The sequence below is a fragment of the Eptatretus burgeri genome, chromosome 10 (assembly GCF_056783735.1).
Source record: "Eptatretus burgeri isolate ZD-2024b chromosome 10, Ebu_testis_v1, whole genome shotgun sequence".
Classification (NCBI taxonomy): domain Eukaryota; kingdom Metazoa; phylum Chordata; class Myxini; order Myxiniformes; family Myxinidae; genus Eptatretus; species Eptatretus burgeri.
Genome location: NC_140970.1, coordinates 75,105,630 through 75,177,718, shown reverse-complemented (window position 1 = coordinate 75,177,718; position 72,089 = coordinate 75,105,630). Strand labels below are relative to the sequence as shown.

General features: G+C 43.4%; 1 long non-coding RNA gene and 1 pseudogene across 1 annotated transcript in view; one reads left to right on the top strand and one right to left on the bottom strand.

Moving 5' to 3' along the window:
• Positions 1-14,643, bottom strand: part of LOC147018895 (uncharacterized) — a 41,016-nt gene extending 26,373 nt beyond the window's left edge. Inside the window, exons 1-2 of the long non-coding RNA XR_015062821.1 lie at positions 14,585-14,643; positions 14,306-14,375 (exon numbers count right to left, since the gene is read on the bottom strand). This is a non-coding gene — a long non-coding RNA (uncharacterized LOC147018895). The remainder of the gene's footprint in view (positions 1-14,305; positions 14,376-14,584) is intronic.
• Positions 14,644-48,377: 33,734 nt separating this feature from the next.
• On the top strand, positions 48,378-50,393 carry LOC147018894 (uncharacterized; annotated as a pseudogene).
• Positions 50,394-72,089: the final 21,696 nt, after the last annotated feature.

Genomic DNA, 72,089 nt, shown 5'->3' with positions numbered 1-72,089 from the left:
GCACTATGCATTCGGACAGGAATCATTATCCTGGCATCCGCCAAACCCAAATTCATCCTTCCGACTGCCAGATGGTGAAGCCTGACTCATCAATCCAGAGAACGTGTTTCCACTGCTCCAGAGTCCAATGGTGGTGAGCTTTACATGACTCCAGCCAATGCTTGGCATTGCGCATAGTTATCTTAGGTTTGTGTACGGCTGCCCGGCCATGGCAACCCATTTCATTAATCTCTCGACGAACAGTGCTTGTGCTGACATTGCTTCCAGAGTCAGTTTGGAACTCTGTAGTGAGTATTGCAACTGATGACAGATTATTTTTCCACACTAAGCACTTCAGCACTCGCAGTCTCATTCTGTGAGCTTGCGTAGCCTACCACTTTGTGGTTCAGCTATTGTTGCTCCTAGACGTTTCCACTTCGCAATAGCAGCACTTGCAGTTGACCGACGCAGCTCGAGCAAGGCAGAAATTTGGCAAACTGACATGTTGGAAAGGTGGCATCCTATGATGGTGCCACGTTGAAAGTCACTGAGCTCTTTAGTATGGCCTATTCTACTGGCAATGTTTGTCTATGGAGATTGCATGGCTGTATGCTTGATTTTATACACCTGTCAGCAATGAGTGTGGCTGAAATAGCCAAATCCACTCAGTAGGAGTGTCCACATACTTTGTGCGATATAGTGTATCTTACCTCAGGTATAAGGGGTCATAAGGGTCTAAATTATGTCAAGGTCTAAGGGATGTAAAGAGCCTAAGGGGTCTAAAGGAGGGCGAGGGGTGCAAAAATGGTCTGTGGTGTCTAAAAGTTACGTTCCTTTGGTACCTAACATAATTAACAGATGCAGGAATGGTGCAATGATACGTAATTAATTAACGTTGTCACGGTCCAAGTTATGCATTTGTGGGTGATACGATGAAAAGCAAGTCTCCTTTCACATGGCATGGCTACATTCACTCAATCTGAAAAATGGAAAAAGGAAACGAATTAACACTCTGCACACAAAGGTAATGTCACGATTTTTACAGGGGGTGACAAGACATTGAGGCCTCCTATAGTTTGTTTGTTCTTTAATCCTCCTTGCACTGCGAAGTGCATAATGTTGCTGAGGCAGTTTCATTGACTAAGAGTTGCAATCCTGGATGACTTGCCACTCAGATGGACGATACTCAACTGAGTATCCCTCAGGAAGGAAGCAATGGGATCTTAAAAGTCCATGATCTTATGCTTGCTGATGAGAGACCCAGTGTAATGTAAATCTGGGTTGGCTCCCCTGACTTACATCGTGCTCAGTTTGATGCTGTGGAAACCAAAGTATTCAAGATCATTGGAATCTCCCGTGCTGAAGATATAGATATATATATATATATATATATATATATATATATATATATATATATATATATATATATATATATATATCACACAACGCACGAGACAAACTTTCGCTTGTGAACGTCGAATATTTTCTATGTTTTTTTTTTCTCCAAGCCCCACGATGCCACCCAAACGCCCTGCACCTTCTAAGGCTTCTGGCAAGGAACCGAAGCGCCAGAGGAAGGTCCTAGGACGCTCCAGGAGAAGGTTAAGCTAAAGGTGCTTGATATATGCTTCGGGGAGGAAAAAGGTTTGCTGCCGTTGGACGAGCACTGCTCATACCCAGCACCTCAAAACCGACCAGACCAGACTAGCTGATCTCCGGCACCTCAAACCCAATCACTGCCAAACCGACCAGACCAGACTAGTCGATCTCCGGCACCTCAAACCCAATCACTGCCAAACCGACCAGACCAGACGAGTCGATTTTTGGGGGAGGCGTCCATTCATTGCGGATTTTCACTTCGCGCGGGGAGGTTTGGAACGTAACCCCCACGAGAAACGGGGGATTACTGTGTATACATATATATATATATATATATATATATATATATATATATATATATATATATATATATATATATATATATATATATATAAATATGATGCGTAAGAGGCGACCAGGGTTTCGTCAGGAAGGGCATCCGGCGTAAAACCTATGCCAAATCAGTATGCGGATCATAACAAATGGTCCGCTGTGGCGATCCCTAACGGGAGCAGCCGAAAGACGAACAATAACAACAACATATACATATATACATATAGAACACACATAATAAAGCATGGCCCGACGCGTCTGGAGAAAAACACCGCCCCAACGCGTCCATAGAAAAACACCACTCTGACACGTCCAGAGAAAAACACCGCCCCGACGTTTTCCGAGAAGAACACCACCCGGTCGCGTCAGGAGAAAAACACTGCCACGATGTGTCCGGAGACAAATTCCCGTCTGGACATAAGCACCTACCCGGACATGTCCAGAGAGAGAGAGAGAGAGAGACACAGAGACAGAGAGAGGGAGAGAGAGAGGTGGCCAGAGAAAAACACTGCCCCGATGTGTCCGGAGATAAATTCCCGTCTGGACATAAGCACCAACCCGGACATGTCCAGAGAGAGAGAGAGAGAGAGAGAGAGAGAGAGAGAGAGAGAGAGAGAGAGAGAGAGAGAGAGAGAGAGAGAGAGAGAGAGAGAGAGAGAGAGAGAGAGAGAGAGAGAGAGAGAGAGAGAGAGAAACGTGTGGGAGGAGGGTGCTGCACTGTATTGGGAGGGGATAGAGCAAGGACGGGACAAAGAAAGAAAGAAAGAAAGAAAGTGAGAGCTCAGGATGCTCATGGATGATGGATGATTGAGCACGAACCACTCGCTCTGATTGACAAAGCACAGCAAAAGCGTACACAGTGAGTGAACGATTCGCTCAATTTTCAGGAATTCGCTCAGTGAACTATTTCGGGAATCAGCAGGTTGCAGTCGGTGTGATACCGACTGCAGTTCATACTGTATACTACCCAGAAACCTTGAGTAGCTTTTACCGAAAAACAATGTTGCATTCGTACAGAAATTTCAGGAAGATGATGATAATGCGGTACCGCGATCAAATGTAGGGCACTTGGTGGGTGGATTAAGCACTCCAATTAAATGGTTGATAAAGTAAGGTTGGCTAGGCTGTCGCTGCATATCTTGTTGGATCCCTTTAACTTTAAAGCCGGTCTTCACCACACATGCAACAGTTAATGAAATAAAATGAATTCATTCAAATAATGACTTTATCCACAAAAGAGTTGCAGCTCAATGCAGAACAACCCTGGAGACATCACAAAGTTCGATCACCCGTGAAATAAACATCGCAGGTAATCCTTCATCTTGCTTGCTCCTCTCTGCATGCGTTATGTAGTGCATCAGTTTGGGGTCCACGTAAACGTGATACAACTTTTTTCTAAAACGGCCGTTTTATTAATTTATTTTTTTACCAAATTTGCTTTGATTCCCTGTAGAGCACCTCACGAAACCTCCAAAATTATCGATACAGATTTGGCAGATTCTATAGATAATAAGTCTCTCTGGGGAACAAGCCGCAAGGTCAAGCAGTGAATGCATTAAATCATACAGCTCAATGAAGCAGGTTAATTTTGGCACATTCCTAAATTTTTTGTTCACTCAATATAATTCTACAAACATGGAAAAAGACAAGTTTAATCCTTTGGAAATTTCACATTTTCTTGTGTATCTATGGAAGATTGAACGTAGCATGGCTTGCTTAAAGTAAATGGGTGTAGTCAGGTCAATATACAGTTTAACCCCCAAAAAATTGCTACAAAAAGTTTCTCAACTGATTCTGGTAGGTTTTAGTGTATTTTATACCATACTAAAAGTTAACCAAAGTATGACCCCCGGAAAAGTGTTTTTTTCAAGATGGCTGCCGAAACCTTTTAATGATCATAACTCTGTAACGATCAACTCAAATTTGATGATCTTGGTGGCTATCCCTAGGTTTTTGGGGGCAAAGAACACATTAAGATCATAAAAAAATGATTTTGGCCTAGTATGCAACACAAAAATCCAACCTTTGTCCATAGAATAAGTTTCAGAGCGTTCAGTTTTGAGTGTCATCCTCCTCCTCCTCAGTATCGACCTCTTGAGTGTTGTTTGGATTGTCACAGTTTTCAGTTTGGCAAGGGCCATATGCAGCAGTGCAGGGGAGTCCATAGCGTCTGCAGCTGCATCGAGAGGATTTGCACCCCCTCGAACAGTTGCAATGGATAATTTTCAAGAGTTCGTGAGGCACAGCATTGTTTTGGGTCATAATTGTAATTAACTGATCATTTTTCTGTTTCCATCCCCATTTGGTTGGGTTCATTTCATTTGCCATCCCCATCCATACCATAATTTCAAAGTACACACATTGGCTATGGAATCTTATTGCAGGTGATGTTGGTGGAAGCCGTTCAGGAGTGGCAAATGCTTGAGCAGTTGCCACTTTCTTGGTGAAAATGATATGGCGCAGTGATGAGAGCGTATCATTAGACTTGCCACCATAGAGATCAACCATCAGGTCTTTTCCAAGATCTGATATGTCCTCTTGAGATTTGTTTTGAAGGATGAATGCACTAGCACAGGACTTCATGACAGGATCAGATTTCACTAATTTTTGGAAGGCTGACTTTTTTCCGATGCCAAAAATCCTTGAAGTTGAATCATAGCCTGTGTCGGCATGTACAAAGAGCAACTCATTGCGCACATCGTCTCCTAAAGTGTCTTTCAACAGGTTAATGTTATACACTTTGTGCTATTTTGACTGCGTGTTTGCATCATAATGGAAGTAGATGATCTCATTGTCTGTTCTAGAGTAATGAAGGAGCAAGATCAGCAAATCTGTATCCTCACCGACCAATGTTGTGGTGCAATGACGGGATCGTTCAACAGTTGCCTTAACAATATCAATGTCGGCATCCCCTGGTGACTGAATGACATGGCATCCCCTTTTAGTTAGTGCTGTGCTGATGAGAGCAATCATGTCTGCCTTGTTTTTGTCATGAGACAAAAAGTCCTCCTTTTTGCCTGAAAATTCTGTTTCTGCAGTGAAACTAACAATAGGGTGCAGGTTTTGTCCTCATCTCTGATGTGTGTTGTCTTTTATGGAGGGACCTTCACCATAGCCATCGAACACCACTGTCGCTAGTCCGTAATGTCTCACAGTGAAGTCTGCATAAGACTCAGCTATTGCATTATATGAGTCGTCTTTCTTCCACGGTAAACGATGGAGCAAAGAGCCACCATCAAGCACGTAACAATCTGTTTTAGGAATATAGTTCATCACAGCCTCACTTGATAAGTCCGCAGCATGGTCTCGAATTGCCTGAGCAAGCTGAGGTTTGTCTGCTTTTCGAAGAATGTTCCTGACCTCAAAGAGGGCTGGAGGGTAGGGGCTTAGTTCATATGTCAAAACATCTTCAAGGGAAAGATATCCTGACCTTGACACCACAAGGAAACGCTGGAACAGAAGGGCAGGATCAATGGTACGATCAGGAGCAATCTTTACAGCAGAGATATTCCCAAGGGTTTGGGCTCTGTCTTTCCACTTGAATTTGTAAGTAAATGCCGACTTTCCGATTATATCTTCAATGATCTTGTTCCCAACCGATTCAAAGGCATGTACTACATTCACATCTGGCCCAGCCACTATCCCTGCAATATTTCTCAGAGTAAAATCAGATGTGAAGGGTGAGCAGGCTGCAAGCTTTATCCGAATTTTCTCGAGATCAGATGCATCTCTTTTGATGCGTGCCTCAGTTAAGTCTTTGTGTTGCGGACCTGTAGTATAGGTCAGGTCTGTGAAATCCTGCATCGCACTGTTGTACTCGGATGTTACAGGTGCAGATAAGGTCCAAAGTTTTCGCATGTCCTCGGTCATCCCACCAGTGCTTTTTTGAGACCTCATCAACGTTTGTTCAATGACAAGATCACTACTAAGCCCTGCCCAAAACTGATTGCTTCTACGAACAACGTGAAAACCATCAAGGAACTTTCGATAAACGTCTGGGTGCTTTTCCTCCAGGTTGCTCATTTGCTGCAGGTAGTAATGAGCAGATCGCAGCTAATTGAAGTGCCCAGCTGCAGTTAGGCAATTGGACACTGCCTGCAAATGCATCAACCAAGACCCAGTACGATCCGCCTTGATCAACATTCTTGCCATGCCAACCATACGCTGATAATTATGCCACAACTGGCTGGTCTTTGAGGTCTGAGCAAGTTCAGATTTCTTCTTCTCCATTACTGTCTCGAGTTGGATCAAAACCTCAGAACAAGCAGCATTTCCTAGCGTCGTCTCTCCGCTAAGAAGGAAGGAGTACAATTCCTCGGCTTGATCCAGCAGTGTCTGAATCGCGGGATTGTCTTTGGCCATTTCCATTACAAGCTGGCTATGCAGGCACTTGTCAACAAGAAGATGGCCCTTCAACCCCCAAAACATTGGTACAAAAGGTTTCTCAACTGATGGCAGCACTGAAAATATGGAAAGCCACTGCAGCAAAAAATCTTAACTCACGCTATGTGATATAAAAAATGGTTACAATGTGTTCATTTTTGACGCCATATTGGATTTTTATTTACATAGAAGGCAAACATCATTTTTTATGATCTAAATATGTTCTTTTCCCCCAAAAACCTAGAAATAGACACCAAGATCATCAAATTTGCATTGATAGTTACAGAGTTATGATCATTAAAAGGTTTCGGCAGCCATCTTGGACGCCATCTTGAAAAAAACACCTTTCCGGGGGGTCATTCTTTGGTAAACTTTTAGTATGTTATAAAGTACACTAAAACCTACCAGAATCGGTTGAGAAACCTTTTGTAGCGATTTTTGGGGGGTTGATGGGGTATTTTCCATATATTGACCTGACTAGCGTTTCGGCTTAGTTATAAGACTCGTTATTTCTTTAAATTATTAGATTTTACAACAGATTTTAAACACTTCTTTAGTCTGGGCGATATCTGATCCTCAAAACTGAAATAATATTTCGATGATGTACTTTAATTAGTCCATGCAAGTACATCATGTACATCATGTACAAGTACATCATGGAAAATCACATCATATAATGCATGAAATCACTCCAAACTACTAATTTGAAAACTGTTCCACTTAGAAAAGCGATGTGTGCAGTGATTCATGGCTATGATGAACAGGCATTCGATAATATGAGTGAGTAAAGTGAAAAAAAAACTTTATCATGAAGAAATTGTTGTGGCCTGTTCCAAATCAAAGCATGGTGGAGCAGGCTAAGAATTATGTCAGCTTCAGACCCCAGCGAAATTACCCAGGAAACACCTTAAGACCCCAGAAAGCGAGGTGGCCCAAGAATCACCTGATGAAGGATATAATTAAATAAGGCATTTAATTTTCTTCAAAAGTGGTGTTTTAATATATCTGGTGTTGGCTTTATGGTAAGGGTGGTGGGCTTGGTATCCTACGGTCCTGAGTTCAAATCCCACTCGGCTGTTGAAGTAATACCAGGTGGGGTTGACCCTGCCTGTCATCCTTCCGAGGTCGGCAAAATGAGCGCCAGCATGCTGGTATACTGTGTTCAATAGCCAAGGAGAATGCTAAGGCAGCACCAATGCTCTGCAAAGAGTATGGTCCAACTGGAAGGATGGGTGTTTCAATGAATCCAAACACACAATTTTCACTCTTGCATTTCCTTGGAGGTTTCTTAGTATGCTTGCAAAGTTTCAGGCTGCTAAGTTTTTATGGTTTTGAAGTTATGGAAGAGAGAGATACACACACACATTTATTAGTACAGATGTGCACTACATGGCCAAAAGTATGTGGACACCTACTCATCCAACATCTCATTCTAAAATCATGGGCATCAATATGGAGTTGGTCCCCAATTTGCTGCAATAATACCTTCTACTCTCCTGGGAAGGCTTTCCACTAAATGTTGGAACATTGCTGTGGGGATTTGCTTCCATTCAGCCACAAGAGCACGAGCGAGATTGGGCACTGATGTTGGACTTCTTTAGTCTGGGCGATATAGGTCTGGCTATATCGCCAGACTGGGTCTGGTATATATAGGTCGCCAGGTATATATAGGTCTGGCTCGTAGTCGGTGCTCAAAATCATCCCAAAGGTGTCCGATGGGGTTAAGTCAGGGTTCTGTGTGGACCAGTCAAGTTCTTCCACACCAATCTCGACAAACCATATCTGTATAGGCCTCACTTTGTGCACGGGGGCATTGCCATGCTGAAACAGGAAAGGGCCTTCCCCAAACTTTTGCCTCAAAGTTGGAAGCACAGGTCAGGTCACGTAGGAATGGGAACATGTTCCAGAGCAGCGCGTCACTGTGTCCAAAGCACAGAATCTCAGAATCATCTAGAATGTCATTGTATGCTGTAGCGTTAAGACTTCCCTTCAATGGTACGAAGAGGCCCAGCCCGAACCATGAAAAACAGCCTCAGAACATTATTACTCCACCACCAAACTTTACAGTTGGCACTCTGCATTCTGGCAGGTAGGGTTCTCCTTGCATCTGCCAAACCCAGATCCATCCGTTGGACTGCCAGATGGAGAAGAACGATTCATCATTCCAGAGAATGTGTTTCCACTGCTCCAAAGTCCCATGGTGGTGAGCTTTACACCACTCCAGCCAACGCTTGGCATTGCACATGGTGATCATCGGCTTGTGCTGCTCAGCCATAGAAACTCATTTCCTGAAGCTCTTGACGAACAGTACTTCTGCTGACGTTACTTCCAGAGTCAGTTTGAAACTAGTTAGTGAGTGTTGCAACCAACGACAGACCATATTTCTGTGCTCCGTGCTACAGCACCCAGCAGACACATTCTGTATGCTTGTGTGGCCTACCACTTTGTGGCTGAGCTGTTGTTGCTCCAAGACGTTTCCACTTCACAATAAGAGCACTTACAGTTGACTGGGACAGCTCTAGCAGGGCAGAAATTTGACGAACTGAATTGCTGGTAAGGTGGCATATTATGACTATGCCATGTTGAAAGTCACTGAGCTCTCCAGTGCAGTCCATTCTACGGCCAATATCTGTTTATAGAGCTTGCATGGCTGTGTGCTTGATTTTATATACCTGTGAGGAATAGGTGTGGCTGAAATTGCCGAATCCACTAATTAGAAGGGGTGTCCACATACTTTTGGCCATTTCGTGTTTGTGTATATATATATATATATATATATATATATATATATATATATATATATATATATATATATATATATATATATATATATATATATATTGTATCTGGTCCATTTCTCTGCATCGTATGCTTTTACCTTACAAAAACAAACGTTTTGGCAAAATCCAGAAAAGTAATGCACAATGGTTATGAAGTCAGCTCTCAAGATGATGGACAAAAGAATAAAGGATAAACAAAGGAAACAAATGGCCATCATTCGTCCAAAACGCTATCGAATTCGGTAAACATTCAGTGATCGAGCGGCGGTTCGGGCGGTGCCAGCAAATTGCCCGCAGTGGAAACATTACCCGATCAGCTTTTGCAGATGTCAATAAATCTTATTTGGTTAAATTCAGTGTCAAAGCAACCATTACAGAGCAAGTAGCAAAGTTTAAGGAGAAACTTTGTGCCCCAATTCCACAGCTTGTCTTCAGACAAATAAATGCGTCTGTCAAACTGCCAAAGCGTGTTTGTTTCAGACAAACAAGAGCCCTTGAGTTATCCAAGTGGCCGTCATGCTAATGGTCGGATTTTTCCTCCAGAGCGATTGTGTGAGGCCAGGATGCCTGTCCGAAACGTAAACTGGCATCCGGGGCCTATTGGGGGACGTTTTGAAGGTCTTTGAGTCAAAAATTGGACGCGTGTGGGTTGAGCGAAGGGCTTATACAGACATGCAGTGGGTTCTTTAAAGCAGAGACCCTTGGTGGAGAGAGAGATTTCAATGGTCGGTTAAAACCAGCAAAGGGATAAGAATGCCCCAGATGGGCTGGAATGTGTCGGGTCAGCCAGATTCTAATTCTTCATTGACCTTATCTCGGCTACCCCGCTGGGATTGTGAAATAAATGGACGCCGCAGGTGATCGGGAAGGGACTTTTCACACGTTTCCCACATTCAGGCACGATTCGGGAAAATATTTTAAATATATATATATAAAAAAACCGAGGCATTCCGAGTCGTGAGCTCGCCAAGCGGCAGTTTTAATGACTCCATTTACTCAACGAGTGGTTCACGAGTTTGCAAAGCTCTAGGAATGGGGAACTCACAATAGCATAACAAATGCAAACTTTATATTTTATTATTTTCACAAGTATATATTAGTTGGAAAAAAAGTATTTCTTTAACCTGAGCAAGTGTAAGGTGTTGGGGATGGGAAAATAATGATGAAAATAGAGATTACATGATGCAAGGGGTAATTTTGGAGCATGTCACACAAGAGAAGGATCTTGGGGTGGTAATAGATATGGGAGGTAAGCAGGCAGCGCAATGCCAGGTAGCTATAGGTAAAGCAAATAGGGTTTTAAGTTGTATTCAGAGGGAGATCATTTATAAAGCAAAAGAGGTGGTGTTAACATTGTATAGGAATTTAGTGAGGGCCACATCTAAAATATTGTGTGCAGTTTTGGTCACCACAACTTGGGAAGGACATAGATGCCATAGAAAGGGTTCAGCGCAGGGATACTAGATTGATTCCGGGCCGAGCTAGACTCAGCTATGAGGAGTGGCTGAAGGAGACAGGGCTTTATACACTAGAAAGGAGGAGGTTACCATGGGATATGATGAAGATGTTTAAGATAATGAAAAGTATTATTTCATTATCAAGTGACAAAAATGTATTAGACAAAATAAGTGCAGATGAATTATTCAGCAGAGTCGACAGTGATAGGACCAGGGGCCATAGCCTGAGAGTAAAGAGGGGGAGAGTTAAGACGGTATCAAGGCAGGGGACTTTTACTCAGAGTAGATAATGCATGGAATGGCCTCCCTGAACAGGTAGTGGCAGCAGAAACAGCAGATAAGTTCAAATTGGAATTCGGTAGGTATCTGGAAATATTGGAGATTGTGGGGTAATGGATGTTGGCAGGACTTTTAGGTAGCTTGAGCATCAATGGGTGATTGTATGCAGCTATGCAGTGTTTGTGGGGGTCTCCTCAAGGGGTTTTAAGTGGATGATGTTGTATGTGTGTGATTTTGTTTTTGTTACCAAAGAACAGTCTTTGCCCAAGCCCCCTCCCCTGGAAAGAAGAAAAATAAAAAATAATAACAAAATACAAAAAAAAACGAAATTTTCCTTTTTTTGGTCTTGTGTTGATGTGACACAGGCATTTGAGGATAAGTACACGCAGCGAAGTTTCCCCAACTTACCAGGATGTAATGACTTTTCCATCTGGGATAACGATAGCCTTGAAAAGAACACTCCCTGCGAGCCGTGTTGATGAGACACAGCTTGAGATAACTCTAGCACTGACTGTACCTCTCAATGTTGCTCCTGACACTCATATCAGAAGCTCTCAATGCATATATACCCAGCAGATTCACAAAGCTCAGTCCGTGGACTCAAAACTAGGTGGGATTCCACAACAGGAACCATGCAAGTTCGGCTAAACTATAGGCAAAACGAACATAATAATAGAGCATAAGTAACAGGACAACCATGAACGCAAGGCTGCTCCAAGAAGCACGTTCCTAGTGAAAGGTGTTGCAGGGAAAAACTAGAGGGGGAGCACTCGGGAGAGTGCAAAACCTCCACCGCCAATACTGCTGGGTCACTCAAGTGAACCTTAAATCTTATTCCTTAAATATGATGTCAACAGTGCTGACAGAGTTATAGTTTTCTCCAACATTTTTTTTTGGGGGGGGGGGTTGGAAATCACTTAAAACATGTAGAAATGCAAAAAAAAAAAAAAAAATCTAAATTTTGTTGAAAAAAAAGTTGCTAAAAATATTTTTTTTCTCTAACGATTTTTTTTTGGGGGGGGGGGGGCGGGGGACCAAGTCCAAAATCTAATGGCATGAACCTTGGACCATACCTACCCCCCCCCCACCAAGTTTCGTCGAAATCCGTCAAGGAGTTTTTCCGTAATACTGTTCACAAACAAACAAACAAACAAACAGAAAGGGGTGAAAACAGTAACCTGCGATCTTCGATGGCGGAGGTTAAATATCGAGGTACATTGGTGGAAGGTCCAGAAGTGTTGGGGGACACTGCGTATAGATTATGGGGCGTAGAAAGAGTTTGAATGATGTGAAGACTACTACCACTGCTACTACTACTACTACTAATACTACTACTACAACTAGCCGAGCGACATTAAACAGGAACCATATGGCTGCCTGAGATTGCCTGCACCCTTAATGCAAGCCTCTAAAGCCTTTCCAACAAAAGCACTATCACGACTACTACTACTGGCACGCAACTACTATTACTACACTCGATATGCACCATATCAAAAGATCATGTTGAGTGTACATCGAAAACTGTTCAACCAAGGAAATTGCAACTTTACCACGTGTTACATGACCATTTGATAAAGCACATGTTGAGTGTACATGAAAAACCGTTCAACCAAGGAAATTGAAACTTTACCACGTATTGCATGACTATTTGATATAGCACATGTTCAGTACATGAAAAACCGTTCAACCAAGGAAATTGCAACTTTACCACGTGTTACATGACCATGTGATATGGCACATGTTGAGTGTACATCGAAAACAGTTCAACCAAGGAAATTGAAACTTTACCACGTGTTACATGACCATTTCATATAGCACATGTTGAGTACATCAAAAACCGTTCAACCAAGGAAATTGAAACTTTACCACGTGTTACATGACCATTTCATATAGCACATGTTGAGTACATCAAAAACCGTTCAACCAAGGAAATTGAAACTTTACCACGTGTTACATGACCATTTGATATCGCACATGTTGAGTACATCAAAAACCGTTCAACAGGGGTGCAAATTAACATTTTTATTCACCGGCCAGCAGGGCCGGTGACGAGAAAAAGTTACCGGCCCAGCAGAATTTCTACCAGCCTGATAAATTAAAGACAAAAGTCACAAATTTGATATCAAACACTTTTAATATACTCACATAAGTGAGTTTGATGAGTTAGGTTGGTTGGATGAGTGAGTTTGATGAGTGAGGTTGGTTGGATGAGTGAGTTTGATGAGTGAGGTTGGTTGGATGAGTGAGTTTGATGAGTGAGGTTGGGTTGATGAGTGAATTTGATGAGTGAGGTTGGTTGGATGAGTGAGTTTAATGGAGGAGGTTTGCAGAATAAGTGAGTTTGATGGAGGAGGTTGGGTGGATGAGTGAGTTGGATGGATGGATGAGTGAGTTGGATGGATGGATGAGTGAGTTTAATGGAGGAGGTTTGCAGAATAAGTGAGTTTGATGGAGGAGGTTGTGTGGATGAGTGAGTTGGATGGATGGATGATTGAGTTTGATGAGTGGGGTGGGGTTGGGGGGATGATGCAGGGAGGAGGAGGTTGTGGGTGATGGGGGGGCTTTTGTGTGGGTGATGGGGGCAGGGGGTTGTGAGTAGTGCTGGGGGGGATTTTTGTGGGTGATGGGGTGGTTGTGGGGGTGGTTGTGGCTGATTGACGATGGGGGGGGAGTTGTGGGTGATGAACGATGGGGTCGAGGGGGGGGGTTGGGTGATGGACAATGGTGATGGTACTACTCGTCCACCCAACATCACAAATAAACTCACTCATTCACCCAACCTCACCCATCAAACTCACTCATTCACCCAACCTCACCCATCAAACTCACTCATTCACCCAACCTCACCCATCAAACTCACTCATTCACCCAACCTCACCCATCAAACTCACTCACTCATTCCCCTTACCTCACCCATGAAACTCACTCATTCACCCAAATTCACTCATTTAACCAACTTGGGCATAGTGTTGGGCACCGATAACCAAAAGGTTAACTTCGATAACAATAATCCGATAACCCCAATTTTTAAGTCCGATAACGATAATCTGGTAATTATAATACAAAGTAATCGGAAGTTAACGATAATACGATAACTACTTCTTAACAAAGATTCAAAAAAACAAGGAAAAATCTTCAAAACCCATAGAAAAGGCTTATTTATGCTAAACCCAAGAATAAAATAAGCATTTTGCGTCTTTTTAGAGTCTATGAGTCGTCACACACACACACACACACACACACACACACACACACACACACACACACACACACACACACTCACACACACACACACACACACACGCACACACACGCACGCACACGCACGCACACGCACGCACACGCACGCACACACACGCACGCACACACACGCACGCACACACGCACAAACACACGCACGCGCACGCACGCACACACACGCATGCGCGCGCGCACACGTTTAACCCGACGGAGTCCAACATGCACTGGGAGGTTAACGGGACGGGTCAAGGATACAATGTGAATCCAACAAACAAATTAATGTCCATTTCTTACGGAAAGCGCAACGGGAATAGGTCCGCGAACGCTGCACACACAAACAGGAAGGCAACGTTAATACAAACTTGAGAGGCACGACCTTACAAACACACCGAGAACAGTTACAAACATGGCGCGACGGTATCTCCACGCCTCAACACTCATGTCCGATTGTCCATCGCTCTGCCAAAGGTTCGACCGTCCTTGTGTTTGAATTAACCGATCTGTACGTTTCCCAACCTTGACCGAACCCAGTACCTGCAGAGCCGAGCAGCCACATGGCTGAGGAAGTCGCCATTGCAAGGCTTCTTCTTCTTCTTCTTCTTCTTCTTCTTCTTCCTCTTCCTTCTTCCTTCTTCCTTCTTCCTCTTCCTTCTTCCTTCTTCCTTCTTCCTTCTTCCTTCTTCCTTCTTCCTTCTTCCTTCTTCCTTCTTCCTTCTTCTTCCTTCTTCCTTCTTCTTCCTTCTTCTTCCTTCTTCTTCCTTCTTCTTCCTTCTTCTTCCTTCTCTTCCTTCTTCTTCCTTCTTCTTCCTTCTTCTTCTTCCTTCTTTTCTTCTTCTTCACGAGGCGGCCTGATTCAGCATTATCTTGTAAAACAAGTAATGTATAATCATGTACATTTTTCTCCTCATTGATAATTAGTTCGGCGAAATGCAACCCGGAAACGATTAAAATGTTATCGGACAAAAAAATTAACGGACATTATCAGACTAAAGCTGTTCGTCTGATAGTTCACTGGTCCGATAACGATAAATGGAAGTTAACTTCCGATAATAGTCCGATAAAAAAGTTAACTTCGATAATTATCTGTTATCGGATTATCGCTTTTGTGCCCAACACCAGGTTGAACCTGGGCATGAGAAAATGCGCCCGAACCGCGCCAAACCGGCAAATCTCGCGCAATCTCGCGTGATTTGGACCGAGATGAAAACAGACAAAATGGCCGCCGCAGAATTACCGGTGATTTCTACGGATTTTTTGCGGACAAAATCAGTAGTTCTAGGAGAGAAGCTAGTACAAATTGTACAAAATAACAGGAATCACCGGTGATTCGCCAGCCGGGCAGGTAAGGCAGTATTGTGCACCCGCCCAGCACAAAAGTTAGGCGCCATTGGCGACCGGGCAGCCGTTAATTTGCACCCCTGTTCAACCAAGAAAATTGCAACTTTACCACGTGTTACATGACCATGTGATCTGGCACATGTTGAGTGTACATCGAAAACCGTTCAACCAAGGAAATTAAAACTTTACCACGTGTTACATGACCATTTGATATAGTGCATGTTGAGTGTACATCGAAAATCGTTCAACCAAGGAAATTAAAACGTTACTGTTATGATGATATGTTAGGTGGTCATATTTTGGACCATTAGCTGTGTGTTAATCAGCTGTCAGGATTCTAACCTTGCTTGTAACTGTGCATTATTCAAACCTTGCTTTAAAATGTTGCTTTAAATGTTTCAGGCTACCAATGTTCCATGCCCCCCACTGTTTTTGGACAGAGCCCACCTGTTCCTGTTTCTTGGAAACTAAGCCCTTATCACCCTTCCTGTTGCTCTGTGGTGGTGTGCCCTTAGTGCAACCTTGGAGAGAACTGTGGAATTGTTCCTTCAGTGTATGCTGCCCACACATTCCTATTCTCAGTGATCACCAAAGCTTTGCCTTTGTTATCAGCAGGTGCTAGTGAAGGAGTGTAGGAAAGTTATTAGTTTGCAAGGCTTGCATATCTGAGAGTTGTGTAGGTGGCTTGGAAACTGTGGTTGCATATCTGAGAATTGACCGATTCAACTTCCCCTAGGGCCCGAGGGAGGGGGGAAAGAAGCCCACTGCCACATTTATTTCTTTTACTTCTTTGTTTCCTTATCCCTTAGCATACACTTTTAGTCCACACCCAGTTTTTTCCTTTACACTTTTAGTCCACACCCAGTTTTGCTTTGTGTGATTATATATGTGATTGTTTTGAAGCATATTCTTAATGTGATTCAGGGGAGCCTGACTGAAGGGTCACTGAGTCACATTCCGCATGCGTGTGGTCTTCGGAAATAAAACGTGTAATTCGAGGATCCTCATCTGACTCTGTCATCTTACTCGGCCGAGTGGAGAGTCATAACAATTGGCGACGAGGATGGGATTCGACTGATGCTGGCGGTGTGGACGGTGGGACTCCACTTGGTGTACAGCGATCGCAAGGGATCAGCTAAAAGGTACGTGGCGATCGCACGTAGGGCACCTAAAATAGGGAGCCCCAGTTAGGCGAGCGCTGTACACTTGGTGGGTTGCGCCCTGCCGGACGCAGCTCCAGGATCTGCTCGAATCAAGAACTGTAACGGTAAACACATATGAGGTGATTCGAATGCGGTTTGTCTGAAGAGCACAAAGGGGAAGGGCTGTCAGGCAGTGTTTTTAGAGCCGGTAAGGGTCGAGGATAAAGGTATCCGTGTGAAATAAGGAGGAAACAGGTTGGAATCCTGTACCAAGAGAGGGAAGGTTAGAGGCCTTCATTGGGTTTGAGGCTATTAGGCGGCGGGTCGAAAGGGACCTCAGTCCCGGTGTAAAAGGAGAAACGATTTACAGCTATTAGGCGGCTGATTGAAAGGGACCTCAGTCCCGGTGTAAAAGGAGAAACGATTTACAGCTATTAGGCGGCTGATTGAAAGGGACCTCAGTCCCGGTGTAAAAGGAGAAACGATTTATAGCTATTAGGCGGTTGATAAGATAAGAACAAAAGAATGGGGAATAAATCTTCAAAGAACGAGAAGATACCAAAAGGAACAACATTGAAAGTTATCAGTGACAAATATGGAATCGATAACGTAAAGGGAATACAGGACTGGGTGAAGTGGACCGCGGGAAGAAAAGATCCCTTTCCGCTGACTGGATCCTTAGATCCAAAGATATTAAACACAGTGAGTAATGCGCTGATAGAGGGCAAAGCAGGCGGCCCGAAACAAAGTGGACCACACTGGAAAGCATTGGCCGCGTGGCTAATGGAGTCGCAAGTCGAGACAGAGCATAGGCGACTCGGACTAGAAGGGACTGTGAACCAACGAAAAATACAAGACGAGGAACGACAAGGGAGACTAAAACAGGCGCTAGACCAGCTAACGGAAGTTAAGACACAGGGAGAGGACAAACAGAGGGAACTAGACCAAGTGTTAGCGCAGCTGACGGAGGTCAAGATACAGAGTGAGGAGAGACAGGAGAAGTTGAAGCAGGCGTTAGCACAGATAGCAGAAATCAACGACGACGTGAACCGAAAGACGACAACCCGACTTGGGACAACAAAAGGAATTTACCCTGTCTTAGAAGGGGACAGAGTAAAAGGAGGGACCGACATTCACCAGTTCCCCATGATACAAGCAGCAGGGGGAGATTGGGTTTGGAGATCATGGACCCCACAAGACATTAGGGGAGTAAAAGCTAGCATGGAAGAATGTATAAAGAAAAACCCGAGAAGGGCCATTCAGATATTACACGACCAGATAAAAATGCAGGGGGCAACCAGGACAGACATAGGGTTTATCTGCACTGCAGTCTTGCCCAGTGCGGTTTGGAGCCGGCGTGCGGCAGCCTGGAGTGTAAAAATGGAAGGAGAAACAGATACCACCTTAAATCGACATTACCCGGAGGGAGCCGACCGGGAAGCACAGGCACTGTACAGAGGAAGAGTACAAACCCTGATGGAAGAACTTGCGGCGGAAATGGCCCCAAGGGTAATGGATTGGCAGGCAATACAGGATGTCACACAGAATCCCAAGGAATCACCTGGGGAGTACAAGGCACGACTGTATGAGCAGATCGAACTGCACTCAGGATTTATTAACATCGCACAGACGCCCCTCCATTTCCTGAACACTATGTTCGTAGATGGACTGTGTGACGAAGTAAGGCGAGAGGTGAAAGCGGACATGCCAGGGTGGAAAACGGCTGACGTAGATGCCGTGTTTGAAAGGGCAAGACAGGCTTGGCAGACTCTGAGAGAAGAGGAACGGAGGGGAAAGAAAGATACCCAAGCTCTAGTTGCAAGAAATCTTGAATTGAAAAGCCGTAAATACGAAGAGAGGGAAAGCAGGCCTCGCTGGGAAAATCCAGATTGGGAACCCCGGTATGAAGCCGAACGGGACCAGCGGAGGCCTTGGAACCGAGAGAGGGAGCCGCAAAAACAGGGAGAATGCTTTAACTGCGGTCAATCCGGGCACTGGTTTCGGGACTGCCCGGCACCGCCTAAACAACGAGGCTGGGGCTCGCGGCCACCACAACAGCAAGAGAGACCAACGGCGCCCCCTAGAGAGTATGAGAGGAGAAGGGAGACAGCAGGAAGAAACTATTGACATGAGGACACCGTGGTGGCTCCGCAAAGGGAAACGCGGAATGTAAGGGAATTGACCACGACCTTAAACGTAGAGGGGAGACAAGTAACATTCCTGGTAGATACAGGGGCCACCCGGTCAACACTAAAACAAGGAGAGATAAAGAACCTGCCACTCTCAGGTGAGTCAGTGAGTGTGGTGGGGGTTTCGGGACGGAGAGAGGATATCCCGATCTCGGACAAATTACGAATTGAAGTAGGTCCCCTGCGGGGAGAACATGCATTTTTGGTAGCCAAACACACCCCGATGAATTTGTTAGGAAGAGATTTGTTGTGCAGAATGGGATGTACCATAACATGCAAGCAAGACGGAGTTTTCATAGATGCTCCGCTGGCATTGCAAGAGGAAGTAATGACCCTCATGATGACCGAACTCGGACCGGTAGTCTATTGGTTGCGGGTTGTGTCACAAGAGGGGAGAGATAAACTGACTAGGGATTGGGAAAGTGCGAAAAGATTGCGGGACGTAGAGGAATGGTTGCGTGGCAACGACATTGAATTGAAAGAAGTGGAACTGCCTTTACACTGTACGGTCTATTATGACGAAACAGGGCAGGATTTTGATTACTCGGACAGAGTACATGAAGAGTACGCTACCACACGCACTTTAATGACAACCACTTTGTGGATCGGGAAAGAGGGAAAGAGGGAGAGGGGTACCTGCTGGCAATGGAGGTGGAGCTAACTAACAAGGAACGTGAGCTAATGAAGCACAGAGAAGGACTTACCCCGCACGTCTCAATGGCGGTCGGTAAAGGTCATAGTGCCGAAGAACTGGGAAGAATGTTGACCAGGTTGAGATGTGCCTCGGAACCACCAGGGAGGGATAGTGAAACCCAGAGCACTTTACAGGCCAGTCGACGGGGGGATGGATGGAAAGTATGCTTACCTGATCAGATTTTGTCATGTATGTTAGAAAGGCATGAGATGAACAGCGAAAGGCCACGCCGCCAGACAAACAGGGAAACGAGAACGGAAGAAAGACTACAGGAAGTACCTGTTGAATTATGGACACGACATCCGAATGACGTGGGCAGAGTGCTAGCCGCAACGCCCGTGTCTATCCAGATAAAGGAGGGGGTACCCCTGCCTCGAGTGGCTCAATACCCGTTGCGCAAAGAGGCAATAGAAGGGATCGCTCCGGTGATAGCATCATTACGCGACCAAGGGGTGATAATACCTACTAAGAGCCAATGTAACACACCAATCCTGCCGGTGGAGAAGCCCGGAGGAAACAAATGGAGGTTCGTACAAGATCTGCGAGCAGTGAATAAGTGTGTGAAAGCGTCCTTTCCCGTGGTGCCACACCCGGTTACGATACTGTCAGGGGTGCCGTCCACTGCGACGCATTTTTCCGTGGTAGACTTGTGCTCAGCGTTCTTTAGCATACCGCTAGCCAAAGAGTCGCAACACTTGTTTGCCTTCAGCTACGACGGACAACAATACACCTGGACTGTACTTCCGCAGGGGTTCTGCGATAGTCCAACGCTCTTCTCGCAGGCTCTGAAGGAGGACCTGGAGGACATAGAGCTCCCGGAAGGATCAGTCATGATACAATATGTGGACGACCTGTTGGTATGCTCGGACAATCAAACGAAATGTGAAACGGACACTGTAGCGTTGTTAACAGCTCTCGCCCGAAAGGGCCACAAAGTCAGCAAAGACAAATTACAGTTTTCGCAGCCAAGGGTGACGTATTTGGGACATATACTGGAACAGGGGCAGAGGAGCCTCGGAGCTGAACGGGTGGAGACAATCCTAGAGCACCCAAAACCCGCTACATTGCGACAATTGCGGCGGTTCCTCGGGATGACGGGGTACTGCCGGCAGTGGATCCCTGATTATGCAGTTAGGGCGCGATCACTGTACGACATGGTAAAGGAGGCAGAGGGAGATAAGATCTCCTGGACGAATGGTGCGAACAAAGACTTTGAAACATTGAAGCAGGCCTTGTCAAAAGCACCAGCATTGGGGCTACCGAACTATGATCTTCCCTTCACTCTATTCGTCCATGAAAGAGGAGGGTTCGCCCAAGCGGTGCTGACGCAAGAACACGGAGGAAAGAATAGGCCGATTGCGTACTACAGTAGTCATTTGGACTCGGTCGCCGCCGCCTATCCTGGGTGCTTACGGGCAGTAGCAGCAACGCAATACGCAGTAACCGCAACAGCGACGCTGGTTTTGGGTTCTCCGCTGACTGTAAAGGTACCGCATGATGTGGCGGCGCTGATACGGCAAAATAAGACACAACATATATCAGCGGCACGAGCAGTTCAACATGATTTGGTGCTGTTGCAGGCAACTAATATAACGATCGAAAGATGTTCGCCACTGAACCCAGCCTCCCTAATGCCAGCGGGCGATGAGGGAGAGGCACATGTGTGTGAACGAGTGCTGGTGGAAGAGACAAAGGCTAGGCGTGACCTACAGGAAGCCCCGATCGAAAATGCAGAATTGGAACTGTTCGTGGATGGAGCGGCGAGGAAGAACCGATGGGGAAGAACCATCGCTAGCTTTGCAGTATGCACCGCAAGCGCCACCTTGAGGAAACAATTGTTACCAAAGGGATTTTCAGCCCAACAAGCTGAGCTGGAAGCATTGATATGCGGGTGTGAGCTGGGTGCGGGTAAGACATTGAACATATACACAGATTCTAGGTATGCCTGGGGCATCTTACATGACTCCGCTGCCATTTGGGCCTTGCGTGGCTTTAAGACGTCCTCAGGGAAGGTTATCCGACATGGGGACTTGATCAAACGACTGATACGAGCAGCACAAGAGCCGCAACAGATTGCAGTGATTAAATGCAAAGCTCACACAGGAGGGACAGATGAAGTGTCAAAAGGCAATGAAAGAGCAGATTTAGCGGCAAAAGCAGTGCTCGATGAGGAGGAGGCGAACCCACAACCAACGACCGAACTTTACGTGGAGCAAATGGTAGACGGTCCACAAATGCAAGAACAGCTGAAGGACCTGCAGGTCTCCGCAACTATGGAAGAACAGGAATCATGGAGGGTGAAGGAGGGTGCAAAGCAAAACATACATGGAGTATGGGTGGATGAGCGAAATAGACCATTTGTACCCCGGATATTGCTACCATGGCTCGCCCTCACTGCACATGCGCAGGGCCATATGGGAATAAAAGGGGTGGCGGAAATTATTCGTCAAACCTGGAATGCCCCAGGTGTAACAACAGCAGCAACAGAGGTGGTTAGCAATTGTGCGACCTGTGGTAGACATAACAGGAAGTATGCCGCCAAGAAACGGGGAGCACACCCACCCCCGTCCGGACCGTTTCAACACCTTCAGATGGATTTTATAAAAATGCCGGCATACAAACATCACCAATATGTGCTGGTAATTGTGGATATGTTTTCTAAGTGGGTAGAGGCCTTCGCCACGACCAATCAGGAAGCTGATACAGTGGCCAAACTACTTTTACAGGAAGTAATTCCGCGATTTGGGATTCCAACACGACTATCCTCGGACCAAGGAGGGTCTTTTACGGCAAAAGTAATGGGAAAAGTAGCCGAAGGCTTGGGTATCAACCAGAAACTGCATTGTCCGTACCACCCCCAGTCAGCAGGGGCAGTAGAAAGAGAAAACCAAACCCTAAAGCAGACGCTTTCCAAACTCTGCGAGGACCAGTCAATGCCCTGGCCAGACGTGCTGCCGATAGCGCTCATGAAAATGCGGGCAACAAATAATGCCACAAGGGGGCTCTCGCCCCACGAAATAATAACAGGACGTCCTATACAGTTACCGGTCTCGGCTCCGCCAGATATGGGAGATTGGGATTTGGCATGTATGACTGACGGAATGATGAACTATTGCAGAACACTCACTGCTACCATTAGGGCTTTTCACTCACAGGTACAAGAAGCATTGCCGATACCTGCTGGAGACCCGTTACACGATTTCCAACCTGCTGAACGAGTTTGGGTGAAAGAGTTCCTGCAGAAAGACGCCCTGCAACCCAAGTGGACCGGGCCCTACACTGTACTTTTGACCACGCTCTCGGCCGTCAAAGTGAGGGGTAAGAGTGCATGGATACACCACTCACACTGTAAACGGGCACCCAAGGAAGCCGCTGAAACTAGGGAACCGGAGGAGGTAACCTCAGCAGAGGTTCCGGCTGTGTCCGATTCAGTCTTTTACCGGGATAGTGAAGACGACGACGAGGGGGAAGACGTGATATCTCTACAGAGGCCCACTCCACCACCACCGAACCAAGACGGGGCTGGCCCAGCAGGACAGGGAGAGATAGTACAGGGAGACCCACTGCAGGCAGAGCCAGGCGCCCCGCCGGACCCGGGACCTGAAAACGTAGACAACAGGGATCCTGAAAGACCAGCACTAGAACCAAACGCTCCGTCAGACGTGGAGCCGGAACCTGGACCAGGCACCCTGCCAAACGTGGAACAGGCAGGTTTAGACGACAACAACATTGTAATACAGGAAACAGCGACAGGACCTTTGACGACACAACATGCAACTCCTGGTGCTAGCGCTGCTCCTGTGCGAGGGCGGCCTGTCACTAGGCAGCAAACCGACAGCCTTAGACCCCGAGAACCATACACGCCTCCTACACCTCGACCACGAAAGGGGAAACGGGAGTGAGTTAGCAACTTCTTTACAGCGTAGCAGGAGAGGGGTACCAAGAGAGGTGACAGCAAGCAAATATGCAAATTTTGGGACAACCCATAACAAGGAGTTAGACACAGTAAGAGTCTTTTCAGTTAACCGCACCCAACCTTTTTCGTCAATGGTTCCGAACATTAAGGACATAAAGGTACCGCTGCTCCGACCTCAACAACTCATAGAAATACCCTGCATCCTAGCAGATGGGTCCAGTGACCTGGTAGACCGACACAAGGGCCTTGCAGCCATCCTATGGTACCATTTACTAGCAGGCCAGGATCACACAGTGGCGAGACAAGTAAAGAAGGGGTCCTCCACCAGATATGGATATGAATGGGGCCAGCACGCGAGTCTGATAACTAGAATTCCACAAGTACCAGACGACACCCATTTGGCATACTATTGCCGCGTTCTATGGAGCAACCACACAGCACGGAGTAGTTGGATACACTTCACTGTACAAAGAAAGGAGTCACCAACAAGGCCCCCGAATACCTTTGTAGCCCTAACCACAGAGATAGCAAACATTGAGAACCGGAGTGAGTGCTGGGTGTGCCTTAAACCACCATCTGGCCTCGTGACCGGACTTCCTCTTTCCGTACTACCATTAACCATCTTCAATCATGTAACCGGACCAGTAGAAGGGCTCGAAGTTGAGACCTCAGCCCGTGATTATACACAACGGGTCTATGCAGAGAAGAATCCGAGTGCTAATGTAATGGTGGTACCATCTCCCCTATGGGTAGAAAACACCAGGGGAGCAGTCTGTTTTACAGGACAGGGAGCAAACAGAATGGGAAAGTCAGAATGTGAGATTCAACTTCCCCTCCCGAAATCAACTGACCAGGAAGTCATCGCTGTTAACCCGGACACCCAGGTAGAGGAGCAAGTAACATTCACAATAAAAGCAGCCTTACACCATGACAACGGGATGATCCCACCAAAAGGCATTCACTTGGTTTGCGGGGACAAGGCTTACCCCTACCTACCAAAAGGGTGGGAAGGGAGTTGTTATTTAGCTTCAGTAGTTCCGGATAGCAGAATTAAGACCACTTTTTACCCTACCCCTGCACCACCACGGCATCGACGCAGCGCATCAGAGACAGGGGATCCAGAGGGATGGGCCGGTGTATCAGAGCGCTTAGGGGTGATCAAAGGCACCTGGTGGGAGAAGGCTCTTGGCTTTTTCATGCCACATGCCGGTACTACTATTAATAGCATTAGGTTAGATGAGCTTTCGCAAGTTTTGGAATATTTAGGTAATGTAACCATGGCTTACTATACAGAATTAACAGAGATGTTGGTATCAATGCGCGCTATGGTAATGCAGAACAGAGTAGCTTTAGACATGCTTCTAGCAGAGCAAGGAGGGGTATGCGGGATGATTGAAGGAGAATGTTGCGTCTGGATTCCGGACCCGAAGGACATAACTAATCGTGCGGTGGCCCGAATTAAAAAGGTGGTGGAAGTTCTCACAAGCAATCGAGTGGAACGTGAGGAAGGTTATGCATGGTGGAAGTCGATCTTCCAGGGCTGGGGAGGTTGGTTGTTGCGACTAATAGGGTCAGTACTTTTAATCATTGTGGTGGTAATTTTTGGGGTGTTTCTAATCAAACTTCTCATTACCATTTGTTTGAAGAAGTGCTGCGCAGCGTCACCCCTCACCCAGGCCATTATAATAATTAACAGCGAACTCTCTGTTGAGGACGACTTGGCCAGTAATGGGGAGGGGGACGACCAGGGCCTTCAGGGGGACATCATACACGTGGACCTAGGCCAAGGTTTACAACCATTCCTCCTTGTTGAAGCAGATAACTAACCCAGGAGAGAGTGCGTGTTGTTTTGCCTTCCAGTGCAAGATGTGACTCCTGCGCTGGACGAGCTTACACCCGTGCCTTGAGTACTACTTTTGCTACTTGCTTATGTATAATTGTTTAAACAATAGTATTACCACTGCTGCTAACATAGAACAGTATTACATGTTAATATGGTGTGGACTTAGCATTGAATTCATACACTGCAGCTTAAACGGGAGGCATGTGGCAGTGGGTAGGACAAAAGGGGGAAGACAATGGTAACAGAAGCTAACCTGAACCACCGGCAGTTGGGGACTTCTCATTTGGAGAATGTTGATGGCTATCCACGGCATTCGTAAATCCCGTTTGGCAGGCACGGGGGCCTAGGGGTAGCTGCTACAGGAACCAAATAGGGGTCCACTCGGTTGGTGAGTATCAGGTGTGGCTGGGAATGGTCAAAATATGACCAAGGAGGGAAACTGTTATGATGATATGTTAGGTGGTCATATTTTGGACCATTAGCTGTGTGTTAATCAGCTGTCAGGATTCTAACCTTGCTTGTAACTGTGCATTATTCAAACCTTGCTTTAAAATGTTGCTTTAAATGTTTCAGGCTACCAATGTTCCATGCACCCCACTGTTTTTGGACAGAGCCCAGCTGTTCCTGTTTCTTGGAAACTAAGCCCTTATCACCCTTCCTGTTGCTCTGTGGTGGTGTGCCCTTAGTGCAACCTTGGAGAGAACTGTGGAATTGTTCCTTCAGTGTATGCTGCCCACACATTCCTATTCTCAGTGATCACCAAAGCTTTGCCTTTGTTATCAGCAGGTGCTAGTGAAGGAGTGTAGGAAAGTTATTAGTTTGCAAGGCTTGCATATCTGAGAGTTGTGTAGGTGGCTTGGAAACTGTGGTTGCATATCTGAGAATTGACCGATTCAACTTCCCCTAGGGCCCGAGGGAGGGGGGAAAGAAGCCCACTGCCACATTTATTTCTTTTACTTCTTTGTTTCCTTATCCCTTAGCATACACTTTTAGTCCACACCCAGTTTTTTCCTTTACACTTTTAGTCCACACCCAGTTTTGCTTTGTGTGATTATATATGTGATTGTTTTGAAGCATATTCTTAATGTGATTCAGGGGAGCCTGACTGAAGGGTCACTGAGTCACATTCCGCATGCGTGTGGTCTTCGGAAATAAAACGTGTAATTCGAGGATCCTCATCTGACTCTGTCATCTTACTCGGCCGAGTGGAGAGTCATAACAGTTACCACATGTTACATGACCATTTTATAAAACACATATTACTTGGATAATGCCCGCCCCTCAGAACTTACATGCTGAATTAAACAAAGCATAATTCCCAGATCCAATGTCACTTCCTCGTGTTAGAAATTAGAATCATTGTAATCCCTTCAGCGTTTATTGTGCTCGGCTCGTAAAAAGAAATAAATAATAAAAATAAAGTGAAGAAGAAGAAGAAGAAGAAGAAGAAGAAGAAGAAGAAGAAGAAGAAGAAGAAGAAGAAGAAGAAGAAGAAGAAGAAGAAGAAGAAGAAGTACATTTCGACTTTTAACGATCTCCCGATTTATATCTCAGAGATCGATTCTGGTGTCTTTATCAGCCTTGGGATTTATGAAAACACTCGAGAACGAGAATAAAAGCGAATTTGTAAAGACTTATGAATGTACTCCATAGCAGACTCTTCAAAGCATAATTTGTACACATTTACATCAGAAGTGTAGATTGATGCAATTACAAATTTCCCACCAGAAGAGTTGGCTCGCACCAAGTCCTGATCAAGACTGCAACGGGGTAAGTATTCCAGAAATACCATCCAGTTTATGACATATTACCCTGTGCACGTGAAGCGAGGACCGAGGTTAAGCAATTAGTTCACTTTGTCTGTCTGTCTGTCCGCAAACGTCTGTTTATGATCGAGGAACAACTCATTTTCAATTGAATGTTTTATTTTGAACACGAATCGGAAAAAGAACGTGCAGTTTAACAGTACTTTGGCTCTGGATTCATCGTGATCACCATTGCGCAGAGAGGAGATAATATTTTCACTCTGTCTGCATGTTTGGCACTCAAACAAAATTGAAAATCATTCCAAGCAGGAAACTGACTGTTTTTAGTGACATCATAATGGATACAAACAACAGGCATAAATAACTAATCGGATGTGTTAAACAAGTTGGTGTATAAGACAGTGCATCAGGGGCAGTATTTTTTTTCTACGACCGATAAATCTTAATTTTATTTGAACTAAATTATACACTTGAACACTGTAGAACACAAATCGCATTTTTGGCACTATTTTCAAAACTCTTCCAGATAGCAGGACGAGCACTTGGAAAAACATTAATGCCTTGAGGGTAGAATAATTGTTTGAGATTCAAGGTGCCTGTGAACACAAGGCAAGAGTTTAAAACTCTTCTGATATCCTTTTTCTCAAGACTGTATGGATAAGGTGTTCTATGAACTCTCTAGTTCTATTGATATGATACAAAATAAAAACAGGTCATTTACGATGAACAGGAAACACAGGATCAAACTAGAACGGTACTTGGTATAGTAAGAGCGCATACCTCCGCCAGTCTGATTAGTTTATGTATTGCATCCCACTGATGGGCCACATCTGGATCCAGACCTGAACCAAAATCTAATCGGCTCTGTTCTTGTCACCAAATCAACTCATCCACCAAATTTCGTCCTCATCCATTCAGAACTTTTTTGAGATATCGTGCTATACATCGTTTTTGGTCCTATCTCTCATTGGTGAAGAATCGCTTAAATATTTGCAGTATCCGAATCCGGATCTTCACGAAAATCTCATCAATTCTTCCTGACCACACATTCAAGCTGTACACCAAATTTCGTCCAAATCCGTCCACAAATTTTTGTGATATCCTGTCACAGACAGATAGACAGACAGACAGACAGACAGGGCTGAAAACATTACTGCCGTCCACCTTCGATGGCGGAGGTATTCAGAATGAACTTCTCTTTGTGCATTGTATCGAGGGAGAAAATAAACATGGTCATGTTAAAGAAGTACCAAACGGCCTGGCAAGATCGATTCGAGGTATACACACTCAGCTGTGAGTTGTCTTGCCTGGGATCGAATATCGACACAGCTATAAACTGGTGTTTTACATGCAGGGGGAGGCATCAATGTGTGCTGGTCTTCGTAAGGAGGTTAAGCCGGCTATCCTGCCTGCCTGCACTTGTCTTTGGTGGACGTTTACATTTGCATGGTGTTTTTCGCCAATAATAGGACATTTATCCCTGGCACCCAAAACAAATTCCAAATTCTTGCCACCTTCAGTTGAAAATAAGTTCCGGCCAGCAGGTTCGTGAACAACTTCGGTCAGTAATGCTCACTGCCGACCCCCAAAAAGATGGGAATAATTCGGCTCATGGAAGAATCAATCAACCTTATATGTTTTCCTCTGTTCACTCTCACTTTGTACCTGGCAAAGACCCAAGCAAGGAACAAATGTCCGTTTGGAAGAACAATTATATCCATCACAAAACAGAAAAGCCATCAATTTTATTCCACCATCACAACAAAAGAATTGCCATTTCCCATCTCGAGAGGAAGTCGTCCATTTGACAAGTCAGCGGCAGTCACAGTGTTTCTCAAGCAAGCAAAGCTGCCAGCAAGAAAAGTTGTTTATATCCAAAGGTCTTTCAATGACCCTTTTGAGGAATAATAATCAATAGGAAAAGTGACAAATATTTAATCGACCTCAGCTTCCACTTTATCAAAGTCATGCTTCAAGCTCGTGTCTGACAACTTTATCCCAACGCATGTCATAGTTTTCGCACCGGTGGGCCTCCTATGGATTATACAAATTATACAATTTGGGTCAAGTGCACTGCCTGCCACACTCGTATCTGAAAGAACCAAAGTGTTGATATAGTGTAAAATGCATGGTGTTGCACAGTATATTATGGCATTCATCCCCACCGATTCAGCTCCTGGAAAACAGTGGGATCAAATGTCTTGTGACATTTCCCTATAAGTAAAGAGACTTCCTTATGATTAAGGTTTGGCAGTAAAAGCCATACAGTGTGTTCCAGTGTTCAGAAGAAATGTTCGACGAACAACTGTCACCATTGGGTACCATTTATTTATGACGTATGCAAGGGCTAAGAGGCAAAAATTTTAAATTTAAAATAGAGAAAAGGAAGGGAAAAGGCAGACATGGAACATAATGGAGGGAAAGGGGGAGGAGGGTGATGAAATAGGAGAACCAAACATTTTGCCATCTTTGAGTATATAATAAATTAATGGTGCCAATACTGCACCATTACTGAACAAATCTCTTCTGGTAACACACAATGATATTGTTATGAAAATGGCGATTTCTATGTATATTAGCGAAGAGATGTGTAATTGTTGTTGTGATAATTTCATGAAGAATATAATCATTACATGGGGTAATGTTAGATGCTTTGAAGAAGGACCCACACCTGAAACGTTGCTCCACCTTTTTTCTCACTGGTAGAGCAGGAGCTCGGTGACTTTTATTCAACATGGAAGGTGCAGATGTTTAAGGGTGCCAGTGGTGTAGAGTAGGGTTGGCAGATCCCAGAAACCCAATTCTTAAGTTGCGCCAGTGGTGGGTGTGGTCGGTGGCGCCACCCAAATCCAAGATGGCTGTTTCGATATAGGCTAAAACCAATATTGTCATACATCAAGTAATACTAGGCCGATTCCAATGATCTTGGGATGCATTCTGATAGTTTTGGATATTCCCAATCTAATGGAGAGGGTGTCATTATCATCCAAGGTCAATGTCATGAGATAAAGGTCAATATCACAGTTTTTGGTCAATTTTATGCCTGTTTGACCTTGACCCTTTGATTCAAGGTCAAATCTGATGACATGAAATGATTCCCCATACATGATTTCCTATTAGTGCCCAATACATACCTAAGCTCTCAGACAAGTATTTAAATAGTTTTAGGCATATCAATGTAAGCTATAAATCGATTTGGGATCGCCCCCCTTATGTCACGTGACAAATTTCTGACAAATTCAAGTGTCATGCAGAGTTCCAGCAACTTGGCAACAACAAATAAGGTAAGATTTTGAACATTTTAAAGACTTTCAACATGAACTAATGTATAAATATAATGCATAACAGTGCCAAGAACATGTATAACTAACAAAATGGAATGTTTTTATGAGGAAATAAGAAATATAGTGCAAACTAGATCGGAAATTTGACTATTTTTGGACTAAAGGGGAAATTCCTCCATTTCTGGGAATGGGTTCCCCCCCTTTTTTTTAATAGTCCCTGTAATGTTTTACATATTGGTCTGAGGGCTTAGGCATGTATTAGGCACGAATAGGAAATCATGTATGGGGAAATCATTTCATGAAATCAGATTTGACCTTGAATCAAGGGGTCAAGGTCAAACAGCCAAAAGCATTAGCATTTTTACAAATGGCTAGAGGTTCGCTGACTGACCCGGACATAGAAATCCTTAACACATATACAGCTCAGATGTATGGGGCTAAGGGAAAAGTCATGTCACTGAATTACCATGGCTATAATGTCTTTGAAAAGGTGTATGGACCAACAGCTAGATCTCGGAATGCACTAGCAAAGCTGAAGGGAATTGATGGTAGCATGATTCCTCCCTGCGAATCAGAAATTTCCCAACACATAAAACGGTCATCATATGTAGCAAGGATGTGGGCCAATGCTGATTTATCAGAATTAAATCAGCATCCATCTTCAAATGATGGCTGGGAGTTGCATGAAGAGCAGTATGAAATCATTTGGTTTGATGGTCAACAGCTTCCAGAGTCACTGGTTCCAGAGGAAGAGGATCACTCACATCAAGAAAGCTCTGATGATGACCTCAATGTGTCTTCATCAGATGAAGACGGTCTATCCTCAGATGAAGACTAACTCTGATAACAACACAATACCATTCATTGAACTTAAACCAAGCCTGGCAGTATAAAAACAGAATTTTCTCAATGTGGGTTTTATTTTAATTAGTTAATTATGCATATCCATGGTGGTGATAGATAAAACAAGCCAGTAGGCGACATGGCTGCTCGCTCTAGATGGAAAGCTGGCCGACACGACGAGCCGATATTCATGTACATGCTATCAATCAATTTAGCACAATAAATATGATTATCACAGCCCTCTTAATTTGCGCCCAGAAACCCGCCTTGTGAAATTTCAGGCATGTTTCCAAAGAGACTCTAACAAATGGCAGCCCTGGTAATTCCATTTATCCATTCGCTAAAGATTTTATTTTTTTATATGATGCTGTAAAGACATTCTCCTTGGGCACAAAAAACAGGTCCCTCAGAGGTCCAGTTTCGGAGGTATTGATTTTTTGTACAGTCCACAATAAGTGTACGATGTACGATAAAGTATTTTAGATGTTGCTAAGCAACGGAGGTGTGCATAGCAACCATTCATTTTTGTGTACATGCTAGCCACATTGTACACATTTCACCCAAGTTTCATCAAAACCAGACTCTTTCTCTTAGAGATATTCGCAATTAACCATTTCTGAAATGTTCGACATGTACTTGCCCAAAACCTATCTCCTCCTACAAATATTTTTTGTTAGGGCTGCAAATTGGCATGAAGGGAGGGAGCTCGATAGATTGTGCACAGAACTCTAAGCTTCGATTTTTCGATTAATTTTTTTTTCGATTTTTATCGATTTTTTGACCATTTTAAAGGGGCGTTGCTAGGGCCCGGGGTCCCATATTCGAAAGCACATGATTCCCAGAAATATTGGTCCTACCTACCAAATTTCATTGGAATCAGTTGAGTGGTTTAGCCCCTAGGCTTGACCAAAGTTTCGCAGACAGACAGACGGATGGAAATGTCCAGAATAAGGGTGCTCGAAGAACAGCCAATCTAAAAGCAGCCAATAGATCCCTAAATTTATAGAAAGTGGTGGATTAGTTATATATGTATATATGCATGGTGGTGGTAAATAGGTTAGGTAATATATAGAAACAGATTGCGGTGGGGCATTGTCATGCAAACCATAACAATTAACAATTTGTTTCTTTTCCAGAAAAATTCATGCAGGTGCTCAAAATAAATTTATTTGAAAATTAATTTTTTCTTCTTCTTTTTTAAGACTCACATTTTCCAATCAGAACACATTTTTATGAGTACAAAATTATATAAAATGCCAAGTCACTAGATCTACACTTTGTGATAATGACTGAATGTCATGGTTACAAATGAACTATGTATGTAAAATCTGCCATACCTATAAATCTAATTAACCTTGTTCTTAAGTAAGCTTTCCACCACAAATCCTATCCTTAAGACCCTCGCCCACTGGCCATATCTGCCCCCGACCAGCCCCCGACCGGCCCACTCGAACTGCCCCACCGACCTGCCCGACCTGGGCCAACTGGGCCGACTGGCCCAAGACTAGACCGACTGCCACATCTGGCAGGTCGAGGGAGGTCGGGGGCAGGTCTGGCAGGTCGGAGGCCAGTCCTCTTCCCTCTCCATCCTCTTTCCCTCGTCTCCTCCCAGGTTCTCCTTCTGGCCTCTCCTCATCCCAGCCTCTCCTCCCTCTTCCTCCTTGCTCTCCACCCCATTTCCTCCCCCTCCACTCCTCCCCTCTCCTCATCCTGGCCTCTCCTCATCCCTTCTCCTCATCCCCTCTCCTCAACCCCTCTCCTCATCCTGGCCTCTCCTGATCCTGGCCTCTCCTCATCCAGGTCTCTCCTCATCCTGGCCTCTCCTCATCCCAGCCTCTCCTCCCCCCATTTCCTCCTCCCTCTCCTCTCCCTTTCCTCCTCTCCTCCAAGGGAGGGGGAGGAGAGGGCATGAGGAGAGGGTTAATGACACCCGACCTACCCAACCTGAGAGAGACTCTGAGAGATCTGAGAGAGAGAGAGAGAGAGAGAGAGAGAGAGAGAGAGAGAGAGAGAGAGAGAGAGAGAGAGAGAGAGAGAGAGAGAGAGAGAGAGAGAGAGAGAGGTTGCTGAGAGAGACTCAAATGAGATTGGTTACCTGCATAGTCCGTGAGCATCAGCTGTGGGTGTATGGACATGTGGCTCGTTTTCCTGATGCTGATCCTGCTCACCAGATTCTCTCAGCAAGGGAGCCTCGTGAATGGAGGAGGCCAATGGGCCGACCACATGCCCCATGGTCGCAGCAGGTTGGTCAGCCTCTCTCAAGGATATGGGTATGGGCCAGGCATCTGCCTGGGGAATGGACAGACCGAGGCCCCTGGAGTACCGGCCGAAAGTGGAGGCTGCGACGCGCTGCTCTGGCGCATGCTCCCTTACCTGCTCTGACCTGAGACTAAGTGATCCAATAGATGCTTAACCTCACTTTTCCATTCACACGCACAGTGTAGTAAACGTCATTTTCATGTTTTAGAAGTTATCGGTAGCCTTGCTATGTTCAGTCGTAGTAAATAGATATGTGTAAATAAAATGCTTTTCTTCAAAACGTTGTACTGTTTACACTATGGAGGTTCATAGAGAAAAACTGTCTTGGCTTCAAACGTGGTATCGGACATTGTTTTTCTAATAACATAACAGAGATGTCTTGTAATCAAACTCTTCATCTCGTCATTATTTATCATTAATTGGACCAAGTGAGATCATGTAAATAGTTTCATGCATAATAGAGAATGAGGTACTGAGACCACCGAAAGGTGTTTCCTCATCACAACCTGCCCTGGGCTAAAATGTGGAATTATTTGCCATGGTTGTGTCCCTCATTCACGATATCTCACGTGAAATATCACGAAAGTGGACATTATATATTCCAAAATATTTTAATAAGCCACAAACTCCTTCAGGTGCACGTTCTACACAGCAACAAATTACCCCCATTTTCCCTTTCGTGTTGAGTCGAATGTATTAACGTTTAGAATATTTTTCAGTAAATATGTTATGCCTAAATGTATTTGACATTTCTAAATGAAACAAAATCGGTTTCATGCAATCAGTTCTCACACAATAAATAACATAAATGACCATTGCTCTGCAGCAAGAAGGGCAGTACATGATGTAATTGGCCATTGTATTGTCAATAATACAAACGAAAGTGGACTGCAGCATGAAACCCTGATATGTTTTCAGAAGTTTTCTGAACAAGTCTCCTTTATACATGAAAACGTCGTGATTGTCCCAGCTTACTCTTTCTATATATTGTCGGTTTGGGCACCGATGATGTAATCAAGTACAAACAATGTCTCGAGGAATAGAGGGCAATAATCATTATAATCGTTGATTATATTTATCTACTTGTAGTTTAACCTAGAACTCTCTTGTCGAGATTAACCTGGAACTCCCTCGTTGTCTACATTAACCTGGAACTCTTGCTGTCTACATTAACCTGGAACTCTCTTGGCATCTAGATTAACCTGGAACTCTCTTGTTGTCTACATTAACCTGGAACTCTCTTGGCATCGAGATTAACCTGGAACTCTATTGTTGTCTACATTAACCTGGAACTCTCTTGTCATCTTGATTAACCTGGAACTCTCTTGTCGTCCAGATTAACATGGAACTCTCTTGTCGTCCAGATTAACATGGAACTCTCTTGTCGTCCAGATTAACCTGGAACTCTTGTTATCTCGATTAACCTGGAATTCTCTTGTCATCCAGATAAACCTGGAACTCTCTTGTCATCCAGATTAACCTGGAACTCTCTTGGCGTCTACATTAACATGGAAATCCCTTGTCGTCCAGATTAACATGGAACTCTCTTGTCGTCCAGATTAACATGGAACTCTCTTGTCGTCCAGATTAACATGGAACTCTCTTGTCGTCCAGATTAACCTGGAACTCTTGTTATCTCGATTAACCTGGAATTCTCTTGTCATCCAGATAAACCTGGAACTCTCTTGTCATCCAGATTAACCTGGAACTCTCTTGTCGTCCAGATTAACCTGGAACTCTCTTGTTATCTCGACTAACCTGAAACTCTCTTGTTATCCAGATTAACCTGACAATATATAATGCATTGCCCTGTAAATACTTGTTTGTTAAATCGCAACAGTTCATGGTGAACAGTTTTTAAACATCTGTTTTTCGAAGCGCGAGGATTGACAGAACAGATTTTCCATCATTTCCAGCATGCAGACCCTTATAAAACAACCTCAATTCTTCTAAAGGGGATTCCTCCCCTATATTACTTACACCTAAGCACAAAATAGTTTGGTTTAGTGTTGAAATATGTTTTCACAAAGGGCAACCCTTCACTACAATACGTTTTTCCACTTATCTGGGGAATCTTTGTGGTTAATATATACTTTTGTAGATATAAGTACACAGAAATCTATCATAAGAGGACCATTTCCCAGAGAATTGGTTACTCTCAAGTAACCACAACCCCCGAAACCTGATCAGGGCAGAGGGGAAGAGGGTCATGATGAGGCGAGGCCTGAAACACGATCGGACACGGAGGCTCTCTCCTCCATCCTCCCCTCCCACCTCTAGCCTGGCGGCTGCCTCCAGCAGGCCACCTTCATTGTCAGGTGCGGCACAATAGCCGGGGGTCAGCGATGGGTCAAGGTGAGCGCAGGCTGCGTATTGAGGTACAGGAAACGGTGGGACACATGAGAACAAGAAGCTGGAAGCCCGAGGAAGAAAGGAGCAAGAATACAACGAAGCGACTGTCTTCTCTACGCCTCAGCCTCGCTAGGCCAGCCAGCCGCCCTGCCCACTGGGTCTAATCCAGCATCGATGGCACGACAATCGTGGAACTTCAAACAAAACTGTCCCCAAGTGCACGTCGAGTGGATGAAACTTTAGATCTCGGAGCGTGATTTTTTGAGATAATGCTTCGCACGTACCCAGTGCTCTTTATCAATGACTCCCCTTGTACATCTCGTGCAAAGGCGCTGATTACAACAGAGAAAAGTTCCTCGACCTACCTGGATTTTAGGGAAACTAAAGCAAGGCTTTGTTCATTGTCATGTTGCTGTAAAAGGTTTTCGTGAAGAAGGAATCTGCAGCATTTGACAAGCATGCATAAAAAAAGCACAAAGGTGTTCCCAAGTTATTCTGGCATTATATCCTTAAGAGTAAATATAAGCATTCACCCAAATTCTTTATCAATGTTTGTATCATATTCACTTTATTGATTAACTTTGGGATGACAGCATCATCCAAAATGATGTGTCGGTGGAAATTAAGCAACATTGGTCATGTGATCCAACCTCAGATATAACAATGAAGGGAAGGTTGTGTGCTAAGCATCCTCATTATGCAAGATTGACTCATAATAGGGGTGTGTCAGTAAGTGTAATATTTTCTTTTTCTTACTTATGATAAATCCTATTTTTAAGATATTGAGCAATATTGTGTGAATTTGTCATGATGAAGCACAGATCGACTTTGATGGAATCTCTGTAGCACTGTATTGTAAATTGACAATGGCAGTGTGTGCTTGGCAAATAATTAATCAGATAATACCTGAATAAAAGATGCATAATATGACAATTTCAAAACAGATGCTCACCTATATAGAAGACGAGCAAGAAGGAGGAATTTCAAAGAAGTGACAAAAGTGAGAAAACAACCTGTGCCAACTAGCAAAATGTAAAAGGTACAAGAAAGCAACATGCAAATAGTATGGCCTTGATGAATGATTCAAAACAAGATTGACAGTGCAGAAACAAAAATGATGGACAGTGCAGCGGTTTCCTTCTCCGCTGACTTGGAAAGGATCAGATTTTGGTCTGACACTTTGAACACGTCTTTCAATCGTGGAAAATCTTGCATTACCGTCCTGTTCTTTCTGGAAGGATCGTCAAACGAACCCAATATCTCTTTCTTCAATCATCCTATGGAAGAATTTCAGTGTCTTAAATTTCTGTCACTCCACCGTCATGTCAAGTCCTTTGTTAAATGTTCACTTCTCATCGGCTCTTTGCACAGAGCTCAATTGGAGTACTGCTCTCCCGTAAATTATGGTGTCACTTCTGGGCATTGTGGAATCCAAAACTCTCAACATCATTGGCATCTATCACAAAGATGCAAGATAACAGGGCCTGTTACATTCTTATCACAGAGAGCTTGATGGTATTTATGTTTTCCACCACATCTCCTCAAATCCTGCTCCATATGTTCTTTCATCCCTTTGTTCCTCGCGGATGCACTTATTTTAAGCCCTCTCCTTGAGAAGCTCCCAAAATCCAGGCTCGGAACTAACATCTACTCCGTTGTTCTTCTCTTCTTCTGCTTTGGAAAGTCCTCACTCAGTCTGTTCTATTCCACACTTCCCTCCAGGGATTTAAGTTGTTAGGGTTGGAGGATGATCTAAGGTGGTATACTTAGGCATAACAATGAGGAAGGTTGTGTGTTAAGCATGCTCCAACCTACACCACGTGACATCATCCTCCAGCCTTTCTCGTGATATTTTTTTTTATCCTCGTTAAGCTCCACTGACCTCTCACTATTTATTTATGATAGCTATGTTCCATTGCCCCATCTCTCTCCTCCTCCTGTTCATTATTACCCTTGTTGTATCCCTCTGTTCTCCTGCCCCTCTGGCAGTGCATTGCATAATACCTTTTGTTACTTTGCTCTTCCATGAGCGGAAAATATGTTTCCATAGAAACGTGATGAGCAATGCTAAAATAAAGATGTCAGCCTCAGGCTTCAGTGTAAGGCTGAATATTTTGTCATGCTCTGGGACACTTTCAGCCTCAGGCTGTCAGCCTGTTCCTGGAAAGAAGATGTGCTGTCTCTTTCTTCCATTTTCCCCAGTAATTCCACCCTCACACTCTTCTTTTGAAGCTTGGCCAGGTGGATTTGGAGCTTCAGGCCAAAGACAACCAACTCACAAGGAGGAGGGATGTTATGAAGCAACAAGGAGAGCCATTGTGACTGTTATCAGGGGTAGTTTGTGTTCTGCCATTCTTTCTCTGGGGTGGTGGGATCAACCGATTAGGGGGTGCCAATGAATCCTGCAAAGTGAGGAATAGACTTCCTGAAAGGATGGGTGTGCATGTGTGTGTGTGTGTGTGTGTGTGCGTGTGCGTGTACATAGATACATACATACTTGAGTTTGTGTATTGTCAATACAGGTACATTATCTCCACTGGTACATGTCACTGAATTCTCAGTGTGTGTGTGCACTGATCAACAACATCAGAGGACATGAGATCCGTCTGTCTGTCTGAGCGTCATAAGCACCACCCATTCTCCAGGTCACACCCTCCAGCCGTCCAGAAATTGCCACCATCTTTTTCTCTCCGCGCAGCTCAGATCGTTTTGAAGGCCTCGTGTACATTTGAAGACTGAACAACATCTTCTATCATTAAATGAAGATACCGTTTGGAGGAAAAAAAAGTAACATTTTGATTACAACTCAAATGAGGTAATGCATGTTTTGTCCGCAGCGATTGCGGCAGCTGTCTAATATACACCACCCAATGAAGGGACGTTAATTCTCAAATAATGCAGAGGAAAGAAAATAGTGATATTTCATTAAAAAAAATTAATACTTTGTGGGACGTCAAACACAGTTACTCTCTGTCTGCGAAACAGTGACGTGTCGCTCATAACTCAATGTTTCCTTACCAGAATTTGCAATGACTGTTACAAGCAAAAATATCCCGTGTTTGCAACCGTGCGAAGTATGAAAAAAGACGTCCCGACACATGACGTCATCACGCAGTGATGTCTGCAATAGCAGGAATGCACTTACACTGGTTTCCAAAAAAAAAAAAAATTCTGAGGCAAGCATGTGAATCGGTGTTTCTGACTAATTTTGATATGCTGAATTCAAATTTCTAAACAGTTTTGCTCTATCACCTCTAGTATTTTTGCTTTCACATATCCCATTTTTTTATGTTTAATGCATATATTTATGATAGAATGTGTATTTTTTTTAGATATTTTTTATATTGATTGATATTTAGATATTTAGATATATATTTTTATTTTTTTATATTTAGATATTTACATATTTAGATATTTTTCGGTCTCAGGCTATACAGTGGGGAGAACAAGTATTTGATACACCGCCGATTTTGCAGGTTTTCCCACTTACAAAGCACGTAGAGGTCTGTAATTTTTATCATCGGTACACTTCAACTGTGAAAGACGGAATCTAAAACAAAAATCCTGAAAATCACATTGTATGATTTTTAAATAATTAATTTGCATTTTATTGCATGAAATAAGTATTTGATCACCTACCAACCAGTAAGAATTCCAGTTCTCACAGACCTGTTAGTTTTGTCTTTAAGAAGCCCTCCCATTCTCCACTCATTGCCTGTATTAACTGCACCTGTTTGAACTCGTTATCTGCATAAAAGACAGCTGTCCACACTCAATCAATCAGACTCCAACCTCTCCACAATGGGCAAGACCAGAGAGCTGTCTTAGGACATCAGTGACAAAATTGTAGACTTGCACAAGGCTGGGTTGGGCTACAGGACAATAGGCAAGCAGCTTGGTGAGAAGGCAACAACTGTTGGCGCAATTATTAGAAAATGGAAGAAGTTCAAGATATTAACAGTCAATCTCCCTCGGTCTGGGGCTCCATGCAAGATCTTACCTCGTGGAGCCTCAATGATCATGAGAAAGGTGAGGGATCAGCCCAGAACTACACAGCAGGACCTGGTCAATGACCTGAAGAGAGCTGGGAGCACAGTATCAAAGAAAACCATAAGTAACACACTACGCCGTCATGGATTAGAATCCTGCAGCGCTCGCAAGGTCCCTCTGCTCAAGCCAGCGCATGTCCAGGCCCGTCTGAAGTTTGCCAATGACCATCTGGATGATGCAGAGAGGAATGGGAGAAGGTCATGTGATCTCCTCAGACCAAAATAGATCTTTTGGGTTTCAACTCCACTCGCCGTGTTTGGAGGAAGAAGAAGGATGAGTACAACCCCAAGAACACCATCCCAACCGTGAAGCATGGCGGCGGAAACATCATTCTTTGGGGGTGCTTTTCTGCAAAGGGGACAGGACGACTGCACCGTATTGAGGGGAGGATGGATGGGGCCATGTATCGCGAGATCTTGGCCAACAACCTCCTTCCCTCAACAAGAGCATTGAAGATGGGGCGTGGCTGGGTCTTCCAGCATGACAACGACCCGAAACACACAGCCAGGGCAACTAAGGAGTGGCTCCGTAAGAAGCATCTCAAGGTCCTGGAGTGGCCAAGCCAGTCTCCAGACCTGAACCCAAGAGAAAATCTTTGGAGGGAGCTGAAAGTCTGTGTTGCCCAGCGACAGCCCTGAAACCTGAAGGATCTGGAGAAGATCTGTATGGAGGAGTGGGCCAAAATCCCTGCTGCAGTCTGTGCAAACCTGGTTAAGAACTGTAGGAAACGTCTGATCTCTATAATTGCAAACAAAGGTTTCTGTACGAAATATTAAGTTCTGTATTTCTGATGTATCAAATACTTATTTCATGCAATAAAATGCAAATTAATTATTTAAAAATCATACAATGTGATTTTCAGGATTTTTGTTTTAGATTCCGTCTTTCACAGTTGAAGTGTACCTATGATAAAAATTACAGACCTCTCCGTGCTTTGTAAATGGGAAAACCTGCAAAATCGGCAGTGTATCAAATACTTGTTCTCCCCACTGTATGTATACATGTATGTACATACATGTATACATGTGTATCTCAAAAACTAGAGGTGATGAGTGAAAATGGATTTCATATCTGAAATCAGCCCCCCAAAATTAGGTTAGAACACGTATTTTCATGCGTGCCTAAATTTCTTTGTAAACCAGTGTAATTGGAGCCTTTTATATTACACACTAAAACTCATGGAACAATGAATGATATGATAGAGGATAGAAAGTTAATTTGCTGATTAGAATGAGAGGGAGAAGAAGAAGAACAGATTAACAAGAGTAGGAAATATCATTCAAACATGGCAGTTTTGTGCGAGGTGTCTCACTGTCGGCTAATCTTGATATATTAAGTTGAGTTCGTGTCTGTGGGTGTACGTGTGGGTCTGAACAAGGTACGTTTTCATTACAACGAAAATACTCATCTATACGAATAAATGTGTGTGTGTGTGTGTGTGTGTGTGTGTGTGTGTGTGTGTGTGTGTGTGTGTGTGTGTGTGTGTGTGTGTGTGTGTGTGTGTGTGTGTGTGTGTGCATGTGTGTGTGTGTGTGTGTGTGTGTGCGTGCGTGCGTGCACGTGTGTCAGTCTCCTCCATCACTCCAAAACTATAAAAACCTAGCAGCCTGAAACTTTGCATGCACACGAAGAAAACTCAAAGGAGGTACAAGAGTGAAAATTGGATGTTTGGGTTAATTAAAACATCCCTTTTGAAAACAATTTAGGGGGTGCTCATCACTAAAAACCCCAAAATAATCCTTACCAAGATGGCGGCACGCCAGCTTGGTCAGCCCTCTGTGGTTCATGGAGTCTTCAACCGCCATTTTGTTCGGCCTATTCAAACATTCCTCGATTTGGAAACACGATTTATTCTCAGGGAGCAATTAAAGTGCATAATCGAAATATTATGTCGGATTTGAGAATCGGATCTGGTGAATAAAATAAGTGTCAAAATCTGGAGTAAAATCCTAAAATATTAACAAATTAGCGATTTTTTTTTATAACTTAGTGCATTTATTGAAGCAAAGTATTAAACTTAACTTTTTCTACTGTTCTACTGTTGCATCATCCACCAACTCAATATAACGCAGCTTGACCTGATCCACGTTTCCTCATTGTACGCCCATCTTTCAGGTCGACACAAAAAATACGAGTTTCTTCCTTGCGAACAACAACACCTGGCAGCCATTTCACTCCAAGGCCAAGGTTCAGTACATAAACAGGATCGTTTACAGCAAAGTCACGCAATGCAGCCGTGCGATCATGACAGCATTTCTGACTCTGCCGCTTGTTGTCAACAGTTCTACTTGATGTCCGGATGAACAAGAAAAAGTCTGGTTTTGAGTTCTCACTTCATAAGCAATTCGGCTGGAGGCACTCCAGTTGCAGTATGTGGTCTGGATCTGCAACCTAGCAACATGCGTGACAATGGCATTTGAAGTGAACCTTGAGTAACACAGATAATAATCTGTACATCACGCTCTGCCTGACCATTAGAAGTGGGTTTAACCCTCTAGAGCCCCAGGGGTGTTTTTTTGTTCACCCAGAACATGTTGTGGGCTCTCGAGGGTTAAACAGAGCAGAACGGACATGTTTCATACCATTCAATGTCATGAATTCCTGAAATTCCTGACATGTAAAACACGAACCGTTATCGCTTGCCAGCGTGCCTTTGCGCATGCAAGCGTGCACGTACATGTGCAAGTTGCTGTTGTTGCCTGCTATCTCCACATGTGGTGGGTCGGTTTCAGGAGCAGAAACAGAGACCACCCAGGTGTGTGTGTGTGTGTGTGTGTGTGTGTGTGTGTGTGTGTGTGTGTGTGTGTGTGTGTGTGTGTGTGTGTGTGTGTGTGCACGCGCGCGCGCATCGTTGATTGGTATCTATATATGTGGGTTTCAAAATGTGGAATGGATTCTTCTCAGGGTAGGCTCAAAACATCCACCTTCATTTCAGTCAGGATTCATGGACCAAGCTGTGATGTTTTCTGTTCTCAAAGTTTTGTGCCGAGGTCTTTCTTCAGAATCATCGCTGAGTTGCCCCAGACAGCTTCCAACTGCAGTTCGTTTGTAATAATATTCCCAGGGATGGTTTTTAGCTCACCTGTGAAGTAGTTCTGGGGAGATTATGGGATGGTGCATCGTCCGTCCATCCGTCCACAAATACTTATAACTTTTTCTCAGAAACAACACATACTCCGTTGAAACTTCACTATAACCTTCATCGCACATGATGTACCAAAGTTTGTTCATGACATACAAAAAATTTCAGGCTTCAAAGAGGGTTAAGGGGGGGGGGGTGTGGGGTTCCCACCCCTCTGTACGTATATAATCAGACGTACCTCCTGACTGTTATAGTGAGCATCGCCGTGGATTATGTCTCACATGGTAAAACAGTATAATCCACACAGAACCACCATCTGTCTGCCACCCAGACGATTTTCCTGCTAATGCAAACCATTCAACCAGGAGACACATAATGCGATCGGAGGGTAAATCGAAACATGTGGAGTGCAACGAGCACTACGCCGATCCCCATTGGGATCGGCCAATCACATCACGTGCCTTCTGGTTGAATGGTTTGTATTGGCAGGAACAATAAGCTGAGTGGCAGACGGACATTTGTTCTGTGCTGATTATGCGGTTTTACCGTGAGATATAATTCATGGAGATGCTCACCATAACAGTCAGGAGGTGTGTCTAATGTATAATAATAAACGACTAATGGGGTCATCAGTGGTTAGATATTTATCAGTGTCATCCTGATGAGGTTAAATAACCCTGTAATAAAGATTTGTGGCTCGGTTTGATGTTTAACTGAGAGTTGACCATATAATCTTTGTCTGTTTGACAGAGTTATCAAGGCAAGGTCTTTGTGTTGGAGATTACACTTTGGTGTATGACTTTGTCTGATATTGAATTGCAGAGTGCTCATCACACTCCACATGATTTGATATTATATATGGTTTTTCCATGTCCCATGCTCTCTGAGCTGAAGAAGCTGCATAAAGCAACCAAGAACACCAACTCAAGATAAGTGCTGTGCTGTTTCAAACCCTTCCAAGAGTTCCTCCACAGCTATGAGGACATTCATAAATTGTACCCACATGAGAATCCCAATGCTGCAAACCCCCTCAGCTGTCATACCGGTTTCATCGCTTTTTGGTGAATCGTCAGTGACAGTGCAGAGAGCAATGCATACCATCGAGGCTTCCAAGCATGTACCACTTGTAAATGTCAAAATCAGTCCACATAGAAATTACTAGAAGGACACTTGGGAGAATGCGTGCCTCCACCACATTATGCCTGGTCCATGAGAACATATTGGGCCCAATACATTTTTGAAATATCATGCTATATCGTTTTTGGCCCGATCTCTCAATGGTGATGAATCACTTACAAATGAAATAATCCTCGTATCCAGATCCGGATTCGGATCTTCACCAAAATCTAATCACTTCGCCCTTGTCACACACCCAACCTGCCCACCAAATTTCATCCCGATCCGTCCGCAATTTTTTGAAATATCGTGCACACAGACACACAGAAAGACAAACAGTCAGACAGACAGACAGATAAACAGAGGTGAAAACATAACCTCCATCCACCTTCTGTGGCAGATGTAACTTCGCCCTATGTTTGACTACTTATTCGGTTGAGATGGTCGCACTCCCCACGAGTCACCTCGAGTGCTATACTCAACTCAGTGATCATGCTCAGTTGGTTGTTCAATGACAAGATGAATTATGCTTTTGCATCGATAGCCTCGGACAATGCTATCAAGCATACCATCAATCGAGAATCAAAGATGTCAGCTGGTATATCACAAACGTCATTCTCAACCACGCAGCTGTTCATGACTGCATCCTGTCCCAAAATGAGCATGCCATGATGAGCGAATAATTGAAATTTCTCGCAGAATGACATTCCAAACTCCATCGTCGAAAGTATCTGGGCAGCACCGATCATGTCAATAGTGGACTCATTTAATTCAAATCCCCACCTGCTGTGCTTAAGTTACTTTGGGAGTCATGACCAACCCTGCCATGAGAAATGACCTGAATGGCAGCGAAATAGGTGAACATGCACTCAACAATTCGGTGAAGAATTCCCACTTGTTGACCACCAGCATAGACTTTAACTCTATTTTCAAGTCTCAGTAGCCGAAGGCATTGACTGACTAAGTGAAAACGAGATCAATGGTGAAACCCATTCAAGAAATTACTCTGCGCACCAATCACAATATATTTGAACAACTCATCATTAGTCAGACTCAGTATCTTGATATGAGAGAGGTTTTGTATTATTCTCTCTCAGTCCTTTTTCGCTCCCTCTTGTGGGTGGAGATGGCCAAATGGCGAAGATGGACAAATCTGCTTTATCTATCTATAATTCCAGCAATGTGTGTGTGTGTGTGTGTGTGTGTGTGTGTGTGTGTGTGTGTGTGTGTGTGTGTGTGTGTGTGTGTGTGTGTGTGTGTCTGCGACCGCTGTTTCTCGACAACCACTGGTCTGATGTAATTGAAATTTGCCAGGTATATTGCCGGGGACCTGAGTATGTGCCTTTTCAAGGTTTGATATTAATCGGACAAGTAGTTCCCAAGTTATGGCCATTTATTTACAAAAGCAATGACAGGACACGGTGCTATGACGTCACAATTGACGTCACAATTCTTCTTCTTCTTTTTTTGCATGTAAGGCACACACGTACGGGCCCGCACTAGTGATATTTGATTGAGAGTAAGGCAGAGAAGGTTGTTGTGGCCTCCTTCCCATGTGATCATTTCATGGCTATCATCAGCAACTTGGCTAAAGGGGTTCTGTTTGTCATATTACAATACGTGAGAAAGAAATGTTGCGCTCAGACCAATTTTGTGACAGACAAAATCACAAGCGGGAACCCAGCGGTTTTGATGAAAAATTCTGAACGCTCTCGTTGTTGGGCCCCTCGCTCGAATAACATTTGATTGCATCATTCCGATCAAACATTTCCAGTCAGTGGAAGAAATTTCTTCCCTGAGCAAGGAGTCCAAGTGGAATTATTTTTTTTTAACACTTGGCAGTCAACCAAGTTTCCTAACCTTGGACGAGATTATTGCATTTTTATCAGTCATTTGGAATTGTCACATTTTTTAATTCACCTCATCCGAGATATCCATCCAATCTGTGAATGAACTCTGGAGTGATTACAAGGAGGTTGACACCCATCTCCTCCTCCATGCACAATATGGCAGTACGATTCATCAGAACATTGCCATTCACAGTCCTGATACTGATGTGATCACGACTGCACTGAGTCATCAAATTCTCGCAAGGTTGTTATTCTTGACCAGCCTGAAGAATCATGCCTATGTGATCTATATTGAATGCCTGAAAGCTTGTCTTGATGGAGAATTGTCTCGCAGTTAAATTGAATTCCATACTTTCACCGGATGCAAGAAGACGACCTATCCTGTTGTATCCAAAAATGAAGCATTTGTGAAAGCATTCACCCAACTTGGCAGCAACTACGAAGCAGAGGCAATGATTGGAAAGTTTTTATGTGTTATCTACGGGCAGGCATCGGCTGCTGATGCAAATAATTCCTGATATTAATTAATTAATTAATTATTTTTTAATTATATAGTAGTATGCTAACTACGAAAGACACATCAATATAAATATTATGTGCTAATTATCATGAGGATATTCACAGACATGCTCTCACAAATGATGAATGTTCTGTCTCATGTTGTTCCTGGTTGGCAGGCAGCAAATGATGAATTGATGTTCGACTGGATGACACAAGGTCCTGCACCTGAAACGATCTTGCAGGTCGTCAGCGGTGCCTGTTAAGTGTTGAAGTGCAAAACAGATCTGTGTGCATGTTGCAACTCCGGTTTGTGATGTACGGATATTTGGAAATGACAGAATTGTACAAATTGCTCGAAAACATCGTCAGAAGTATTATTTGAGGGCACTGATGAAAAGGATGAGGATGATGAGACTTACATTTATTTACTTATCAAATTAGGAGGTCTAATAAGTGTGCTACCTGAGCCAATTGCATCAATATACGAAGATAGATCTTCGACATTAAGCTCGACCCTAAGATAGATGTTTGACTTTCTATACTGCTGGTTATATGCTTCATTTGACAACCTTTGCATCATAAAAAACATGATCATAATATGATGAAGCCCCTAATTACACTAATTTTAGCGGGTTCATGACCGATTGTCGAGGGTGTGCCAAAAACAACAAAAACCAAACCCATAAAAAACAAGCTCGAATGAGCTAAGATCCTCGTCCTCTTAATGATGACGTCATAAAAACGAATATGACGTAATTGTGATGTATCAGGTTTGCGATAAATTATCTGTGCTAATGCCCGGCTTGATTCCCGCAAACAAGATTCAAACAGCTTGCCTAGTTTCGGAGATAATGGTATAGGCGATTTCCATTAGCGGCGATATTATGACGTCAACTTTTTTTTCTAGGAAGAATTTCCAAAATCGGAGTTGGTTGCTGCCTGCGCGTGGGCTTTCTGCATATACATGGCAAGTTTCACGAAGATCCGATGAAAACTCTGGGTTGTGAAACAAAAAATGTCAAAAAATAGGAATGACGTCATAAAAATTGATATGACGTCATAGTGATGTATCATATGTGCGGTAATTCATCTCTGCTAAAGCCCTGTTCGATTCCCACAAACAGAATTCAAAAAGCTTGCCTAGTTTCGGAGATAATTTTTTTAGGTGACTTCCATTAGCGGAGATATTTTGACGTCATAACTTTTTTTCTCGGAGGAATTTTCAAAATCAGAGATGGTAACTGTCTGCGCAGGGTATTTTTATATTTATATGCCAAGTTTCAGGAAGTTTCGATGAAAACTGAAGGCTGTTTTAAAAAAAAATCCACAAGAACAACAACGTGAGTAAGACTTAGAGATCCTCCACGAGGATCTAAAAATCCACAATACGTTCATTTTATTCTGAATTACATAAAACTTCAGGAACATGTGCTACATTTGGTGCGACACAGGTGTACTAGTGGGGCAGATAGGCAAATCAATTGTGCAAATTAATGTCTAAAGCATGAAAGTTCTAACATACCATCTACATTCCATAAGGTTTCTTTTCAGACGTGGAGCCATTCTGGGTTTGACCTTGAATGACCTTGAGAGGTCAATGACCTCGAACATCGAAGATAACTGTTTTTTACCATCCCATCCTTCATTATAAACATGTTGAACGATGTAAACAATGCATTTTTATTCCAATAAAGATGTGTATATATCCTACAGAGTGTTTGTGGTTAATTTCAGGTACTTTGATGATCTAAATCATTTAATTTTCATTGGTCCAACACATTTCAATATGATATTTTCATGTAAAATCATCTTAGATTGCGCTAACACTATTTATGCTTCGTGTGTTTCAGATCGCCTGTCAGACTCATCCTGGAGGTTCTGCTAACAGCTATCCTTAGATTATAGAACTGTTTAACAACTGGTGGTGGCAAGCCTGAAGAAACTATATTCACAGGGTAGTGGAGGACGCTGTCACCATGTCAAAACGCCATGTCTTGATAGATCCAACTCAACCTTGCAGCACATCCAAGCAACCCAAGCCACCTTGCCCAACTAAGTGGAAGCTTTGTATTCTTTGCCAAGCAGAAACATGGGAAGCCTTGCAGTGTCCAGCCAAATCCAGCAAGAAACCTGTGGGTAGCGGTTATGTGTCATTGGAAAAGGACCTCCTCCAGTTTCAGGACATTGGCCACATGCCGACTGAGCTGAATCTGGACAGATTGGACGATGGAGGTGGCGTCGAGGCCACGCTGATTGCACACAGTGCTCAGTGGCATAAAACCTGCCGGTTAAAGTACAACCAAACAAAGCTTCAGCGACTAGTACAGCGGAGTTCAAGTGGTGGTTCGACTGTTCACACACGGTCTGCTCACAGCCACGTGAAGCTCACAGAGCCTGTGTGTTTCTTCTGCAATGAGTCAGCTGGCTCTGAAGGCCTACATGAAGCGTAAACCAAACAGATAGACACAAATGTTCGGAAGTGTGCCTTAGAGCTGGAGGACACGGAGCTGCTGGCAAAACTTGCCACCGGAGACATGATTTCCCTCGACGCCAAGTATCACCGCAACTGCCTCCGCATTCTCGACAACAGAGCCAGACAAGCTGCCTCCAAGGATGAGCATGGGGATGAGGCTCGTCTGCATGGCATCGCCTTTGCTGAGTTGGTGGCATCCATGGAGGACACGCGTGGCGACGATTGTGCTCCTGTTTTCAAGCTGGCAGACCTGGGTGACCTGTACAAGGTCCGACTGGAACAGCTGGGTGCCACAGTGGAGACTCGGATTCATACCACCAGATTGAAGATCCGACTCGTGTCTGCCTTCCCTGACCTAAGAGCACATTCACAAGGGAGAGACACACTTCTGACGTTTGCAGAAGACATTGGAGATGCTCTCAGGAAGGCCTGTGACCATGACAGTGATGCCATGCATTTGGTGCGAGCAGCACAGGTGGTGCGCAAAGAGATGTTCGACACCAAGTTCGCCTTTGATGGATCATTCCAGCCCGAATGTCAGAAAGCAGCGGTTCCACCAACACTCTTGGCTCTGGTGAACATGATTCAGGATGGGGCCAACATCAAATACCAGACCCAGCTGGTGGACACAGCCACCACAACTGCCGCCCTAACAGTGTCACAGCTGCTGGTCTTCAACAGTGTCAAACATGCACGGGCAGTGAAGTCATCAAGCACCTTGCGTCACAGCAGTGACCGTGAAACTCCACTTCCACTCTACATTGCACTGAAAGTCCATGCTGTCACACGCAAGAGGGGGCTCATTGACACACTCTTCCATCTCGAGATGTGTGTCTCATATGACCGCCTCCTACAAGTGTCATCCGACATCGCCAATGGAGTTTGCCAACGCTTCAGGATGGAAGATGTTGTGCAGAAAGGGAGCACAAAGGTGACCATACGCACGGTCGACACTGATGTCGTGGTATTGGCTGTGGCTGCATTCCTGAAGATAAAGCCGGAAGAAATGTGGATAGCTCTTGGTGCTGGCGTCAGTTTCAGGTACCTTGGTGAACACAAAGTGGTTGGCAAGCTGGATCCAAGAACCTGTGCCACTCTCCCAGTCTTCCATGCAATCACAGGATGCGACACTGTCTCTGCATTTGGCGGCAGGGGAAAGAAGACTGCCTGGGACACGTGGACGGCTCTCCCTGAAGTCACTAAGGCCTTTGAAGAGCTCTCACGGGTGCCAGGTGCTGTAAGCGAGCTGTCCATGTCACTAGTGGAGCGCTTCGTGGTGCTGATATACGACAGAACCAGCGACACCATGGAGGTAAATGAAGCGAGGAAACAGCTCTTCACTCAGAAGTCCAGGACCCTGGAGAATATCCCACCCACACAGGCTGCTCTGAAGCAACACATCATGCGTGCCACCTACCAGGCCAACATCTGGAACCAGGCGTTAGTTCCTGACCCTGAGCTCGCAAGCCCTTATGATTGGGGATGGGTAAAGGATGCAACAGGATGGCAGCCACTCTGGACCACCCTTCCAGAAGCATCACAATCCTGCTGCGAACTGATACACTGTGGGTGCAAGCAGGGTGCACTGGGCGCTGCAAGTGCAACAAGGCAGCCCTCATGTGCACTGCCCTGTGCTCATGTTTAGGAGACTGTTAGATCATCTACAGAGGACAAACATGGACAAACATGGCCTGAACTATATTACTATCACCCTGTCCATCACTATTCTTCAGATAATTGATACAGATGCATATATGTTAAACTTGTTCAATCCAGCCTAAATAAACACCGGCTGAGGTCATTGTTTGCATATAAAATGTAACCTGTAGGATATATGTGGAGTCTAAGTAAGAGGTATGTGCAGCAACAGGTAAAATAGCTTTTAAAAAAGTGGTGTATATTGAGGTTTTTCCTGCGATAATGCCAAAAATGAAGATTTTTCATAGTACAAGGTCAATGACCTCTCATAGGGCTCGGAAGTCAAATCTGAAGTGGCTCCACGTCTGAAAATAAACTTTATGGTATATACAAACACTGCTGAAAATTTCATGCTTTAGTCATAAAATGCACAATACATTCCATAGATGAGGTTATCTGCCCCCACTATACCAAATATCAGAACCGTAACTTGTAAGACGTTAGTTTGGCACTCGGCCGATCACATGCCACAAATGCCCAACTCTCCACTGAACACAGATTTGAACATGACGGGCGAAGTTGTTGAGTACACGCTGACAAATCATTCGGTCAATGGTATGGACCTAACTTTCTCTATGATTGTTTGTTTCATTTCAAATATGCTTCTTGGGTTATCCTTGTCCACTGTCTTTGAGATGTCGTCACATATAAAAATCTAGTGGGCTAAGACAAGGGGAATATTGAGACCACTCGATGTTGAAGCGTCGGCCAATCACTCTCTCATCGAACTGGCTTGTCATTCATTCACGGGACTCATTTGCGGTGTGAGGGGTTGCCCCATCCTGCTGTAACCATTGTTCTTCTCTCCGAAAGCTTCTTCTGTGACCAAGAACAGCCCAGAACTCATTCAGCACCTTAATGTAGTGTTCAGAGTTGATGGTCATGGGATTAACATTTTCATCTTCAAACCAGAACAGTCCAATGATGCCACGTTTCTTCAATGCCCACCAGGCTACTTGACTCTTCTGTTCTTGGTTGCTATCTGGTTGCTGGATAGCTGTCATTTCTTGGAAGCACGACTGTGCCGCTGATGCTATGCCCCTATTCCAGTACACTAATACTCATTTTTCCAACCACAGAAGGATCACAGGCTGAGTCAACCCCACCTGGTGTTAATTCAGCAGAACTAAAGACATTAAGCCAGCTGCCCTAGCCACTAAGCCAAAACCAGGCTTGTGCACTTGACTGAATGTAAGGGTCTCTGACAAACCTCAACCGGCGGTACTGTGCCCCAGTCGACATTGCTCTTGTATGGATTTGGACATTAAGCAAAAAGTGAGCCTCACTGGAGGAGAAAACTCGGGTCTCCATTATTTTTCTCCACAATCCCCCGGGGCATTTCAAGACGCTAATTTTGTCTGGGTCAGTGAGTTTGTGTCTGACTTGTATTCCTGATGAATAAACTTTCATGTCATGATGCAGAATCCTCCTGAGATGAGAAACTGTCAGTCCAAGTCCTTGACTGCTGCTGCGAAGCAACTTTTTGGACCTTTTCTGAGTGACTTTTGGACCCTCTCAATGACCTCAGATGTTCTCAAAGAAAGGCGTCCAGAATGAGTTGGTCTATCCGTTGAATTTGAGTTCAAGTTGTGCACAGTTCCTTGCTCTGGAAATGTATTCGTCCATTTGAATATTCTCTCTTTGCATGGGGCGTCTCGATAGTTAAATGTTCTCTTGAACTTTGTTTGAGATTGGATAAAGGATTGTGTTTCGATGTAGGATTCTACAGACAAAGCCTTTTCTTAATTTGTCCAGGGCATCATTTCCTACAGGACCTCAGAAATTATCTGAAACGAGCAGGGGTACCTGACGTTGCCCGGTGCTGTTCTAATCCTGTTGGCATTTTGAAGAAATCAACTTTTTTCTTTTTTAGGTGGGGGGGGGGGCTAAAACACCAACCTACACACACTAAGGAATGGTGCCGGGAATCATTTAATATTTCCTTTCACATAGCGACAAAGGCTAAGGCACTACAGAGTGATTTAAAAAAAAAAACAAACTCAAAACGAACTTTTTTTTTTCAAAAATTTCAAATAGGTTTTTGCCTAAAACACGAAACGGCATTCACGGAGGAACCTCTAAAAGTTTGACGAAGATCCGTTTGTCCATCTCTGAGAAAAATTGTGACATGCAGACAGAGACAGCAGACGTCTCTCTTATAGTCGGGATAAGAGAGAAAAAAATAGGACTGTCTGTTTTGAAGCTCATGTGTATCAGAAGCAGCAGTCACTCAAACCTCCCGCAGACCTCCTTCGACCCTGAATTTTTTTTGATGCTGTGAGCAAACTGAGGTTCATCACGGGTGATGAAGGTTGTGGTGAAGTCTCATTGAAATTGTGTAGTTCGGAGAAGAGAACAAAAACCTATTTTGGGGGGGGGCCAAAAAGCCTCCCATAGACTCCCTTAATGAAAGAGCCTGGTGTTGGCGCAGTGGTTAGGGCAGCGGCTTGGGATCCAAAAGGTCCTGAGTTCAAGCCCCGTTCAGCCACTGAATTAATACACCAGGGGGTTGACTCAGCCTGTCATCCTTCCGAGGTCGGCAAAATGAGTACCAGTATACTGGGCCGGTGTATACCCTGGTTAAAATAGGTGTACCATATCCCTGTGTTGTAAGAGGCGACCAGGGTTGCGTCAGGAAGGGCATCCGGCGTAAAACATGTGCCAAATCACTATGCGGATCATACGGATGATCCGCTGTGGCGACCCCTAACGGGAGCAGCCGAAGGAAGAAGAAGGAGGAGACTCCCTTAATGAGCGCAGATTTTGATGCGGTCGATAAACTTTGGTGCATCATGGGTGATGAAGGTTGAAGTCAAGTTTCATCTAAATTGTGTGTGTAGTTTTGGGGAAGAGAGCAAATACCTATTTTTTTTTGGGGGGGAGTCAAAATAAGCCCCATAGGCTCCGTTAAATAGTGCAGATTTTGATGCGGTCAATAAACCTTTGTTAGATGTTAGATATGAAGCTTGTGGCCAAGTTTAATCAAAACTGTTTATTGGGTTCAAGCGATAATGAATGAAGTGTTTACAGACTGACTTGACTGGACTGACTGACTGACTCACCTACAGACACTGCTCGATCGCATAAGCTCACCTGACTAAAGTACAGGTGAGCAAAAAAAACCCTGAAAAATAGATTAATCTACACTAATATAAGGCAGTGTGTGTATGTTTGTGTGTGTGTGTGTGTGTGTGTGTGTGTGTGTGTGTCTGTGTATGTGTGTGTCTGTGTGTGTGTTTAGTTTGTATCTCCACGTATGGGTTCCAGGTTCCAGATTGTGGTATAGAGCTCTCCCAGGTCTGTGTGTGTGTGTGTGTGTGTGTGTGTGTGTGTGTGTGTGTGTGTGTGTGTGTGTGTGTGTGTGTGTATGTGTTTGTGTGTGTGTCTACATATGGGGTTTCAGAATGTTGAATGCAGGCCTCCCAGGGTGGGCTCAAAGTAGCCACCTTAAATTTGGTAACGGATCACGATTCATGGACCAAGCTGTAAAGTTTTCTGTTCTCAAAGTTTTCTGTTGAGGGTTGTGCCAAGTGCTCTCTTCAGGATCGTTACTGAGCCCAGGACGGCTTCCAACTGTAGTTCCTTTGTTGTGAAATTCCCCGGGATGGTTTTCAATGTCTCTGTGAGGTTCTTCTTCATCATTCCCATTAGGTTCTTCATCATCACTGGTACAACTTTGGCATTCTTCAGCTTCCAGGATCTTTTCACTTTCTGCTTGAGGTCTTGGTATTTGGTTATTTTCATGATTTCTGCATTGTTAGTTCAAAATCACTGGTATTGACACCTCAATTAGCAATGCCTTCTCTTTTTTTTTTGCAGCTAAGTATGATATCTGATCGCAATGCTTTATTTTCAATGTTCACACCTGATGGGATCATTAGGTCATACGTGAGCGGTACTTCAATATCTTCAGTGATTGCTTTTGGTTCATTTTCCCACAAATTTTCTGGAACTGGAATATCAAAGTTTTTGCAGATGTGCCAGCAGATTACTTTACAAACTTTGTTGTGTCGTCATGTGTACAGCTGTTCTGACACGTTTTTTTTTTTTCTTGTTCGGTCATTAAGCGTCACATATCATTCTCTTTGCTAACCCCACCTGCACCCCTCACCTGTCTTTTGTTTTTTTCCTCCTCTCCCCCACCCTTTTCTCTCACTCTATCTCCTCCTCATAAAATGCAGCACTCTCCTCCCACACTTCTGTCGCTCTCTCTGCGTGTGTGTCTCTCTCTTTCACACACCTCTCCCTCCCGCAGTGAAGAGCAACGTTTGCTGAGTTGTCGCTCTCCCCACATCGCCCCTAACTCCCCACCCCCATCCTCTCCGCCTCACCTTCCCCCACTCACCCTACACCTGCCTCTCTCTCCCTCCCTCTTTGCCCCCCCCCCACTTTATTGACCCATCAGCAAAGCGACGGGTTGTATTTGCCAGTGGTGAATAAAACAGGGGGTTTGTTTTTTTGTTGATGATTTTTTTTTGGCACACCTGGAATGACGAACATACTTCATCCTCTGAATCTTCATAGTGGTTTCTATGGACGTGTGTATTTTTATTGTCTCCCTTCATTATTGACTAAACTATGATCTCTCAAAAATAAGGACGATCACGATTTCTCGAGATTTGCTTAGTTTCAAACATGGTAATTATTTCAATAATGTACAGGCAACCAAAGTATTTCTGCTTTTGAAACCATGTTTTGTTATCTCAGGCACCCTCTGAGCATCGTGGCGTTTAAATGTGTAGTCTCAACGATACAAGTTCATGTAAATGAGCAAAATGACAAAAGTGCCTCGATTGACATGGGTGCCAACTTTGAGCCCCCACTGAGCATCGTTGGGTGGAGATCTGATGGAGACAATTTCTTTACCTCGAGTCCACCATATAGTTCTCTATCAAATATGAAGAGTTCAAGTAGAACTCGTTTTCTTTCTCGGAATGAAAGTCGTTTTTAGCCACTTATTACAAATGCTTCTCACTGCCTCAATCATGACATAATCAGAAAAACATCTATTTCATCAACAGGGTTTCATCGATACAAGTAAACAGGGAAAGAGTGAGTTACAAAAACATTGATTGTGCATGAGTACTTGACCTTGAGTGTCGTGTTAGATCCCAATATCATTTAAAAAAAAAAAATGGTCATTTCGCCAGAATTCAATCGACCCTCGAGAAAATTCAGGGACTTTGCGATAAGAAAAAAATAAAATATATTTAAAATTCACATGAGATTATTCCTTATTTTTCATGACATTGATAGTGAATAATGTATGTGAAATCCTGCGAGATACATCATCGAACAATCTGCAGCTGGATAACTCTGGTGTCTACAGCATCTTCAACTACTTTTGTCTTTTGTCTCAGCCGGTTTGCAGTTACAACGATTGATTGCAAGATTTGATCGCTCTAACGTAGGCTCAACTGAAGGTGTATAGAAGGGGGGATGCGATGAAGAAAATGCTTCGGAGAGCCGCTTTCGACCTTCCTGCTTGGGTTTCACCCTTGGAGGTCCCTGGGCTCAAGAAAAGTGGCCATTCACGTGGTTTTTTTGACAAATATGTGGGGAATGTAATTGTGGGATGGACTTGCCAGATAAGACACAAGTGCGCCCTTTCAAGCAGACATGACAGACGGACAATGGACTGGCGTTTCCTACAATAAGAGGGGCTTTGCGCGGCGACACCGCCCATTCAGTTTGTTATTACTTGTGTTCCATGAGGTGCTGGGGTCCAGTCTAGGGAGATTGTTTGCAAGGATTACATGCTTAAGCTAATTTTACCTGTGCGCAAAACGCGTCCCATTTTGTCAACTCCAGGTGCGTCTGTTGTGTTGAGGACAGGTGTAAGTGGATTCGCTCGTGTTGCGACCTACAAGAGGAGAGGAAGAAGGAGGAGGGCATGGGTTCACATCGCTTAGACCTCAGCCGTTGAAATTCTCTCTCGATTTCCATTGTCCTTGCCCTTCCATGATCTTCCACTTGGTTTACAAAAAAAATCTCATCTGCAGGATCTGATCTCTTACATGACCTTGAGTATCGTTGTGGTGCTATGTCGAGCATTTTGTGGGAAAATAGACTGGGAAATGCCCATCATCTCCCAGGAAATAGGGTGAGGCTCGGACAGGAATTTGAATTTGGCCAAGGTATCGGCACACAATGCCCCATTCGTTTTGAAAGGATCTTTAATGTTGATGAGTGAACGCGACCAGACTAGACACTGGACTTAATATTCATCCGGAGGATGATAGTCATTGATGCAATGCCCAACTTGCAAATCTGTACCTTGACAGTTTATAGTTGGGTCAGGAATCAAACCCAGATGAGACAGGTAGCACACTCACCTTTGAGCTATGTGATCTATCATTTCAGCCACTAGATTTTCATACTTTCATGTTATTATTTCATTATAGGTGAAATCGTAATCGCTTGTGAGCCATTTTGACAGTAGGATAGCTTATTTGGAAGAATATGTTTCCATTTGGGCTGCTTAGTTTTGGGTCTCTTCCTGGGAGAATTGGAAGACAGTAAAACAGCAGGGGGAATTGCATTGTGGAGCATGAAATTCTCTCGGATGGGTGGTTAAACTTGCTGATTCATCTCCAATGAATGTTCAATAACTTTTGCAAATTAAGCTTTCGTCTGATACTCTGGCCATATTCCCACATATTTATTGTATACGTTTGATGATGCCGTTATCTCACTAAAGGCCTTTTATGAACTAATGTTGAACTTCCACAGTTGTGTCATGGTCTACAATCAGTGAGCCTCCAATGGGAGATGACATATAAAACTCTGCATCGACCAGGAAGCATCATGGGGGCGGGGGGGGGGGCGAGAGGGTCCGAAGAAGGGTGTTTTCTTTGCCTTTGGCAACCCCAAGCTCTGCCTTGGTATGGAGTTGAAGCCATGAAAGCCCGAACCATACCAGGTGTAGTATGTGCCACAGACAACTTGGTCACTGCTGTATATGTGACAGACAATGAGCTTGGCAGAAATAACACGGTTTTCCTGCTTGGGTTTTACCTTTGACCTCAGGTGACCAGCAGAGATACCTGTTGAATGGCATCGCCCGCTCAGTGCTTTTTGCTTCTTTGACAACAGCATATAAATGTGAACTTGTTAAAGAGAGTTGCTTGGCAGGGTAAAGAGGTCAAATAATTGCTAATAATTAAGACCAATGAGAATATGCACATCCAGATGAACCCATCAACAAGAAATGAGAAAATGTATGTTAAGATTAAATATGAACAAGGGAGAAAGTGTTAAAGCGAATGCTTAGCAGTGATGGGACAAGACAACCATTTGAAAGAAAATAATGTTGAAAGTGGAGCAAATCAAAAAAGGAAGAGGAACGACTGGGCTTTGTCAGGAATTGACACAGGTGCCACAGAAATGAATCTTTCAGCCTCTTTCCCCGACATGCGAGTTAATGTGTAATTATGTTGGCTTTGTCTGTCGACTGCTCAATCCCTCCATCTTGTGTACCGTGTGGTAAGTGTGAACGCTGTGGGTACGTACCACTCCAGGGTGGCGGTAAGGTTGGAGAAATCCCTTGATTACCTCCAACACCAAAGGTGGATGGAGGTTATGTTTTCACCCCTGTTTGTCTGTGTTGTTTGTCTGTGAGCATGATATCTTAAAACATTATGGACGGATTCGGACGAAACTCAGTGGACAGGTTGGGTGTGTGACAAAGACGAAATGATTCAATTTTAGTGAAGATCCAGATCCGGATCCGGATACTATAACTTTTTTAAGTGATTCTTCACCATTGAGAGATTGGGCCAATAACGATATTTTGCACGATTTATCAAAACGTTGTGGACAGATTATGATGAAACTTGTTGAATGAGTTGGTTAGTAGTGGGGCAACTTAGCATAACAATTGTGCATTTTGTGAGGAAAGCACCAAATTTGGCACACTAGTAGCCTATCATATTATGAACAGATTTGGATATTGGGCCATCTCAAATTCAGCTGCTGATGGCTGTGGCAGCCATTTTCCACTGCCATCAAAAATTTTGAGATGGCACAATATCCAAATGTGTTCATAATATGTTAGGCTACTAGTGTGCCAAATTTGGTGCTTTCCTCACAAAATGCACAATTGTTATGCTATATTTAGCTAAGTTGCCCCACTATAGGTGACTAAAACAAACTGATTCGATTTTGGTTAAGGTTCGGATCCAGATCCGGCCTATCAGTGGGACACAAAACATAAACCGTTCAGCCTTGCGGAGGTATGCACTCCACCCAGTGCCATCCTAATTTGGCACTGACTTTAGATGAATGAAAAACTACAAAGTAAATATTGTTAAAATGCAACATTTTCGCCCTTACTCCAGTCTTACACACAATTTTAAGAGCAACAATCGATGAACTCCAAGCCATCTTCGAGACAATTCCAGTTCAGAATGCAAGGTGAGCGGTAGGCCGTCCTGAGCCATTGCTGGACTGCAACTAGCATGATGGCAAAAATAAAACGACTGTAGTGCTTCCTTTCACAAAGCCAATGATATTCTCGAACCAACACAGCACTCTACCACAAACAATGGCACTACTCATATACTGTAAAGCACATGTAACATTATAGTCAAAGCTAACTCGTAAATGGAAGTCATCAACATGGTGCCGAAAGAACTGTCGAAAATGTTTGCTCAAAAGAAAAAATGTTTCACAATGTATAGTGCAATCAGTAATAAATATACCAGGAAAATTGCTTCTAGGCTACGGTTAGGCAATGATGGCATTCAACAGTGTACGAATGCATGCGTTTTCTCCTTTCAAGTGCGGGTGCAAGGGTTAGGTAAACGAATGCAGAAAATCGTTACAGGTAGTTATGCACTAAGTCTTTGTAGCTTCAACACCTTTTTTTTTGTAACCAGCCGAGTATCCTCGCTTGAGTAGGAGTAAAATTGTCAACAGCTTGGCCCGGAGAGGACCCATTAACAGCAGAAATGGCCAAAATCGAAAACAGGGCAGTATTCACAAATTTAGCGACGAAAAAACAAGGTTTCAGGTTCAGGGGGCAACCGTGTTTCCTGCGCTGAGTGGCCTGCACGAGATTTATGGTCGGAAGAGATCCCTGGCGTACGTGTGAGATACGGACAAAGGCACCTCTGTACGTCCACATTTCGCTTGGCAGACACCTCTTGCCAGTCCCATAAGAGTTTTGAGCAGGAAATGCTCTGATTTTTGGCACCTTTAATAGGTCATAACTATGCATGCTATTCAAATGATTATAGACCCGTACTCCCAGGGTGACTGAAGTTGTAAATCTCAGATGTATAAGGTGTTTAGCCACCTCCTGACCATTGGGATTTTCTATTTTTTCACCATTGCTCAGTTCTCAGGGAGATTGGTGTCTTGAAACAACTATATTTTCCAGTCAAGAACATATTGAGTTTCCTAAAATTAGTATTAAGCCATTGCTGTGCTTTTTTTATAATTCATAATTCGATCCCGAGGGTTTAAGGGAAATGCAAAGAGACAAAAAAGGAAAAACTCCCACGTTTTTGTGACATTTCAGAGGACGAAACTTTGCCAGTGTCGAGCTCTCTTGACGCCTCGTGCCTGTAGGCAGCACACACTGGCCGAGTGATGCTACGCAGAGACCATTCATAGAAAACCTATTGCTACCCACGGGAGCAGTTCACAGCTGCTTGGGATACACCAGAGATTACTCGCCGGGGCCTAGTGAGAAAAAGAAAGAATTGGATCAAATCATTGAGTGTGCTCTGTTTTACATGCCAGAAATGTCATGTCTAGCTTTGTGGCTCATTCTTCGTCCTGTCCTGATGTAGAGAGATGGTGCAAGTGGGGGGGGGGGGGGGAAGAACAAGCTGCAGTTCTTATGCTAGACTCATTTGCATTACCTTCCAAACACTGTCACTATGGGTAAAATCACAGGCCCACCCATAGGAGCACCAATTGGTGGCACAAAGACCACCAAAGCTCCGGAGATGATATGTCAGAGAACTCATTTGCATTACCTTCCAAAGCCTGTCACCGTGGGTAAAATCACAGACCCACCTATACGAGCTACACTTGGCGGTACAAAGACCACCAAAGCTCTGAGGATGATACGTCAGAGAAAGTGAGCTTTCAGGCATGAGAGGATTCTGTCATGTGAGTAATAAAGATATCTTGTCTTTCAACAATCCTTTGTGTGTGCTTTGAATGAAAGCAATAGAAAAAAGTACGAAACAAAAATTCCCAAGAAAGCACCTCTGTCAACGCGATTTCTCTTACAAATTCTCACATTGCTTCAAATCCTGTGAGGATTCCACCGCAGGCTCCAGGTTTGAATTAGTGGTTAAATGTATGGGGTTAAAAAACTTTGTCACTGACTGCCTCCTTCCCTCCCACCCCTCCGTCCCTCCCTCTCTCTCTCTCTTTTTGCATCTTTTCAATGCGTGAGGCCACTTTGCTAATTATGTGCAAAACAGACACATATCGAGAAGATTTATTACCTTATTTCATTCATTCACATGATCATTTTCAACATGAAATATCTCGAAATACCATTCAGGTTGATTCTTCACTCCAATGTGCCGGATTTTACCCCTCCTTGGGACAGCCTGGTGTATAACAATACGATATATATATATATATATATATATATATATATATATATATATATATATATATATATATATGTGTGTAATACATATGTACACTTGTGGGGTGTGCTTACACATTGTCAGCATATGAACCATATTTCCCCATTGTCTCGGCTCGCTCACATGCATTTGTTTTTTTTCATTTATTTATTTTCATTTATTTATATTTTAAAATATGAATGTTGTATGATGAGTCTGTGATTTTTCCTATTGTGTCGGCTTCGATGTCCAATGGCACATAAAATTACTGAGCTTCCCCATTGTCTCGGGTCGCTCACCTGCATTTGATTATTTATTTATTTATTTCCATTTATTTATATTTTCATATATGAATGTTGTATGACGATTCTGTGATTTTTTCCCAGTGTATCGACTTCGATGTCCATTGGCACACAAAATTACCGTACTTCCCCATTGTCTCGGGTCACTGACCTGCATTTTTTCCCCATCATTTATTTATATTTTCATATATGAATGTTGTATGACGATTCTGTGATTTTTTCCCAGTGTATCGACTTCGATGTCCGTTGGCACACAAAATTACCGTACTTCCCCATTGTCTCGAGTCACTGACCTGCATTTTTTCCCAATCATTTATTTATATTTTCATTTATGAATGTTGTTCGACGATTCTGGGATTTTTTTTTCTGGGGTAGCAGCTTTGATGTACATTGGAACAAAAAATTTCAGCTTTCTACGTCACCTGGAGATCCCAATCTTTAATATCAGTTTGTCATTCAATCAGTGGCTAGAAAAAAAAACATATATATATATATATACATATATATATATATATATATATATATATATATATATATATATATATATATATATATATATATATATATATATATCTATTATAACACCAAGCTTGCACACTAAAAATTCGGCTCGCCGTCACACGATCCCTATTATATGAAATTGCTGTGGCACTTAACGGACATGCCGACAATGTTTGGGAAGTCTTGGCGTTCCATAGTACCACTTGCATTTTGCACAATGCGTATTTTTGTCATTCCCCGTGTGCGGTCTGTCGTCTGCTACCAGCTATGTTGTACTGGTATCCCGTGCATGTGCACGGGTATCGCTAGTATATAATCTCGATTGGCAGATTTCCTTTCATTTATTTGTGACCATAAATCTCAGTCTTCAAAGACCTGAGTGCAACACGAATGCCTTCCTTGTTTGAAGGTGATGTGTCGGCACAATTTATGTGCATGACGTCAGTGTCAAGTTACGTCTCGAGTCAGTGTTTCTCCTTTTGTTTAATTTATCATTCCTGTCTGCAAACTTTCTAAATGGTGATCAGTTGGGTAGAGAAAATGTGTTTGTTTGGCAAATGACACTTGTTGCTGAAAGGTCGTGTAGCAAGCACTGTGATGGGACTCGATCTATGCCCTGCTGCCTCGTCAAGTTAGGGGCATTCAAATTTTTATTTATTAACCAGCTTAGAATGATCACAAATATATTATGTTTATATAGTGTACACGAAAAGCATGGAGTCGACAATGGATTCGCGAATACATAAACCGGTTCACTTCAATACCTTCAGTAAGTCACCCACATGGATTGGCACCACTTGTGGACCAGAGCATGCATGCAAGGATGCAGTGTGCAGTGTGCAGATTACCTCCTCACCTGAAGGCCATGAATAAGGCAACAGGGTTAGTTATTTCGTTATTATTTTTTTAATTTTTGTGTTTTTTTGACCAACAATAATATGGTAATTCTGAAAAGAATTTGGGTTTCAGGAAATGAGAATCCAAATCCTTAATATTTAAGTCGGATTTGAATCCAGTCTCTGGCACACCATGCAGTCCGACTTACTTCCCCCGAGGCTCACCTCCATACCCTAAAGGTGAGTTGAACAGGAATACTGGGATATGATGTACCAATGGTACACCACACTGTGCACTCACAGGAAGGTGAGAACCGTGAGATTGCTTTTCAAAAACTCTTTGCCACCCAAATCCTCCAAGCTAAACAGGCTATTATTAGCACAAAGCGAGACTTATGCTCTTGTCCTACCCGTGAAATGATGACAGATGACGTGCGTCTCATATCCTTACCGGCTGCGAAGAAGTCATTAGTTCCTGCCAGTTAATAAACAGAAACGCTATAATGCAAGTGTGGTTAATCATGTTACGAAACAGAAGGGCAGTCTGTTCATTAATGGTACGGAACGCTTCACAGGCCTGTCTCACCTAATGCACAAAGCATGCAGGGATTAATGGAAAGCAGCTGCTAAAACCCGCAAAGCAGCCTGTCCGGGACGAGTATTTTGCCAAAATTATTGTCACTTGTTACCTTGGCGAGCGAGGGAAATCGCCCCCTGGGCACCCATTTCGTGGAGCCACATGATATAGAGGGCTTTCAGCGATTGACGCTGCCTGTGGCCTATATAGGCCTTTGGCTTAAAGGGCATAATGACTAGTGTGTATCGACATGTGTAGGTCCTTATTGCGTGAAAGGGACTTGAAACAAACTGGTAAACACACACACACACACACACACACACACACACACACACACACACACACACACACACACACACACACACACACACACACACACACACACACTCATCTTGATTGAAGTCAAATTCAAAAAAAAATGAGAGGAATATAAAATCATCCATTGAAAATAGTTCAAATAAATCCATCTGTAATTTATGGCTTTGAATGTAAACTGGACAAACATCTTTACCTTCGCCAAAGGAGAGAGGATTGCATTTGGGTCTGTTTGTTTGTCTGTTTGTCCGCACAGAACTTTTGTGTTTTTCTCTGCAACCGCTTGGCACATTGAGATGAAATTTTCAGCATTGGTGCGACTACTCATGTAGAATATTTTAATGATCATTGTGACGTCATAGGTCACGTGGCGTGGCAGCCATATTGGATAAACGGAAAAACTTTGGACCTCTATCTCTGAAACCTGGTGTTGGCTTAGTAGATAGGGTGATGGCTTGGGATCCTACGGTCCTGAGTTCAAGCCCCCTTGGCTGCTGAATATTTCATGGAATATACCAGGGGGTTGACTCAGCCTGTCATCCTTCCGAGGTCGGCGAAATGAGTACCAGTGTAGCAGCCAAAACGCTGCATGCCAAGGGAAGGGGTATTGACGGATTTATTAAATCTGGGATTGGTGTGGTGCAGGCATGATGGGCCGAATGGCCTCCTCCTACACATAAAATTTCTTCTAATCCTAGAAACTGCACCAAGGAAAAGCACATGAAACTTGGCACATCGCAAGTACTCATGGGGAATGAGTGTAATTTTTTATGACATCATAGTATCTTCGTTATGGCATCATAATTGCATATGTATAACGCCGCATCTGATCAGTATGAAATTTTTTGAGGGTCACCTCAGGATAAAATGGTCCACAAATTTTTGATGACGTCATCAGTCACGTGATTCAGCAGCCATATTGTTAAAAAAAACTTCAAAAACCTCTGAAATGGCTGAACCAGTCATCACTGCCAGCAGTTATAAAGTGGCAGTTCTAATAATTGGTTCATGAGTGCCAGCCAGAGTGACCACTATATTCGTTATGTCTGTGTGTGTGTGTGTGTCTGTCTGTCTGTCTGTGTGTCTGTCTGTCCAGAGGATAACTCCGTGGACTTTGATCAGATCTTGATATATGGCCATTTACATATAAAATAGCCATTTTTAGGGGGTTGGCGGATTAAAAATCTATCTTCTCCTAGAGAATTGACTGAATAGAATGGGTTATTCGGTATTTGAATAGCAAAATGAATTATCTAAAACCTGTCGTTGTCGGATTTTTCATTTTCGTCCAAAGGTCAAGGTCACAAGGTCAAAAACTTAGAAAATTGCGAATTTTGACATAAAAAACAATCTACATCGTCAAATACCGCTCGTGAACCATTGTCGTCTTCAGACTTGTGTCTCTTATTCATTACGTAACACACCAGTATACAAATGCCACACAAAATGCACCACACAAAACTACACAAGCACCACACAATGCACCACACAAAACAAGTCCTGGCAAGGGTCTGCAATCTCTGATTGCTCTTTTTCTTGTTCTATATAATGTTTCTACTGGTTCAATGATTTAGCATTTCTGGATCAAACACTAAACACCTTCGTTAAAAATATGTCCACATTGAATGGGAGGAAATCCTCAAGGCCACAATAGTTTGGTTAATAGTGAACGCAATAGTTTGGTAAGGGTTGGTTAATAGTGAACCATTTAATCGATATGTTTATATCTAATGTATTGAATACAGGGATCATTTAAGCAGGTTTGAGTCTGCAGGAAGAGTTGGTCTTCTTTCCCTGCCCTTGTGATTATGACTCGAAGCTGAAACAAGAATCAAACTCTGACATGTGTGTTGGAACAAAACTATATGTAACATAACTATTACTGGTAGCCAAAGAACTCAATGCACACCTTCATCGATCGTCTACCAGAAGTTTATTCAGTATTGTAAACAGACATTTTACTTGATACAATGTAATGTGTGATTGACTGAAAAGACACAAATTAAAACAATAAAGAATCTTGATCGTCCATGTTCCAAACAGAAACCAAAACTATACCATGGTTAACAACAGCAATACCATCTCTAGTTTGGCACCAAAAGTGAACAACCTTTGCATGGCTACTTGAGCACAAACAGCCCACACATACACCTCAACAGTCTATCGTTCATGAACCTGGATGTTTACAAAGCTAACTGCATATAGATAGATTTTCACGTTACAAAGCAGAGAACATATCGTTTTGTTGACTTTGGTTCTCCGAAGACTAAACTCGCATAGTTTCATGGAACCACCATGTTACCATATGACGTCATCACGTATCTTCTCGTTCTCGTTCTCGTTCTCGTTATCAGAGCCATGAGGCTCTAAAACGCCACGTACCCAAACTCATCGGCTCCAGCCAAATACAAAAAATAAAAGTGCCAGGGACTTTATATCGTTTGCCCCGTTTCCTTAATGAATTTTAAGACTGATTTGCAGAGTCGAGGGTGCTTCTGGCTCCATTGGAAAAGTGTATCCTGTACACCCAACCAGGGGATCGCCAACTCTTGGACACAATGTAAAAGACACGATCTGGGTTCCCTGTACTGGGAGAATGTGTTCCAGGCCTTCAGGAACCTTACACTGCTCACAGAACTCCATCGGATGACATCCTATCCCATGTAAATAGGCGTTAAGAGCGCAGTGTCCAAGTCTGAGCCTGTAGAGGATTCCCTGGTCATTACGGGAGAGTCGATGTCATGAGACAGAGGACTCGACCGAAGGGTGTACCTTAAAGCACCATCTACCCTTGGTGGAAGTCGCCCACTGAGATTGTCATTTATTGGTGATGTGGACCCTAATAAGATTGGAGAGTTCTGATGGGCCCAGAGGGATTGGGGTTACAAGATCAAAACTTATTGCCCATTTGGCTGCCTGATCGCAGGCCTCATTGCCTCCAATGCCGACGTGTGAAGGGATCCAGCACAAGTCAATGACCATGCTCCTCCAAATGGCCATGTTAAGAAGGGGAAGCACCTAAAGAACCCGGTCCTGTCTGCATCCAGTCTGTAGGGACTCCAACGCTTTTAGACCAGAGAGTGAATCGGAGAAAATAACTGCACTCTGGGGAATGAATTCAATTATTCATTCGATGGCCAGGACGATAGTAAAGAGTTCAGCAGAGTACTGAAAGATGGTCAGAAAGCCTAGTGGACTTGATCACCTTAATATCTGGGATACAAAAAGCAGCCGCTGTTTTAGCTAGTACCGGATCTTTGGAGCCATCTGTATAGACATGTAAGGATTGGCTCCAGGCTGTGTTGATATATTCCACAGCCTGGTTACATGTTATAACCAAATTGTCCCTATTGGTTTCCCCCATATATCCAGGTGGATGTGAGGCATTTCTATAGTCCAGGGAGGGCAAAATGCCACTTTGTTCGGGGGATTAGTCAGTAAAGAATCCAAACCCATTTCTTTAGCTGTCCTCATGCATTCCAGTAAGAAAGGAGGAGGGATGGAGGATTTGCCGAGAGTTTGAGACTCCCAACAGTCCAAGAACAGCACTTTGCCTGGGTGGTTGTCCCTGGTGGAATGCTCTTAACCCAGTACCTCAAGTTGGACCCCTCCCAATGGAGAGGTAGGGGCAACTCGCCAGCCTCCACGAGCAGGCACAGATTGGTGTGCTTTTAAAAGTACCCAGACACAACTGTAGTACTTTGGCTTGAATGGTTTCCAGCTTTTTGCAGTTGGTTTTGCACATGTCCCAAAAGGCCTGACTGCTATAATCAAATTGGGAGCAGATGAGGGTTTTAGATAGGAGAAGGAGATTTCCCTGATGAGCTCCCCAAGATGTACCCGCAAGACTTCGTAGAAAGTTAAGGCCTTTGGCACAGCTGGCACCAAGTTTTTTTTCGTATGGGGGCTCCAGGTAAGGCCCTTATCGAAAGTAACTCCGAAACAGGATACATCGGGGGAAGCTTTAATGGAAGTACCATCAATTTTTATTGATAAGTCCTTGACCTTGATTTTACGGGAGAAAATAATGAACTTGGACTTGGATCCAGAAATCGAGAAGCCCCATTTTTGGGCCCACTACTCAATCCTGCAGACCTCCCCCTGGAGTTTTTTGGCTGTAAACTGAAGGTTTCTGCTCGAGGTCAACATAGCAACATCATCCGCAAATCGTGATATCCTGCTGCGGGACACTAAGGAGGAGGCAGCATCATCTATCACATATCTTACGTTGGACGGTGTATTAATAAATGACAACATTACCAAACGCAGAATAACGACAGTTGCCTGCCTCCCTCGCATATTAAGCTCAGATCAAATATTCTGAACAAACTGGGTAGACATTATGATTTAAGCCTTGTGGCATAACTAAATCACAAACATGTAAGTTTTGCCATAACAATAACCATTGTCAAATTTGACCAGGGGATGGTGAAAAGTTCTACTGTACTGAGGTGAAAACAGCTCTGATGGAATTATTACGAGGAACCATCACTTCGCTGACAGATTTAATCAAAAGACAGCAAGTTGTCCTTCACAACCATAATGCACATACATCTGTGAGACGTATCAGAGGATGAAAAATTGTAAAACTCTTGAAAAAGGATCTGCTGCTTCCGTGTACTTTAATATATATTTTAATATTGCTGGAAGAAATATTATCTATCTATAATTCCAGCAATGTGTGTGTGTGTGTGTGTGTGTGTGTGTGTGTGTGTGTGTGTGTGTGTGTGTGTGTGTGTGTGTGTGTGTGTGTGTGTGTGTGTGTGTGTGTGTGACCGCTGTTTCTCGACAACCACTGGTCCGATATAATTGAAACTTGCCAGGTATGTTGCTGGGGACCTGGGTATGTGCCTTTTCAAGGTTTGATATTAATCGGACAAGTGGTTCCCAAGTTATGGCCATTTATTTACCAAACCAATGACAGGACACGTTGGTACGTAGGCGTGGCCGATGGGGAAAGGGCGCCATTTAGTTACCAATGACATGACACGTTGCTGTGTAGGCGTGGCCGATGGGGAAAGGGCGCCAGTTAGTTACCAATGACAGGACACGTTGCTGCGTAGGCGTGGCCGTTGGGGAAGAGATCCTCAGCCGCGTTCCCCATTACGGGTTACAACATACGGACTTCCGGATAGTGATGACTTACTGTATTCTAATAATTTCTCGATTTCTTATGCGCATTTATAGATAAACATAATGCTCCAATCCAGTTGTCGTTTACGACAGTGAAGGAACGGCCTGTGTGGTTGTTTGAAAGTTTTTTTTTTTGCACATATGGCCATGCGAGAGCGAAGGAATGACCTATGTGGTTGTTGTTTCTGGCACGCGGTTTGAAAGTTTTTTGTTTTTTTTGCATGTAAGGCCACGAACTAGTTATATATAATTTTGTTTATCTGCCCGTGTCCTTCTGAAGTATTCCTGATGTTTTATAATAATAAATGTTATCGTTGGACATGCAACAATAAGCTTTAAAAAAGCTTCTTCTTCTTCTTCTTTCTTCTTCTTCAATTATAGAAAGGCGGGCTTTCAAAAAGGCCACATTTTCAGTTAAACCAGAATTGATTTTTGTTCCAAGTAAATCGATTATTAATTTTCCAATGAAGTAAATCGATTATTCGCTTTTCAACGGGACTAATATTATTATTCTGCGATAGCAGGAAATGCAATATTAAATCTTGATGTCTTTCAGCATCTTCTTCTTCTTCAAAACCGGAAAGAAGGTTTTTCAAACAGGCATCTTCAATATTAAATGAACACAGATTCTTGTTCCAAGTAAATCGATTACGTGATTTGCAAACCAACATAATTGATTACAGTATGGAATAGGCAAAGCCTAGAAGCGAACGTAGAATTCTTCTTACATTAGCTTCTGACTTTACCTATAACTTGTTGACAACTGTATACGGAATTTCCGGTTACTTCGGCCTGGATTTGGGATCAGCGATGAAATCACGTAAATCACGATTAAAAATTATTTTTTGATGATGCGGGAGATATCTTTATGAAAATCAGTGGAGGAAATGTACACCATGTCTGATATTTTTTGGGTCGTTCATGTCTCCGATGATGCCTTTATCTCCAGGCATGCATCATTCCCCATGACAAAAACCGGAAACAAAAAAAAAAATGGAAGCAAAAGGGTCATAGCCAACGACACGGATTCACAATTGCCAGGGTGTTGTGTTGTTTTTGTTGTTTCCTATTGTCTCATGTGCACGCGTTAAGTAATATTCACAAGATAGAAATAAAACCCAGTCGTGTTTATACACCGCACAGCGTTTAACAACAACCGGAAGCAAAAAGTCATAGCTATCGACACAGATTCCAAATAGCCAGGGCTATTGTGTTGTTGTTGTTGTTGTTGTTGTTTCCTATTTTCTCACGTCCACGCGTTAAGTATGATTGCCAGGGTGTTGTGTTGTTTGCTGTTCGCTGTTAGCTTTCCAACGGAAACATTTTTTTGTTATTCGATGACTGTAGGAAACCCTATTTAGAATGAAGCATGACACAAGCAAGGACTGCAGCTTCTCCTTTCAGTAATAATTGTTTAGAAGCCTGGATTCATAATGGCATCAGATAATATGCAATGATCGCAATAAAATACGTTTCATTATAACTCTGGGATATTGTGTTCTTAATCATACAATTCACAGAGAAAGTGCAGGGTATTTCAGACAAATAAAACTCACACTTATGGACACGAATCAATCCCTCAATCAATGTTCTGTTCAAGGTTCGGCGCCAGAAAGCCCACATGGGGAGGCAAGCACAATCACAGCTTCACAATTGGGGAGAGAACACGTCAGCTCGACGATGATAAATATTCAAATAAAATGCTTATGGTTTAATTCCCCCTTTCACAAATTCATCAATGGTTTTATTTTTACACACACACACACACACACACACACACACACACACACACACACACACACACACACACACACACACACACACACACACACACACACACACACACACAGACACACACACACACACACACACACACACACACACACACACACAAATGCATGTCAGAACATGTTTTCACACAACGACACAACAGAGATTGTAAAGTAATCTGCTGGCACATCTGCAAAGGTTTTGATATCCTCGTTCAAAAAAATCACGGGAACATGAACCAAAAACAAACACTGAAAACATGGACGTGCCGCTCATGTACGACCTCATGATCCCATCGAGTGTGAACATCAAAAACCAAACATTGCATCCACATAGCATACTTCAGTACAAAAAAGAGAAGGCATTGCTAATTGAATTATTAATACCAGTGATTTTGGAATAAACGATGCAGAAATCAAGAAAATTTACAAATACCAAGACGTCAATAATGAAGTGAAAAGATCCTGGAAGTTGAAGAATGCCAAAATTGTATGAGTGATCGTTGGAGTTACAGGAATGATGATAAAGATATACAGTATATATATATATATATATATATATATATATATATATATATATATATATATATATATATATATATATATATATATATATATATATATATATATATATATATATATATATATATATATATATATATATGACCAGTTGCCATTTTTAAGACAATACAGCTGCTCCCTCGACATGTCCATGACCACTTTGGCATACAAACTCTTCAAGAAATGCCTGCATTCTTGATAGAGTGTTGTGGCCCTCATGACAAGCAGTAAATGTTTCCAAGGGTTGGCTCTAATCTTGGATGGGCTGCCACCCCATTGCTGGCCAAGGAAATTTCTGCTGAGAGGCTGTGGGAATCGAACCAAGTCAGTCAGGACAATGCAACATGACTTTACCAATTCCATCATGGGGAGAGTGAGCATGGTAAATTTAATAATAGGCTTAAGAAAAGCAATAATAGGGAATGGAAGTGGAACAGTTGTAATTGGGGAAAAGGGACAAAATGAAATGAAAGTTGTGAGAATATAATTAAAGAGTGAGTGAAAGAGGAAGAAAGGGAGATATATTGGCAATATGGAAAAAAAGAGAGGGGCTACATGTCAAAATATTCCAGTAAGTCTGCCTAAGAAATAATGGACAGCTTTAAATGCCATGTATTCAAATTTGAAAAATGGCTGTAAAGATAGTTTTGATGAAAAGTAATTTTTAATATTCCTCTAAATCCAAGTATTTACGCACTCTTGTATGCCGTGTTATCGGGTCAATGGCCTACTCTCTTGAAGAAATACCATACAGGATATTTGTTGGCAAACTTGATTGCATACAGGATAGGTTGCTTTAACATTCCCTATGAAGACAATTAATTGGCACCACACCAGAACGGAGGTTTTAGCCAGATTTACTCGTAACAGGAATTGAAAGCAGCAGCAAATAGCTCCAAGACAAGCAAGCTACCAACTGAGTTGTGCTGCCGCCAACTTTTGATTATAAGTGGAAAAATCAATTTGCCCGTCAGTCACACAAAATGTCACAAAATCTTTTTTTTTATGAAACGAGACAATAAATAACCCCGGGGCTTCATCAACTAACATGCTG